General features: G+C 50.1%; 1 protein-coding gene across 1 annotated transcript; it reads right to left on the bottom strand.

Moving 5' to 3' along the window:
- Nucleotides 1–20,650: 20,650 nt before the first annotated feature.
- On the bottom strand, nucleotides 20,651–44,969 carry LOC123429112 (F-box/kelch-repeat protein At1g55270-like). Its single transcript, XM_045113181.1, has 2 exons — nucleotides 44,767–44,969; nucleotides 20,651–22,150 (listed from the first exon to the last, which is right to left on the bottom strand). The coding sequence occupies exons 1-2, from the start codon at nucleotides 44,914–44,916 to the stop codon at nucleotides 20,900–20,902; spliced, it is 1,401 nt and encodes a 466-aa protein (XP_044969116.1). The 5' UTR covers nucleotides 44,917–44,969; the 3' UTR covers nucleotides 20,651–20,899.
- Nucleotides 44,970–72,089: the final 27,120 nt, after the last annotated feature.

Genomic DNA, 72,089 nt, shown 5'->3' with positions numbered 1-72,089 from the left:
CATGGTAGGACCATTCAATACCGCCCGGGGCAGCGTGACACACCTTTTGGTGGCGGTCGACAAATTTACAAAGTGGATCGAGGCTTGGCCAATCAAGAAGCTCGACGGTCCGATGGCCGTGATTTTCATGAAGGACAACACTGTCCGCTACGGCCTCCCCAACAACATCATCACTAACAACGGCACCAATTTCGCCAAGGGTGCGCTTGCCCGCTACTGCAGTGAGCACGGAGTCCGGCTGGACCTCGCATCCGTGGCCCACCCATGATTAAATAGCCAAGCCGAGCGAGCAAACGGCGTCATCCTGGCCGGCCTCAAACCCAGGCTAGTCGAGCCGCTGGAGTGCTCGGTCGACGCCTAGGTTGAGGAACTGCCAACTATGCTATGGAGTCTGCGAACCACGCCCAACCAGTCGACTGGGTTCACCCCATTCTTCTTAGTATATGGGGCCGAGGCGATCATCCCCACCGATGTCAAGTTCGGTTTGCCTCGGGTCACCCTGTACACTGAGGCCGGCGCAAAGGAAGCAAGATAAGACGGTGTCGACCTCCTCGAGGAGGCATGCAAGCAGGCACTGTCCAAAACAGCAATCTACCAGCAGGCATGCGCCGCTACCACAGTCGGCACGTCAAGCCACTCTCGTTCAGAGAGGGCGACCTGCTGCTCCGGCTGATCCAACGGAGAGTCGGCTAGCACAAGTTATCCACCCCACGGGAGGGCCCGTTCATCATCAGCAAAGCCCTGAGCAACAATGCCTACTATCTGATCGATGCTCAGAAGGCAAGGAAGAACAAGAAGGACGCCTCCGTCTCCGAGACAGAGCGGTCATGGAACGCAGAGCTCCTCCGCCCGTTTTATAGTTAGATGTGTACGTATGTATGTGTCCTACTTTCAATCTAGCACCCTAGAGCAGGACTCGGCGACTGCCTTTCTATCTTAACTATGAAGTTTTTCTTCCGCGCTGGCTACCCCTGAGTCGGCTCGGCCCACCCGAGGACCGCCGACTCACTCAACCCCCACCCTAGCTCGGTAAAGTACCATAGCTCCTCCTCCTTGATGGCCTAACCCCAGCCAGCTACAAACCACAACTTGGTTGTCTTGCCGGCAGGCACACAAGCAAAGGGAGGCGGGGCATATGGGAAATATTGACAAGGGGCGGGTAGGGTCCAGCCATGTTGTCCAGACGGTTCAAAAATCTAACTTGAGGAAAATCTAAAGTACCGATACCCCGCCTCTGCAGCCCACTCCTTGCTCGGCCACAGTCTGCAAGCCGGCTGACCAGCAGGAACAAAGGCAAAGGAGCAGGGCACATGGGAAAGCAAAGATTCAAAGCAAGAAAGATAAGCGAACAAAAGGGCAGACAACAATATGTTAAAACTAAAAGTGCAGTGCATAGATAAAGCGATAAGGGCACAAGGCCTAGAGTACTTGGCAATACACCCCGAGTGGGTGGACTTGTTCATAACAACCTCGGATGATAAAGAAAAACAGGAAAGATAAATGGCCGGCTACGGTAGTGCCGCCTCCCGGTCCCAGTCAACGTGGACGAATGGCTCGTCTAGGGAGACGGCGGCGCTTCCGTGCTGGCCTCCACCTCGGCAGCCGGCGACACCTCCGTGTCCCTGGCAGGCGATTGCTCCCCTTGGGTGGAAGACTTGGTTGCGCCCCCGGCAGCCGTCTTGGCAGATCCTTCATCGCCATCGGGCTCCTCCGAGCTGGATGCCACCTCTTCCTCGCCGTCGATGATGGGAACGTCGTAGTCGTGCTCTCGGATGGGCACGCCAGTCTCACCCATCTCGGGGAAGTAGGTGTCCAGAGCCGCATAGCTGGCGAGCTTGTGGGCTCGGAACCCGATATCCTCCTCGCGCAGCGCCAGGTCTGCCTGCGACGCCGCCCTCAAGGTACTCAGCCTATCCAAGTTGATGTCGGAGTACCAAGAGATGGCGAAGGTCAAGGCGATCCTGCCGCAGGTCCGTGCCGTCGACGCTCTCCACGCATCGAAGCGGTCCGCGGCGTGCTCCAGCCACGTCGCGACACGGCTCTCAGACACTCACTCTGCCCGATCAGGCCAAAGGGCCTACACGACACCGTGACCTGCCCGTAGGAGCCGGTCCCAGAGGACTCGAAGGTAAACTACCGGGTTGTCGCAAGCGTGCGCCACCTCCACTGTCGACCACTCGACAGACTCACCCGGCTCGTGGCTGGCTCGGCGCTGCTCTTCCCGGTGCACCTCCACGGCGCACTCCGCCCGTGCCTGCGTCTCTGGGAAGTGGGCCGGCCCAAGACCACAAGTAAATAGGAAATAAAGGGGAGGGCGGCTAAACTCAATGGGCAAGGGCATCGACACTTACTAGCAAGGATGGTGTCCACCCCGCGAAGAAGGCCGAACGAGCTGGCCGCCTCCAGCTCTGCTCCCCTTTTGAGCTCCCTCGCCAGGCGCGCCTCCTCCCCGAGCTGAGCCACCTCGTCCCGAAGTGTCGCCGCCGCCTCATCACTGGCGACCACCGCCTGCTGTGTCGCCTCCGCCGCGTGCAGCGCGCTGCCGAGCCACTCCACCACCGCCTTTAGCTACGTTGTCGCTGCCTGTTTGGTGCTCAGGCCCTTCTACAGCCGGTCGCGCTCCCTGGCGACCTCATCGCGCTTGCCCCGGACCTCGGTGAGCGACTGGCGCAGATCCTCCACCTCGGCCGTGGGAATGGTCGCCGCTGCACGAGAGAGAGTTAGCAGTCGGCTAGACTACAACAACACAAAGCAATAAGATTTGGTCTGGATGCTGCGAGGCCGCGCAGCCGGCCTGAATCTCGGGGACTACACCCAGCGGGTGCGCTCGCGCGCACCCATTGACAAAGAGAGGGGGAATTACCCTTGGCCACCTCCTTCTCGGTCGTCCGATCTGTGAGATCCGTCTGGACCTTGTGGTAGTAGTTCTTGGTATAGCAGCAGACGTCTCACGTGTCCCGGAAGATTGCCTCGCGCTGCGCCTGGACCTTGTGGTAACAGTTCTTGGTATAGCGGCAGACGTGTCCCGCGTCCCGGAAGATCGCCTCATGCTGCGCCTGCTCGGCCTGAAAAGGCAAGGCGGAGAAAAGATAAGATTTGGCTCGGCTGCCACGAAGCCGCGCAGCCGGCCTGAATCTCGGGGACTACACCCAGTGGGTGCGCTGGCGTGCACCCACCGCTTAACAAGCAGAAGAAAAACCTTAGGCGAGAAGCTTACCTCGAGCGCCTTCTCCAGGGTCTTGGGGATGGCCATCGCCGACTGGCCGAAGCTGACCACGTTGTTCTTGTAGCGTGCCATCACGCCCGACACTCGCGGCATCGACACGACCTGCCCAGAGGCCAAAGGGCACGTCCCGGTCACAGTCGGGGCGCTGTGTAGCTGCTCCCACCCGGCCATCACTTGAGATAGCGAACGGGTCCGGCTGCCTCTACTACCACCCACAGCCGGCGCAGCCGGAGTCGCCTGGGCCGCCGAGGCAATGATGGCTCGGCCGCCATCGCCAGGGGCCTCGGCCTCGGCACCGATCGGCTTCCCTGGGTCGGACGCTGAGCGGACCACCTCTTGGGTAGCCAGCACGCCAACCGACGGGGCCACCACCTTCGGATGCGCATCCAAAGGCGCGGCGAGGTCCTCGCGTCGGGAGCCTCAGGCGACGACGGCGTCGTGGCGTCCCTCATTTCCTCGGTCGAGGGGTCGTCAGTGTCGGCGCGGCCTTAGCCTTCATGCGCTGCTCCCGCTGGAGCCGAGTCGTCGCTGTGTGCTCTGCAGCGAGTGATGCGACCTGCTCGGCTTCGAGGGCCGACGCCTCAGCCTCCGGCAGCTCAATAGTGTCACTGCAAGATAGAATATACGGGAATAAGCTCGAATGCCACGCGGCAACTAAGAAAATAAAAAATAAGGCACGAGCCTCAAAGAAAACCTTACCCGGTGCCGAGGGGGGTCACACGGGGCCCGCGCGTGAGCCTCCTCTGCACTGGCAAAGGTACGTCAGCTGACAGGACCGCCGACCGCGTCTTCTTGGTAACCGGGCCGTTGGCTGGCCGCTTCTCGCGGCAATGTTCCTCCGCCGACTGGAAGCGGGCCGGTTGGGTTACTGTTGGGAAAGTTAGCATGGGAAACAAAAAAATTCCTACGCACATGCAATATCTATCCATGGTGATGATCATCTACGAGACGGGAGAGTGAATCTACATACCCTTGTAGATCGCTAAGCGGAAGCGTATATAACGTGGTTGATGTAGTGAAACATCTTCATGATCCATATCGTAGCCCGTCTTGTGATCTCATCACGATCCGTCCCGCGATCCCATCACGATCCATCCCAATCTAGTGCCGAACGGACGGCACCTCCGCGTTCAGCACACGTACAGCTCGATGATGATCACCGCCTTCTTAATCCAGAAAGAGGGGCAGAGAGGTAGATGAGTTCTCCAGCATGACGGCGTGGTGGTGGTGGTGGTGGTGAACTAATCGAGCAGGGCTTTACCAAGCTGTGTGAAACTAATCTAGAGCAGAAAACGATCTATAGAGAGAGGGCAGCCATGGCTTATAAGGGTTAAGGCTGCCTCTAATTCCTCTAGTATATATAGGAGGGAGGGAGGGGAGGAGGCAGCCACAGGCTCCTCCTTTGGTTCGCCCAAATAGGAGGTGGAGGAATCCACCTCCAATCCTACTCCAAGTAGGACTCCTCCCATTTCGAATATTCCTCCTCCCCCTTTGGGATTTTCCCCTCTTTGCTCCTTGGCAAAAGTAGGCCATCTTGGGCTGGCCGTACCAGACCACTAAGGGCTGGTGCACCACCTTTAGCCCTATTAGGTTCTCTCCCAAGTGGGTGGCCCCTCCCGGTAAAACCGTGGAACCCATTTGTCACTCCCGGTACTTTACCAATAATGCCCGGAAACTTTTCGGAAGCTAAATGCAACTTTCCTATATATCAATCTTTACCTCCGGACCATTCTAGAGCTCCTCGTGACGTCCGGGATCTCATCCGAGACTCCGAACAACTTTTGGTTACCAAACACACATTACTCAATAATACCGAAATGTCACCGAACCTTAAGGGTGCAAACCCTACGGGTTCGAGAACTATGTAGACATGACCTGAGACACTCTCCGGTCAATAACCAATAGCGGAACTTGGATGCCCATATTGACTCCTACATATTCTATGAATATCTTTATCGGTTGAACCTCTATGTCAAGGATTCAGTTAATCTCCTATGATGTTCCCTTTGTCCTTTGGTTTGTTACTTTCCCGAGACTCAATCGTCGGTATCTCTATACCTAGCTCAATCTCGTTACCGACAAGTCTCTTTACTCGTACAGTAATACAAGACCCCGTGACTAACTCCTTAGTCACATTGCTTGCAAGGCTTATTGTGATGTTGTATTATCGAGTGGGCCCCGAGATACCTCTACGTCATACGGAGTGACAAATCTCAGTCTCGATTCACGCCAACCCAACAGACACCTTTGGAGATACCTGTAGAGCACCTTTATAGTCTCCCAGTTACGTTGCGACGTTTGATACACACAAGGTATTCCTCCGGTGTCCGGGAGTTGCATGATCTCATGGTCATAGGAATAGATACATTGACATGCAGAAAACAGTACCAATAAACTGACACGATCATATGCTATGTTCATAGTTTGGGTCTTATCCATCATATCATTCTCCTAATGATGTGATCCCATTATCAAGTGACAACACTTGTCTATGATCAGAAAACCTTGACCATCTTTGATCAACGATCTAGTCAACTAGAGGCTCACTAGGGACAATGTGTTGTCTATGTATCGACACATGTATTTGAGTTTCCAATGAATACAATTCTAGCATGGATAATAAACGATTACCATGAACAAGGAAATATAGTAATAACCAATTTATTATTGCCTCTAGGGCATATTTCCTACACTAACATCATGAATAACTCAGGGATCATCATCTCTATCCCTGACATGTTATAGTTCATCACGAAGCTAAGTAGCTTAGTGTTAATGACTTTGGAGAACTATGTCAATCACTATCTTATCTGGAAGATTAACTCCCACTTTATTCAAGCGATGTAGTACTCAGACGATTTAGCTTTTCTCCCTTACTTCACAGGCCAAGAATCTTGTCAGAGGTCTCATTCCTCTTAACGTGGGCACGAGCCTGAAATCCCTCTTGGAACATCTCATATGTTCCGTGACGTTCAAAACGTCTTCGGTGCCTCAATTCTAAGTTGTTAAGCATTACGCACTGAATTATCACGTAGTCATCAAAAACGTGTATGTCAAATGTTCGCAACATCCACACACGACGCTCGGGGTTCAGCACACCGAGCGGTGCATTAAGGACATAAGCCTTCTGCGCAGCAATGAGGACAATCCTCAGTTTACGGACCCAGTCCGCATAATTGCTATTATCATCTTTCAACTAAATTTTCTCTAGGAACATATCAAAAACAGTAGAGCTACAGCGCAAGCTACAACATAATTTGCAAAGACCTTTTGACTATGTTCATGATAATGACTTCATTAATTATATTACTTAAGAACTCCCACTCAAATTGACATCCCTCTAGTCATTCGAGTGTCCCATGATCCAAATTCACTAACTCGAGTCCGATTATCACGTGAGTTCAGTTTAGCTTCAATGGTGAACATCTCCATGTTGACCATATCCATTATATGACTCATGCTCGACCTTTCGGTCTCTCATGTTTCGAGGCCATGTCTGTAGATGCTAGGCTCGTCAAGTTTGACCCAAGTGTTCCGTGTGTGCAACTGTTTTGCACCCGTTGTATGTGAATGTAGAGTCTATCACACCCGATCATCATGTGGTGTCTCGAAATGACGAACTGTCGCAACGGTGCATAGTCGGGGAGAACATAATTTTATCTTGAAATTTTTGTGAGGGATCACCTTATAAGGCTATCGTCGTCCTAAGCAAAACAAGGTGCATAAAAGGATTAACATCACATGCAAATCATAAGTGACATGATATGGCCATGAACTTGTGCTTCTTGATCTCCATCACCAAACAACCGGCATGATCTCCATCATCACCGGCGCCACATCATGATCTGCATCATTGTGCTGCCATCGAGGTTGTCGCTCTAACTATGTTGTTACTACTAAAGCTACTACTAGCGATAAAGCAAAGCATCTCCAAGCGCAAAATAATTAAACACAACCCTATGGCTCCTGCCGGTTGCTGTAACATCGACGTGCAAGTCGATATTTAACTATTACAACATGATCATTTCATACATCCAATATATCATATCATGTCTTTGGCCATGTCACATCACATGCATATCGTGGAAAAACAAGTTAGATGTACTCTAATTAGTTGTTGCATATTTTACGTGGCTGCTATGGGTATCTAGTACGATTGCATCTTACTTACACAAAGCCACAACGGTGATATGCAAATTGCTATTTAACCTTCTCCAAGGACAGCCTCGGTCAAATCTGATTCAACTAAAGTTGAAGAAACACACACCCGCCAGTCATCTTTATGCAACAAGTTGCATGTTAGTCGATGAAACCGGTCTATCGTAAGCGCACGAGTAATGTTGGTCCGGGACGCTTCAATCCAACAATACCGCCGAATCAAGAAAAGACTAAGGAGGGAAGCAAATTGAACATCAACGCCCAAAAATTCATTTGTGTTCTACTCGAGATGTCATCTACGCATAGACCTATCTCATGATGCCATTGTTGGGGAATGTAGCATGGGAAACAAAAAAAATCTATGCACACGCAATACCTATCCATGGGGACGATCATCTACGAGAGGGGGGGAGTGAATCTACATACCCTTGTAGATCGCCAAGCGGAGGCGTATACAACGCGGTTGATGAAGTGGAACATCTTCGCGGTCCAAATCGCAGCCCATCCCGCGATCTCATCACGATCCGTCCCGCGATCACATCACGATCCATCCCGATCTAGTGTCGAACGGACGGCACCTCCCCTTTCAGCACACGTACAGCTCGATAACGATAACCGCCTTCTTGATCCAGCAAGAGAGGCGGAGAGGTAGATGAGTTATCCAGCACGATGGCGTGGTGGTGGTGGTGGTGAACTAATCCAGCAGAGTTTCGCCAAGCTCTGCGGAACTAATCTAGAGGAGAAAACAATCTAGAGAGAGAGGGCAGCCGTGGCTTATTGGGGTTAGTGCTGCCTATAATTCGTCTAGTATATTGGAGGGAGGGAGGGGAGGAGGCAGCTGAAGGCTCCTCCTTTGGTTCAGACGAATAGGAAATGGAGGAGTCCACCTCCAATCCTACTCCAAGTAGGACTCCTCCCACTTGGAATATTCCTCCTCTTCCTTTGGAGGTGGACTATTTCGGTCAAGGACCATCTTTGATCAGCGAGCTATTCAACTATAGGCTCACTAGGGACAATGTGTTGTCTATGTATCCACACATGTATTTGAGTTTCCAATCAATACAATTCTAGCATGGATAATAAACAATTATCATGAACAAGGAAATATAATAATAACCAATTTATTATTGCCTCTAGGGCATATTTCCAACACTAACAGCCAACCGGCCGCTCTGCGTGTTCGGGAACGTCGGATGGGAAACAAAAATTTTCCTACGCGCACGAAGACCTATCATGGTGATGTCCATCTACGAGAGGGGATGAGTGATCTACGTACCCTTGTAGACCGTACAGCAGAAGCGTTAGAGAACGCGGTTGATGTAGTGGAACGTCCTCACGTCCCTCGATCCGCCCCGCGAACAATCCCGCGATCAGTCCCACGATCTAGTACCGAACGGACGGCACCTCCGCGTTCAGCACACGTACAGCTCGACGATGATCTCGGCCTTCTTGATCCAGCAAGAGAGACGGAGAGGTAGAAGAGTTCTCCGGCAGCGTGACGGCGCTCCGGAGGTTGGTGATGACCTTGTCTCAGCAGGGCTCCGCCCGAGCTCCGCAGAAACGCGATCTAGAGGAAAAACCGTGGAGGTATGTGGTCGGGCTGCCGTGGAAAAGTCGTCTCAAATCAGCCCTAAAACCTCCGTATATATAGGTGGGAGGGAGGGGGCCTTGCCTTGGGGCTCAAGGGGGTCGGCCGAACCAAGGGGGAGGACTCTCCCCCCCCCAAACCGAGTTGGACTAGGTTTGGTGGGAGGGAGTCCCCCTTCCTTCCCACCTCCTCCCTTTTTTTCTTTCTCTCTTGATTTTCTTATCCTTGGCGCATAGGGCACTTGTGGGCTGTCCCACCAGCCCTTATTGGGCTCCCCGGGGTGGGTTGCCCCCCCCCCCCCCCCCCGGTGAACTCCTGGAACCCATTCGTCATTCCCGGTACATTCCCGGTAACTCCGAAAACCTTCCGGTAATCAAATGAGGTCATCCTATATATAAATCTTCGTTTCGGGACCATTCCGGAAACCCTCGTGACGTCCGTGATCTCATCCGAGACTCCGAACAACATTCGGTAACCAACCATATAACTCTAATACGCATAAAACAACGTCGAACCTTAAGTGTGCAGACCCTGCGGGTTCGAGAACTATGTAGACATGACCCGAGAGACTCCTCGGTCAATATCCAATAGCGGGACCTGGATGCCCATATTGGATCCTACATATTCTAGGAAGATTTTATCGTTTGAACCTCAGTGTCAAGGATTCATATAATCCCGTATGTCATTCCCTTTGTCCTTCGGTATGTTACTTGCCCGAGATTCGATCGTCAGTATCCGCATACCTATTTCAATCTCGTTTACTGGAAAGTCTCTTTACTCGTTCCGTAATACAAGATCCCGCAACTTACACTAAGTCACATTGCTTGCAAGGCTTGTGTGTGATGTTGTATTACCGAGTGGGCCCCGAGATACCTCTCTGTTCACACGGAGTGACAAATCCCAGTCTTGATCCATACTAACTCAACGAACACCTTCGGAGATACCTGTAGAGCATCTTTATAGTCACCCAGTTACGTTGCGACGTTTGATACACACAAAGCATTCCTCCGGTGTCCGTGAGTTATATGATCTCATGGTCATAGGAACAAATACTTGACACGCAGAAAACAGTAGCAACAAAATGACACGATCAACATGCTACGTCTATTAGTTTGGGTCTAGTCCATCACATGATTCTCCTAATGATGTGATCCCGTTATCAAGTGACAACACTTGCCTATGGCCAGGAAACCTTGACCATCTTTGATCAACGAGCTAGTCAACTAGAGGCTTACTAGGGACAGTGTTTTGTCTATGTATCCACACAAGTATTGTGTTTCCAATCAATACAATTATAGCATGGATAATAAATAATTATCATGAACTAAGAAATATAATAATAACTAATTTATTATTGCCTCTAGGGCATATTTCCAACAGTCTCCCACTTGCACTAGAGTCAATAATCTAGTTCACATCACCATGTGATTCCAACGAATCCAACACCCATATAGTTATGGGGTCTGATCACGTCTTGCTCGTGAGAGAGGTTTTAGTCAACGGTTCTGAAACTTTCAGATCCGTGCGTTCTTTACAAATCTTTATGTCATCTTATAGATGCTGCTACTACGTGCTATTCGGAAATGCTCCAAATATCTACTCTGCTATACGAATCCGTTTCACTACTCATAGTTATTCGGATTAGTGTCAAAGCTTGCATTGACGTAACCCTTTACGATAAACTCTTTAACCACCTCCATAATCGAGAAAAATTCCTTAGTCCATTAGTTACTAAGGATAAATTTCGACCGCTGCTAGTGATTCAATCATGGATCACTCTCTGTACCTCTCAACATACTTTGAGTCAAGGCACACATTAGGTGCGGTACACAGCATGGCATACTTCAGATTCTACGGCTAAGGCATAGAAGACGACCTTCGTCTATTCTCTTTATTCTGGCGTGGTCGGGTTTTGAGTCTTACTCAAATTCACACCTCACAACGCAACCAAGAACTCCTTCTTTGCTGATCTATTTTGAACTCTTTCAAAAACTTGTCAAGGCATGCATCTTGTTGAAACTTCTATTAAGCGCTTTCGATCTATCTCCATAGATCTTTGATGCTCAACGTTCAAGTAGCGTAATCCAGGTACTCCTTTGAAAACTTCTTTCAAACAACCTTGTATGCTTTACAGAAATTCTACATTACTTCTGATCCACAATATGTCAACCACATATACCTATCAGAAATTCTATAGTGCTCCCACTCACTTCTTTGGAAATACAAGTTTCTCATAAACCTTGTACAAACCCAAAATCTTTGATCATCTCATCAAAGTGTATATTCCAACTCCGAGATGCTTGCACCAGTCCATTGAAGGATCACTGGAGCTTGCATACTTGCTAGTATCTTTAGGATCGACAAAACCTTCTGGTTGTATGACATACAATGTTTGCTCAAGGAAACCGTCGAGAAAACAATGTTTTGACATCCTACGTGCAATATTTCATAAATAATGCATCAACAACTAACATAATTCTAACATACCTTTAGCATCGCTACGAGTGAGAAAGTCTCATCATAGTCAACTGTTTGATCTTGTCGAAAACATCTTTGCGACAAGTCGAGCTTTTCTTAATAGTGACTTATCACCATCATCGTCTGTCTTCTTTTAAAGATCCATTTTTACTCAATAGTCCTATGACCATCAAGTAGTTCTACCAAAGTCTACACTTTGTTTTCACACATGGATCCTCTCTCGGATTTCATGGCTTCCAGCCATTTGTCGGAATCTGGGCCCACCATCGCTTTCTCCATAACTCGTAGGTTCACTGTTGCTCAACAACATGACCTCCAAGACAGGGTTACCGTACTACTCTGCAGCAGTACGCGACCTTCTCGACCTACGAGGTTTGTAGTAACTTGATTTGAAGCTCAATGATCATCATCATCAGTTTCTACTTCAATTGGTGTAGGCGCCACATGAACAACTTCTTGCGCCCTGCTACACACTGGTTGAAGTGATGGTTCAATAACCTCATCAAGTTCTACTACCCTCCCACTCAATTCTTTCGAGAGAAAACTTTTCCTCGAGAAAGGATCCGTTTCTAGAAACAAACACTTTGCTTTCGGATCTGAGATAGGAGATGTACCCAACTGTTTTGGATATCCTATGAAGATGCATTTATCCGCTTTGGGTTCGAGCTTATCAGACTGAAACTTTTTCACATAAGTGTCGAAACCCCAAACTTTCAAGAAACGACAGTTTAGATTTCTCTAAACCTCAGTCTATACTGTGTCATCTCAACGGAAATACGTGGTGCCCTATTTAAAGTGAGTGCGGTTGTCTCTAATGCATAACCCATAAAAGATAGTGGTAATTCGATAAGAGACATCATAGTATGCACCATACCAAATAGTGCGTGGCTATGACGTTCAGACACATCATCACACTATGATGTTCCAGGTGGCATGAACTGCGAAACAATTTCCACATTGTCTTAACTGTGTACCAAAACTCGTAACTCAGATATTCATTTCCATGATCATATCGTAGACAGTTTATCCTCTTGTTACGACGAACTTCACTCTGAAACGGAATTGAACTTTTCAACATTTCAGACTTGTGATTCATTAAGTAAATACTCCTGTATCTACTCAAATCATCAGTGAAGTAAGAACATAATGATATTCACTGCGTGTCTCAGCACCCATTGGACTGCATACATCAAAATGTATCACTTCCAACAAGTTACTATCTTATTTCATCTCAATGAAAACAAGGCCTTGCTCATGTGGTATGATTTGCATGTCACTAGTGATTCGAAATCAGGTGAGTATAAAGATCCATCAGCATGGAGCCTCTTCATGCAATTTATACTAACATGACTCAAGCGGCAGTGCCACAAGTAAGTGGTACTATCATCATCAACTCGTATCTTTTGGCACCAATATCATGAACATGTGTAACACTACGATCGAGATTCAATAAACCATTGAAGGTGATTATTCAAGAAAATAGAGTAACCATTATTCTCTTTAAATGAATAATCGTATTGCAATAAACACGATCCAATCATGTTCATGCTTAACGCAAGCACCAAATAACAATTATTTAGGTTTAACACCAATCCCGATGGTAGAGGGAGCGTGCGACGTTTGCTCATATCAACCTTGGAAACACTTCCAACACGTATCGTCACCTCGCCTTTAGCTAGTCTCCGTTTATGTCGTAGCTTACATTTCGTGTTACTAATCACTTAGCAACCGAACCGGTATCCAATACCCTCATGCCACTAGGAGTACTAGTAAAGTACACATCAACATCATGTATATCAAATACACTTCTTTTGACTTTTGCCAGCCTTCTTATCTACCAAGTATCTAGAGTTGCTCCGCCTCAGTGACTGTTCCCCTCATTACAGAAGCACTTAGTCTCGGGTTTGGGTTTAATCTTGGGTCTCTTCATTAGTGCAGCAACTGTTTTGCCGTTTCACGAAGTATCCCTTCTAGCCCTTGCCTTTCTTGAAACTTAGTGGTTTTACAAACCATCAACTATTGATGCTCCTTCTTGATTTCTCTTTCGCAGTGTCAAACATCGCGAATCGCTCAAGGATCATTGTATGTATCCTTGATATGTTATAGTTCATCACGAAGCTCTCACAGCTTGGTGGCAGTGACTTTGGAGAACTATCACTATCTCATCTGGAAGATTAACTCCCACTTGATTCAAGCGATTGTCGTACTCAGACAATCTGAGCACATGCTCAACGATTGAGCCTTTCTCCTTTACTTTGTGGGCAAAGAATCTTGTCGGAGGTCTCGTACCTCTTAACAAGGGCACAAGCATGAAATCACAATTTCATCTCTTTAGAACATCACTTATGTTCCGTGACGTTTTACAACGTTTTCGGCGCCTTTGCTTCTAAGCCATTAAGTATTTTTGTACTGAACTATCGTGCAGTCATCAGAAACGTGTGTGTCGGATGTTCACAGCATCCACAGACGACGCTCGAGGTGCAGCACACCGAGTGGTGCATTAAGGACATAAGCCTTCTGTGCAGCAACGAGGACAATCCTTGGTTTTACAGACCCAGTCTGCAAAGTTTGCTACTATCATGTTTCAACTAAATTTTCTCTAGGAACATATAAAAACAGTAGAGGTATAGCGCAAGCTACATTGTAATTCGCAAAGACCATTATACTATGTTCATGACAATTAGTTCAATTAATCGTATTACTTAAAAACTCCCACTCAAAAAGTACATCTCTCTAGTCATTTGAGTGGTACATTATCCAAATCCACTATCTCAAGTCCGATCATCACGTGAGTCGAGAATAGTTTCAGTGGTAAGCATCTCTATGCTAATCATATCAACTATACGATTCATGCTCGACCTTTCGGTCTCATGTATTCCGAGGTCATGTCTGCACATGCTAGGCTCGTCAAGCTTAACCCGAGTGTTCCGCGTGCGCAACTGTTTTGCACCCGTTGTATGTGAACGTTGAGTCTATCACACCCGATCATCACGTGGTGTCTCGAAACGACGAACTGTAGCAACGGTGCACAGTCGGGGAGAACACAATTTCGTCTTGAAATTTTAGTGAGAGATCACCTCATAATGCTACCGTCGTTCTAAGCAAAATAAGGTGCATAAAAGGATTAACATCACATGCAATTCATAAGTGACATGATATGGCCATCATCACGTGCTTCTTGATCTCCATCACCAAAGCGCCGGCACGATCTTCTTGTCACCGGCGCCACACCATGATCATCCATCAATGTGTTGCCATCGGGGTTGTCGTGCTACTCATGCTATTACTACTAAAGCTACATCCTAGCAAAATAGTAAACGCATCTGCAACCACAAACGTTAGTATAAAGACAACCCTATGGCTCCTGCCGGTTGCCGTACCATCGACGTGCAAGTCGATATTTCTATTACAACATGATCATCTCATACATCCAATATATCACATCACATCGTTGGCCATATCACATCACAAGCATACCCTGCAAAAACAAGTTAGACGTCCTCTAATTTTGTTGTTGCATGTTTTACGTGGTGACCAAGGGTATCTAGTAGGATCGCATCTTACTTACGCAAACACCACAACGGAGATATATGAGTTGCTATTTAACCTCATCCAAGGACCTCCTCGGTCAAATCCGATTCAACTAAAGTTGGAGAAACCGACACTTGCCAGTCATCTTTGAGGAAAGGGGTTTACTCGTAACGATGAAACCAGTCTCTCGTAAGCGTACGAGTAATGTCGGTCCAAGCCGCTTCAATCCAACAATACCGCGGAATCAAGAAAAGACTAAGGAGGGCAGCAAAACGCACATCACCGCCCACAAAAACGCGGTGATGTCCATCTACGAGAGGGGATGAGTGATCTACGTACCCTTGTAGACCGAACAACAGAAGCGTTAGAGAACGCGGTTGATGTAGTGGAACGTCCTCACGTCCCTCGATCCGCCCCGCGAACAATCCCGCGATCAGTCCCACGATCTAGTACCGAACGGACGGCACCTCCGCGTTCAGCACACGTACAGCTCGACGATGATCTCAGCCTTCTTGATCCAGCAAGAGAGACGAAGAGGTAGAAGAGTTCTCCGGCAGCGTGACGGCGCTCCGGAGGTTGGTGATGACCTTGTCTCAGCAGGGCTCCGCCCGAGCTCCGCAGAAACGCGATCTAGAGGAAAAACCGTGGAGGTATGTGGTCGGGCTGCCGTGGAAAAGTCGTCTCAAATCAGCCCTAAAACCTCCGTATATATAGGTGGGAGGGAGGGGGCCTTGCCTTGGGGCTCAAGGAGCCCCAAGGGGGTCGGCCGAGCCAAGGGGGAGGACTCTCCCCCCCCCCCCAAACCGAGTTGGACTAGGTTTGGTGGGAGGGAGTCCCCCTTCCTTCCCACCTCCTCCCTTTTTTTTCTTTCTCTCTTGATTTTCTTATCCTTGGCGCATAGGGCACTTGTGGGCTGTCCCACCAGCCCACTAAGGGCTGGTGTGTCTCCCCCAAGGCCTATGGGCTTCCCCGGGGTGGGTTGCCCCCCCCCCCCCCCGGTGAACTCCCGGAACCCATTCGTCATTCCCGGTACATTCCCGGTAACTCCGAAAACCTTCCGGTAATCAAATGAGGTCATCCTATATATCAATCTTCGTTTCCGGACCATTCCGGAAACCCTCGTGACGTCCGTGATCTCATCCGGGACTCCGTAACCAACCATATAACTCTAATACGCATAAAACAACGTCGAACCTTAAGTGTGCAGACCCTGTGGGTTCGAGAACTATGTAGACATGACCCGAGAGACTCCTCGGTCAATATCCAATAGCGGGACATGGATGCCCATATTGGATCCTACATATTCTAGGAAGATTTTATCGTTTGAACCTCAGTGTCAAGGATTCATATAATCCCGTATGTCATTCCCTTTGTCCTTCGGTATGTTACTTGCCCGAGATTCGATCGTCAGTATCCGCATACCTATTTCAATCTCGTTTACTGGCAAGTCTCTTTACTCGTTCCGTAATACAAGATCCCGCAACTTACACTAAGTCACATTGCTTGCAAGGCTTGTGTGTGATGTTGTATTACCGAGTGGGCCCCGAGATACCTCTCTGTTCACACGGAGTGACAAATCCCAGTCTTGATCCATACTAACTCAACGAACACCTTCGGAGATACCTGTAGAGCATCTTTATAGTCACCCAGTTACGTTGCGACGTTTGATACACACAAAGCATTCCTCCGGTGTCCGTGAGTTATATGATCTCATGGTCATAGGAACAAATACTTGACACGCAGAAAACAGTAGCAACAAAATGACACGATCAACATGCTACGTCTATTAGTTTGGGTCTAGTCCATCACATGATTCTCCTAATGATGTGATCCCGTTATCAAGTGACAACACTTGCCTATGGCCAGGAAACCTTGACCATCTTTGATCAACGAGCTAGTCAACTAGAGGCTTACTAGGGACAGTGTTTTGTCTATGTATCCACACAAGTATTGTGTTTCCAATCAATACAATTATAGCATGGATAATAAACAATTATCATGAACTAAGAAATATAATAATAACTAATTTATTATTGCCTCTAGGGCATATTTCCAACACTGCGCTCCCTCCGCGATAGCGGTTCCGAGTCGGCCCCATCGTGGGCGTCGGCGCATCCAGCACCTGCAGCTCGTTGTCGCCATCCGTCCAGTTCCTGATGGACCCCTCGGGAGGGTGGCGCGACGACTCCGCCTAGCCGGCTTGGGCGTTGGCCGACTCGTCCACTTCGTCACCCTCGTCCCCTTCGTCCTCCTCCTCCTCGGGCGCGCCCGAGCCTTCGGGGGAGACAGGGCCGCCCTCGTCTGACTCCTCCATGTCCGGGAGGAAGCGCGTCGGGTTCGGGCCATCTGGGGTGTTCTGCCGGGTGAAGAGCTCAGGAGCGCCACGGTCGTGCATCAATTACTACGAATAAAAAGAGACACAAGGGAAAAAAGCGTGAGTCGGACGAAGACTTACATTCGGTGCGTGGTTGCCGCGGTGGAACGGCTCCAGGCCGAGGCTCCACACCTCCTCATCCAGCTGGAAGTTGGTGTGTCATTCACCCGGGCGGCCACCTTGTGTAGCGGCAGCTCCACTGTCGACAGCCGACACGGGTCCTTGTGGCAACTCATGCCGCACATCCAGTGCGGCCGCCTCTGCAGCGGCTTCACTTAGCGGGAGATGAAGCCCGCCACCGGGTCTGGAGCCAATAGCCGCATCGAGGACTCGAGCTCCTTCAGCCGTGTGATCATAGGCAGCATCTCCTCGGTGAACGGGTCGAGGTCCGAGTTCCTCATGTTCGGCGGCGCGTCGGAGAAGGCTGGGAGACCGACCCAGTCCCCCTCCTCATCGATGATGCGGACATAGAAGAAGGTTCGCTGCCATTTCTTAAAGGAGTCCTTGAACTTCATCTTCGACAGCGGCCGGCCGGGCCGCGTGTACACCACCGCCCCGCAGCAGGAGTAGGCCATCGTGTTGTGCATCTATGCGCGAAAGTAGAAGAAGTGGCGAAAGAAGGACGCGAAGGGGCGGATGCCCAGGTACGCCTCGCACCGCGTAACGAAGCACGCGGTGTACAAGACGGAGTTCACCCCCAGATGATGCATCTGGAGGCCGAAGCAGTTGAGGAAGTGTCGGAGGAACGAGCTCACCGGTAGCCCGAAGCCCACAAGGAAGTGGGTGCCGAAGATGACGCGCTCGCCGTCGCGGGGCTTCGGTGTGAGCTCCCCTTCTGGCGTGCGGGCCACGAGGACCGCCTCGGAAGGGAGCTTTCGCGTCCGACGGAGGTGCTCGATGTGAGCCTCCATGACGATGGACGCGTCCCATGAACCGGCAGGAACCTTCGGCATCTTGACGGTCGCCGGCACGGAGCTGGGCGAGAAGAGGCGTGAGAGACGAACCCCTAGCGGATCCACCACGAGGGGAGGCGCTACAGGCGCGAAGAGGAAGAAGGAGGCGGGGAGGCGCTGCGAGCGCAAGGAGGAAGAAGGAGGCGGAGAGTGGTGCGCGAGAGAAGTAGGGGGGCGAGGCAATGGCGGCCTCCGCCTCCCCCTCTCCCCCTTTAGGCTTCGTTCGGTTGTCTCATGGTAGAATCCACCTGTGGTTTCTAACCTCCCAGGGAATTGGTGATCCCGGTTTGTCACCCAATCCCCACCATTCCCACATCTATATAAAATCCCTGTGTGTATAACCCGTTCGGTTTCTTCCCTGTTGACTAATACACAAGGACCACACAGCCGCTTCCGCGGTGGAGGAGGCAGCGGCGGGGAGCGCGACCATGCGAGGAGAGGCCTCTGCGCCGGACCGGGGGACGGGCGGAAGCGGGGCGGCGGCGGGTGTAGGGCGCGGCGGAGGGGAAGGAGGCGGGAGGTGGCACAGGAGGAGCAGTCGGAGAGGATCGAGGACGCCATCGCCCCGGGGCCGCGCGGGGAGCGGGGTTGGCGGCAGCGGGGAGAGGAGAGGCGCCCTTCTGTTTTTTGGGAGGAGAGGCGGGGGTTGATTCCACGGGAGGAGAGGTGGGGGTTGATTCCGTGCGTAAACCCGATGGTTCTGGAAGGGATCAGACGGGATTTAACCCCGGTCGAGTTTAACCGAAGACAGTTAACTGGTTCACGGGGATTTAATCCCGGTCGGGGCAAAACCCCCGGGTTTGACCGGGTTTCGGCTTCGATCAAAGCCTTAAAAGCCCCGGGAGGTGGAGGGGCGTGCGGGATCCGTTACGCCCACGATCCCCACCTCCCCACGATCTCCACGCATTAAAAGCGCGTGGGGAACGCCAACCGACGGTGTGTGGCCAAAGATAATCCGCACGTGGGCCGAGGCGGGCCAGGCTGGCCCTGTAGCACCGTCCCATTGCGCAGGAAGTGGCGGGCCCGCTGCCATCCGCTGCAGAGGCGTGGCGCCTTCCAGTCGGTGCCGGAACCGAGGCGACACGGGGACCCAAGGCGGCGCGAGGAACTCGAGGCGGCGCGGCGGCCGGCTGCGACCAGGGCCGGCCGCGGCCCGGCCGGCTGCCACTCCCTCCGGCACGAGGCCCTGCCACCTGCTGGCCCTGGTCGGCCGGCCGACCACGACCAGTCCTTCGGGTGTGGGAGAAAAACCGATGGCCCCCCTCGCCCGCACGCCTCCGAACCCCAACGGTTTCGGGGGCTACTAATGGAGATACTACCCCTCGGTATACCAAGAGCGGAGATTAGCCGTCTCGAAGACATTTGGTGCCGCCTGCCCCCCCCCCCCCCCCCCTCCCCGAAGGCCGGCTAGCGATAGCCGGCCCATTCGGCCAACTCAAGCCTGGCGAGCTGGCGGTAGCCGGCCCATTCGACCAACCCAAGACCGGTCGGCTATCCTTGGGCCGCACATACTTGGTCGGCTAGCGATAGCCGGCCACCTACTGAACGCGTGCCGAGCCGGCTGGCCCGCCGCCAGCCGAACGGCCACCTCGCGTCCCATCCGACCGTACCGTCATACGCAGACAAGACAAGACGGATGATCAGAGGCTATCACAATAGCAATACGCGCTGACATGTTCAGCCCTGCTGCAGCGTGATGATGGGAGGGTCAGCGAGGCTATAGGGACCCTGACCCTGACCGGGCAAGACAGTCCTGTAGCCACGTTCCCCTTTGTCGCATGTGCCCTGACGATTCGGCGCGTCGGCCGCTGATGCACACGATCGGCGAGCCCCGCGACAAGACTCAACCGCAGGTGGGCCCCGCAGCCGGCCTGAGAGGCTGGCAACCAACCCCCACCTCACATCCTACCGTTACCACTGTATCACCTGGCTGCACTATAAAGCCTCATTCCTGCCCACTGAGAGAGGCAGGTTCACACGGTTTAGACGCTCACAGCTACACATAGAACACCACCTGAGGCAGCGAGACAGGCAGCCAGCGCTTCGTCTCCCTCACGAACCGCTCAAGGAGCAACCTTAGTATTGTGATTCTCATATAATCACACAGACAGGACTAGGTGTTTTACCTCCTAGGAGGCTCCCTGAACCTGGGTAAACCGGCGTCATATGTGTTGCACCATCACTCGTTCCTAGACGCCGTCGGCGCCCATCGGCCCCAAACCACGAGTTAAGCCATCCCATGGCATTTGTTCTGGAAATAGCACCACACAAATTGTGGGTTCGTTTGGGTCGACAGATTGGAGTTGCTGTAAGTGAAAAAAAATATCCAACGATGCAAATCATTTCAATGTCGACCAAACAAACTCACATTGTACTATATGGGAGTTCATACATAAAGTTTTGTAGGTCAGTGTACTGATTACTAATATATATATAGGAAAAATACATCCTACGAATTTACTGCCAGAGTCTTGAATTGCAGCTTCTGGTAATCAAATTTACAAAGAATTGTTCACACAGTGAGCATTTGATCTTGTAATGGAGGCTCTATTTCGCTGATTTCATTATGTCCTAATTCGCAACAGCTAACCTCAAATTTGCAGCACCTGACAATGGATTATGTGACTCTTCAGGTTACGTCCTGCAATGGTCGACCACAAGTTTGCCACAAACGACTTGTGCTGACCCTTCCGAGCAACAGTTTCCCACATGCATGCACTGTCGGTCTCGATGCCCATTGTTGGATCCAAGATATCAACAAGAGTGATGCTCATGTTGTTGTGAATAATGCAAAGCTTACCATTTAAAGACACCAAGCCTGTGGCTTCAAAGGCACGTGAGTTGCCTAGATGGTGCTTGCTGTCTATGAATCTTGCCCATGTTCCTGTGTTTGCATCATATACGCTAAGCTTGCAGCCATCCCGGCAATCAGATGAATAGAGACGCCCATTGAAGGAAATGCTTGGGTTACGCCAACCTGTAACCATTTCATCATCAATGATTGACCACAAATTGGATGACGGTCGGTACACTTCACATGTCACTTGGCGATGGGAGTCAAGTCCTTTTAGGAACCACTTGTTATCATATACAACTCCAATGAAAGGCACCATCCCGTTGTTCATCTCAGGGATGCAGATCCATCTGTTCCGATTAGGGTCATAAACTTCAGCAGACTGAAGAGTCCTTTGTATTCCTTCACACTCTCCACCAGCAACATATAGACAATTGTTTATAACACAGGAACCAAAAAAGTGTCGCTTTCGTAACATATCTGGAGCTCGATGCCATTTGTTGGTCCGGGCATTGTAAAATACAACACGTCTCATAGAGCCCCTCAAAGGATCCTTACCCCCAAATAAGTACAGATAGCAACCACTCAGAACAGCACAGCCAAAACCCAACGCTTCTGAATACTCTGGTGGAACAGGTGGAAGGGACTTCCAGAGCTGGTTCAGTGGATCGAAGGCATGCCAGGATATTTTCCCCTCACGATCCCTTTTAAAGACATAAACCCATTCTTCTGCCATGCTGAGTTTCTTGCGCAAGGAGTAATAGTAATTCCCAGACAAAAGGCGGTTCCATCTTTTACAAACTGTCCGGAGATTGGGGTGTTCTACTCGAGGAACCCGTATAAGACAGGCAATTGCAAGATCATCAGGAAGGCCAGGCAAAAGTGGTGCTTGAGCTCGACACCTCTCCTTCCGCGAGCCCCTTGACTTGCGCTTGGTTTGTTTGACATCAGGTTGCATGCACATCTTTGCTCCAGAAGCAAATTTTCTAGCATCCACGACAGTTTTAAGGCCTGTATCTAATCTGCAGTAACAGGAGACGGACTCTACCTGCCAAGTCCAGTGATGAAACAAGATTAGAAGTTGTGATGTAACACAGAAAATTCTCAAATAATATGCAACGATTGCAAATGTTTGGTTTAAAGCCTACCAATCCTGGTCCTAGCTAAGCTCAAAATATCAAATATATGTACTATCTAATACCCCTAGTAGACAATAGTTGGCAGGATATTTAAACTGGCAGCAACCACTTCCCAATTCACTGTGACCATTACACTAGTTTGTTATGTGAAATATATGATATAAAACCCACAGTTGATCCAAGTCATACAGATACAAGGTGTTGGGTCCAGTTAGTTGTCTTAAACTTACCATCAAACTGACTCTTGTTGGAGATCAACAACACAGCATAATAGCACTACTAGGTTAATTATTCTCAAGTGAAGGCAAGATGGATAGATGGATGTCTTCTCCGGCAAGCAAGATGCTGGCAAGTTCCTAGGCCAGCTCGCAAGGCACGCAGCTGCAGTATTACCACGGCGCGAGATGGGCTCCTCTCCTCTCCTCTTAATTATCCCAGATATTTCCTTTCAAAGAGTGTTGCAGCGGACGTTGGCTATGGAGGTTGTAGGGTGGAATATTTGCTGGATGCGAAGGTCATCGGTGTGTAGGTGCCAGGGTACAGTAGAATGATAGTGGGGAAAGATTGGAGAATTAGAGGGGTAGGAACTAGATATTTCATTGCTTGCTTGCTTACAAGGGGGATATATCCTTAGAGCAACTCCAACCGCGCGACCCGTTTCATCCGCGCGTGTCCATTTGGGTCGCCGCGGATAAAAAAGGTCGCCCAACGCGCGGTGCAAACCCAAATCGTGTCCGCCACATGTCCTCGTCGACCCATTTCAAGCCCAAATTTGGGCCGGATTTGCGTCTTCGCGGACATGAACCGGACGCACCCCACGTCCTCATCGCGTCCGCCACAGGTCCGCCTGTCGCCCGCACAAGCACCACATGTGGTCATATTAAACGTTACCACCAACCTCGGGCCTCCTTTTTAATCCAAACGTGCGGCGGGGCCGGCCTCATCCACTTCTCCTTCCCGTCCCCATCTGGCCACACTTGTTCCCCCGCCAGCGACCAGGAACCCTAACCCTAGCCAGCATCACCGTCCGCCATGGGATTCTTCAGCAAGGGCAAGGGCAAGCTCACCCCGGGCGTTAGCTCGTCCCGGACGCCGGCGCCACCTCGTCGTGGTGCGCCACCTCGGCTCAACCTCCCCCATGGTTGGCATCTAGACCCCCACCGCATCCCCGTGCCAGCGGTGCCCCGGTCTGCGCCTGTGCACGCGGAGGAGGTGCGTTGGTGGCACGAGCTGCTCACCCCCGAGCAGCGGCGGCATCTAGCGTACACGGCTAACTCCCGAAACTGGGAGGTTTGGTTCGCCATGAAGCACGAGCAGGAGCGCCTCCAAGGTGTCCAGCTCGATCCGACCGTCCCATCACCGCCCCCTGAGGTGAAGCCAAAGGAGCAGGAGGAGGAGGTTGCCTACCAGGCCGCCCTCGAGAAGGCATTGACCTATGCCATCCAGGAGAGCAGGTGTGACGAGGACGCGCACTGGGAGGGCCTCGAGGAAGCCCTCGCGCTGTCCGCGGCGGGCGACTGCGTCCTGCCTCCTCCTCTGCCGGCGCCTCCGACGCTTCCCGAGCCCAAGGTCGAGGCGGAGGAGAGCCAACCGGAGCGCTACGAGTGGAAAGGCCAGCTCTGAGAGTGGGTGTCCGCACCTCCCATCTGGCTTGGCGCCACGCCAGAGCAGGAGACGGCGTATCTCCTGCACTGGAAGAGTTGTTTAGATTCATATTTATTAGGTCGTTTGACTTGGTCAGATTCTTACAATAGTACTTAATGTTAGAGCCATCCTCCATGCAAGACATATGGCATTGTTAATTCAATCAAGCATAAAATCTTCTCCAACCTCTTCTTTGTGTTCTCTTCTCCAATATTCCCATCCCTGCTGCAAACCCACCTCCTTTGCAGTTTCCCTTCACCACACCATGGCTTCAGGTCACCATACTGGAGGAGCTTGACAATGGAGTGGCCTCTTCTACCATAGGTTCATTCTTTAGAATGGTTGGATGACAGAAGGTAATTTCCCGGAGGACTATTCATGCATAATAATATCATACTGGTAACAAATAAGAAGACATCAAAAAGACTATTCAAATAAGAAAAACACACAGAAGCAGATGAATTCAGCTTTGGGCAGTAGGCAACATTTTTAAAGCATAAGGCAACATGAAATCAATGGCAAGAAGCTTTTATGTGCTCAAGCTGAGATTTAAGAGCACAACCATATTGGGGTAGCAGGCACTTCTTTTACAAATAAATATCCAAAATATCATGACTCACATAACCCAGCTCAAGAACACCAATAGTCATATACAGTACATCATGTTAGTTTCATCTGTTTATGATGAGTATGCCATAGTAGCCACAAGAAATGTCCTGAAGATGATCAAGTTCATTGAAGGATGTCTGTAGCATGTTGAAATGGACATGCTGTTGGATATGGAGACTCATATAATGAACCTACATGTATGCTTGTCTAAAGCAAGAACCTAAGGGTCCTAAAAGATGTGAGAGAATTGAGAGACAGTGACAACTCTTTGAACACTTGTCGTCATGCTTAAAAAATTCAGTCGGCATCGCCAAATCATTCCTCTCTTCGCAGTGATTGCTTCGGTACCATTATTTTGATTCTTCCACTGGGTCAAGTAGTTCGGCCTTGGTACCATGCGCATTTATGCCGTATCTCATGATATCTTAGGACGATCCAGGGGTTGTTACGCATAAGGAGTATGAAAGTATAGCCAAGCAAGAAAATTAAAGATATACACCTACCTGGCTAATTTGACCCAAGCCAAACACGGACTGTCTTTGTTACAGTAGAGTAAAAATAATGGTCTTCTCTGAATTTACAAATATACTAGTCAACCATTTGTGCTTGAACTTCCAACATTTGTTGCATAAGCATGGCATAATCCCAATTACTGAAAGCGAACACAACCATACGGTACATATAATGCCCAAGAAAATCCCATTTGGCATGTTCCAAGGTAGTATGAGGTAATAAGAATCAGCAGCAGTGTTCATAAATCAACACTAAGCCTACTACTACCAGTCTACCACTAGTGGCCAACAACTAATTTAGGCCCCGTTTGGATAGAAGGAAAATCGCAAGAATTTCGGAATCGCAAGAATTTTGGAGGATTGAATTCCAACAGGAAAACAATCCATTTTTTTTTCTATCTGCTTGCAGGAACTTGGTGATTGCAGCTGAAGCTAAAGATTTAATTCAAAAACCAGGTGTCGGGAAAACGACACCTATGGGAAACTCCAAGGATCCCTTGATCGTTCGGCGGAGGGAGAGGGGTGGCGCCAAGAGCGGAACTAGCAATCAGCACCGGCAAGGTCGTTTATCCAGGTTCGGGCCGCTTGGCGCGTAAAACCCTACTCCTGCTTTGTTTGTTGTATTGGGTGTTACTGTAGGGTTACTTGCTACAGTAATTAGCTAGTGATCAAAGAGTCTAAACCCCAAAGGTCCAACCACTAGAAATGAGCTTTGGGCCTCCTTTTATAGGCAAAGGGGTCACCAACAGTGCTCTGAGGTGGGTTCACGAGTCGCATAGTGAACAGGGTTCACCGCTTATCTATCTATTGCAGTGTCAGGGGCAGTAAATGCCTTGTCAGGCCCCCTGACCTGCATCAAGGTGGCTTCGACACGTACCCAAGTGTATTGACACCTGGGCTTTGTGCTGGCGCATGAGGGATGCGCTAGAGCGGTGGCACTCTGACAGGAGGGACACCTGGCGGGCGAAGGGAGCCTGCCGGCCTGGCGTCCTTGTCGGTGGCCTAACCTGTCTTCCCGGCAAGGAGGGCTTGCCGGGGCCTTGGACATCTTCCCGGCAAGGAGGGCTTGCCGGGGCCTTGGACATCTTCCCGGCAAGGAGGGCTTGCCGGGATCTGGGAGTCTTCCCGGCGAGGAGGGCTTGCCATGGGCTGCGAGTCCTCCCGGCAAGGAGGGCTTGCCGGGGCCTTGTAGCCTGGGCTGGCTCTTCACACCATCGGTGGGGTGTGGCCTTGGCGAGCCTGGGTTATATTCCCGTCGGTCCTTCTTCCTGTACTGCCGCCAAGGGTGTTGCTGGTGCCCGTGCACAAGTCTGGGGCACAGGAGACCCCAGTCTTCAGTGCACCGACAGGAGCCCCCGGGCCTAGGCCACACACGCGTGCGAGGTGTCGTTGGGCCAGGCCCAAAGTGGTGCACGGGCTTCTGTGATAGGGTGCTTGGCAGCTTGGAGCCGTTGCAAGTGGCCTTTCCCCACGTCGCGCATTGAACGCGCGAAGTGGGGAGGCGTGCGCACAGTGGCCGAGGTCGCTACGCGCGTGCAGAGCCATTTGTTGGGTACGCAAGGGTCGGCCCGCATATCCCCCCTCCCCCCCCCCCCCCCCCACACACACACACATAAGAGGGGGGGAACGCAAGCGCATAAGCCCATTGCCCCCAACTTCCTTCAATCTCGAAGCCGCCGCCGTCGCCTCCCTTCAGCTAGAGCTTTCGCCCCCTTCCCCCTCCCACCTTTAAGGTTGCGCTTCGGGCAGCCGCAACTTCCGCCGTCGTTATGGCGTCGAAGGGAACCAAAGGCAAGAAGGGGAAGGTTGTTACCGCGGAGAAGGAGCTGGTGAAGATGCGGAGGGAGTTCGCCTACTTCTCCCCGGGGCCTGATGCGCTCACCCTGAAGCGGTGCTACCAGATCATGTCGGCAGCCCGGACAACGGCGCATCCGGCCACCCGCGTGACCCCGGGAGAGGCTGGCAGTGGCTCAGACAAGTATCCCTTCTTTGCCGACTATTTCTATTGCGGGCTCTACCCGCCCTTCTCTGAATTCTTCATCGACATCATGCACACCTACGGCTTCCATCTTCTGGATTTCACGCCGAACGCGGTGACATGCATGTCGATATTCGCGCATCTCTGCGAGAACTTCGTCGGGATCACTCCCAACACGGCCCTCTTCCGCCATTACTTCACTCCTCGTATCCAGGGCGGGGACGCCCTTTCGGGCTCCATTACCTGGATTCCAAGGCCTAGATGTAAAGAGTCATACCCAGATGGGGCCCTTCGCGAGAAGTGGGAAGAATGGCGGGGAAATGGTACTGGATCCGCGAGGAGGGGTATCTGCCCTTCTGCGAGCCCAGGACCGCCAAGATTGATTCCCGCAACAAGCATTGGAGTGATTTCGACCCGGATGATGAGAAGTTGATCGTCGCCGTCAGCAGGATCCTGCGCCTCAGGGCCGCAGGGTTGACGATGGAGATGGTGGGTGCTGACTTTATCCGCAGGCGCATCGCCCCCCTCCAGAACAGGGGAGGAAGGCTAGCCTCGGCCTTCATGAATGCCGCGGATGTTATGCGGTTGCGGACTGGCCTAAACAACAATCGGACGATGATGCAACATGCATTCGTTTGCCAGAAGTTGTTCAAGTCTGACTCGAGGCATCGGCTGTCGTATGGCGTCGTACCCTTGTGCAACAATTCAGCCTTAAGCGCACTCACGGCAGTGATGTCGGAGTGCAATGCTCATGGCGTGGTCGCAACTTGGGTTGACCCCAAGGAGGAGGATGTCTTGTCTTTCTTCGATAATTTGTCGGAGAAGCCCATCAGGGAAGAAACCGGCCTCGTCCGCGACACCACCGACGAGGAAGTAGCGTACATCGCCAGTCGGGCCGAGGAACGAGCCCTTGCCGAAGCGGCCTGAAGCGCCGGTTTTTACGACGAGGGAGCGCCCGAGGAAGGGGCGCTGCTGGAGGGAGGGCCCGCCGGGGAGCCCAGCGGTTCAGCCGTCGGGGGCCCTTCGGAGGAACGGGCGCCCGACGAAGGGGAGGAGGAGGAAGAAGAGCAGGTGCCTCTAGCCCGCCGGAAGCCCAAGCGAGTGCTTCGACATACTGGCTCCAATCTCCCCGTCCGGCCAGCTCCGTCCTCCGCGCCTGTCAAGTGTCCCAGGGCCGCATCCCCTCCGGCGGGTGTCGAAGGGGATGTGGATGTTGATTTCTCGGCCTTCAGCTCGGGGGAGGAGGGAGAGTACGCGCCTGACCCTTCACTCCCTTCAAACCCCTTGCTTTATGTTCTTACTCATCGAGTGCTGGTTCTTCAGAGGGACACGGAGACGTTGGCCCAGAGGATGGCGAAGAGGGCCAAGGTGTCGGCAGGCGGCGGTCCCTCGGCAAGTGCCTCGGATGCGCCGCCGGCAGCTTCCGCCACTCCGGCGCCCAGCCCCCGGCGGGAGTCGCCGAGGCCCGCGACACCTGAAGACGAGCCCCCGGTAAATGATGTTGTCGGAGAGGGGACAGCTACCCCTCACCAGTTCGACGAGGGTGAGTGTCCCGGCAAAGGACGTCTACGAGTTTTCATTTTGTTTTCTTGAATGCTCATCTTGTTCTGATCATCTTCTTCCTGGTCTTGAACCTCAGATTTCTCCCCTGTGGAGGAGATGAACGTCGACTCCGTCATCGAGGAGACCGCACGGGACGCGGTTGCTGAGGCCGATAAGGTTGCCGCGAGCGAGTCCGCCGAGGAGGCGCGGGAACGGGCCACTCAGGAACCGACGGAGGAGTCCATCGAAGGACCTAGAGCACGTGCCAGCGATTCTTCTGCTGCCGGGGCTGAGGAGGCAGTACTGCAGGTGGAGCCCCCTCTTGCCGGCGAGGATGTTGGTGGCGACCAACCTCCCATGTCTGGGCCCCCGCCAGCTAGTGAGTACATTCATGCCGGCGAGGGTCGATTCATCAACCCGCCAGGGGTGGGTCGCACGAGGATAGCCACGGAGGGGGAGAGCTTCGACGCCGAAATCTCCGCCAGTGCTGGGCTCGAGATTGTGGGTGGACCGGAGACCAGCGGCGGTAAGCTCAGCGAAGACCAGCTCTTCCAGTCCATGAGGGACAACGTCAGCCAGCTCCAGGCCCTCTATCGGGCCCGGAAGGAGAAATTAGACTCCCGGGCGGCGATTGTCGAGGCAGCAGAGGAGGCCTTCGAAAAGCGCTTCGAGGAGACGCAGATCCACTTTGCCGAGGCTCACCAGGAGGTGAAGGTCGAGCGCGAAAAGCTAAGGGCCGAGCGGGACGAGCTCCTTCTGAAGTCGTCTGACATCCGAAAGGAGGAGGAAGAGGCCCGAAGCCGCATTTTCGACGAAGACGCCCGCCTCAACGCGCTTCGGATCAGCCTCGAGTCCCACGAAGAGGAACTCGCCGGTCGTGAGAAGGTGCTCAGCGACAAGCTCCGCGCCAAGGACGAGGAAGTCGAGAGGCTCGTGGCGCAACGTACCGAAGAGTTGATGGATTAGCACAAGGACGCCCTCGCCGCCCAAGCTTCAGAGCACGTCGGCAAGTTGCAGGAGGTCGCTGACAAGGCTGCTGGCACCGAGGCTGCTAGGGAGGAGCTTGCCGGCAAGTTGAAGAAGCTGGAAGAGGATCTTGAAGGCCTCAGCAAGGAGATCTCAACCCTCACAGTCAGGGGCGGAGCTGCATGGAGCTACCCCGTTGCACGGGCAACAGGGTCAAGTAGCCTTTTACAGGTAGTTTAGCACTTGGATCAAGCATGTGTATAAGTGCATCAGGCTAACAATGATGCAACAGGGTAGATGTAGATGCAGCTCCACCCCTGCTCACAATTGAGAGAGAGAAAACTCTCTCCAACTTGACGGAGATCCAAACTGTCGTAAGAGTGCTCGACTCCGCTCCGCCAACGCCTCCCTTGCCGCCTTGCAGGATAAACTGGCTCCCCTGGCACAGGCCCTTGGAGAAAGCAAGGCCCGCGAAGGGGTCTTGACCCAGAAGCTCCTCGACGCGATAAATCAGCTCGAGATCGCCTCCACCGCCCACGAGAATTACACGCGTGGCGTGGAGTTGTGGACCGAACGCCTTGTCAACGCCGCGGAGGGGATCGCTGAGCAGCTGTCTTCTATGGACCTTCAAGGCTTCGGTTATCCTTCGGTCCCGGAGGTGTCTCCAAGCGCCAAGCTGACTCTGTTCTTCGAGAGCGTGGTCGACGCCTTGAAGCAGATCCAATCTGGCGAGGCGGCGCGCCTGGCGAACGAGTCCCGGAGGTTGTGCCGGGGCGCCCTCCTCAAGGTCCTCACCAAATTGGCATCGACCTCACCCTGGGGCATTTGCCGAAAGAGGCGAACCTCAAGGAACTCGAGAACCTGGTCATGCCCATTGTTAACAAGGTGGACCAGATCAAGAGGGTGCAAGGTCCGCGCCGTGATTACTTCTTCGTATTCTCCTGTTGCTGCAATTTTCATCCAAGAGCCGCTGTATCTTGTTCATAACTGTTAGTATTGTAATATATTCGATTTTCTTATAAGCACTACCTCCCTCCTTTGCTCTTTTTGTATGGCTTGTCCTTGTGTTTCGCTGGGGATTTGCTGGCTCAACTGGCCTTGTCGTAAGTGCCCCGAGGGGTGGCCCTTGCCGGAGTCGTCACTGCCGGCAAGGCGTCCTGCCTCCCTCTGGGCTTTTCCATAGGTTGTCGAGCACGCTCTTTAAGCAGAAGGGGCACGTGGAACGGGCCGCTTAAGTTATTGAGTGCGCTTCGAGACAACGCTTAGGAGGCTGGCGACAGAGTTCCCTAGCGCACAGGTTTTCCATACAAACGTGTCGATGACACGTAAAGGGGAGTGTTGTATCTACTCGATGACTTACTTAAAGTTTTTGCAACTTATCTCTAGGCTGTGGTACTCCTTTCTCTCTTGAGTAGATCGTCCTTGTTCTTGTTGCTGCCGTGGGCGTCCCCACTATCTCCCCCCCCCCCCCCGGCGAATTTGTGCGCGGGGTTGTATCTGTCTTTTAAGAAAAAGAAAGAAGAGAAAATAGGTGTTGGGACCTCGGCAGTCCATTAGTTTTAGGCGTTTCACAAAATCTTAGATTATGCATGCACATGATCTAACATGGAAATCTAAATAATGATGCGGAACGCTATGCTTTATTCAACTGCGCACAGGGTCTTCGCCTGGCTTTGTACAAAGGATTACATGCAACTTCGGCAAGACTTGTACAAAAGGTGGTCGCCGGTAGACCCGGCAACCTCTCCCTACGGGTAGAACCTTCGAAGATGTTCAATGTTCCAGGAATTGCTCAACGGTGTGCCATCTTCGGTCTCCAGGCGGACAGCGCCGGGCCTGGTGACTCGTACTACCCGATATGGGCCTTCCCACTTCGGCGTCAACTTGTTTGAATTCTTGGCCGACTGAACGTGCGGAAGAACAAGGTCGCCTTCCTCAAGACTTCTGGCTCGGACCTTGCGGCTATGATAGCGACGCAAGGCTTGCTGATAGCGAGTGGCTCGCACAGCCGCCTGAATCCGGTTCTCCTCGAGGAGCACTGCATCATCCCGACGCAATTGCTCTTGCTCAAGCTCGTCATAAGCGAGCACTCGAGGTGACCCATAAGTGAGTTCCGCGGGAAGAACTGCCTCCGCCCCGTAGACCAGAGAGAAGGGTGTCTGGCCGGTGGCTCGATTTGGTGTCGTTCTGATCGACCAAAGAACCGCCGGCGGTTCATCAATCCAGTGCTTTCCATGCCTTCTAAGCTTGTCAAAAGTTCTCGTCTTGAGCCTCCGCAATACTTCGGCGTTTTCTCTTTCAGCTTGACCATTGCTCCTTGGATGGGCAACAGAAGTGAAGCATATTTTGCTGCCGAGGTCTTGGGCGTATTGCATGAAGGCGCGGCTCGTGAACTGAGTGCCATTGTCCGTGATGACCCTGCTCGGGACACCGAAACGGCAGACAATTCCTTTGAAGAACTTGACGGCTAACTGTGATGTCACCTTTCTCACTAGTTCCACCTCTGGCCACTTTGTGAACTTGTCAATTGCGACGTACAAGTACTCAAAGCCCCCAACAGCGCGGGGGAAGGGCCGAGGATATCGAGCCCCCTGACCGAGAATGGCCAGGAGAGAGGGATCGTTTGGAGAGCTTGGGCTGGCTGATGAAGCTTCCTTGAATGGAGCTGGCACGCTTCACACTTGGTCACTAGTGCAGTCACATCCTGGAGGGTTGTGGGCCTGAAGAAGCCTTGCCGGAATGCCTTGCCGACAAGGGCTCTTGACCCTATGTGGGAGCCACATATCCCCCATATATCTCGGCCAACAGCTCTAGTCCTTCCTCTTGGGGGATGCATTTCAATTTCACGCCGTTCAGTCGTCTTCTGTAGAGGGCATCATCCACGAACTGGTACATGCTGGACTGACGGGCTACTCTTTCTGCTTCTTCCTGCTCTTCGGGCAGGTCCCCAGTTTGGAGGTACCGGACTATGTGATGCGCCCATGCCGGAGCCTGAGGTTCGACGGCAAGGACTAAAGGCATATCCTCTGTCGGGATGGTATCCTTCCCGGCAGGCTCGATATCTCTTTCGGCAACTTCTTTTCCGGCAAGATCCTCGCCGGGGCTCCTTGGCAGGTCCGCCGGAAAGTACTTGCCGGAGCTCAGCTTCCTTCTCTTGTCCGGCTTGGTTGACGGTGTTACGGAGGGTTGAGTCAGTCGTAGCACAAAAGTTCCTAGTTCCACAAGTAACTTAAGGGCAGCACGCTTCGACAGGTCGTCGGCGCCGGTGTTTTCGGCACGGGGGACGTGCTTCGTCTATAGACCATCGAAGCGCTCTTCCAACTTCCTCACTTCCTCTACGTAAGCTTCCATCAATGGGCTCTGATAGTCCTTGTTGACCTGCCGGACTACTAGCTGTGAGTCTCCCCTGACGATGAGCTTCCTGATCCCCAGATCTGCCACGATCCTGAGGCCGGCAAGCAGCCCTTCATACTCGGCGGTGTTGTTGGTTGACTTCTCCCGGGGAAAGTACATCTGGATTACGTACTTGAGGTGTTCTACAGTAGGCGCAACTAGCAGCACGCCAGCTCCAGCACCTTGCAGTGAGAACGCTCCATCAAAATACATGATCCATTCTAGGTTGGACTCCTTGCCCGGGAGGGTTGATTCTGGTATTTCTTCGTCTGGCGCCGGGGTCCATTCGGCAATGAACTCCGCCAAGGCCCTGCTCTGGATGGTTGATGTGCTTTCAAACTTGAGGTCGAAGCTGGACAACTCCAACGCCCACTCCACGATCCTGCCAGTTGCATCGAGCTTTCGCAAAACCCTTTGCAGCGGAAAGCGAGTGACGACGGTGATCTCGTGTGCTTGGAAGTAGTGGCACAGCTTTCTCGAGGCCATGAGGAGGCCGAAAAGCAATTTTTGCACCCCAGAGTATCTCGTTCTGGCCCCCTGCAAGAGGGAACTGACGAAATAGACCGGGCGCTACACCATCTTCTTCTTCTGCACTAGCCCGCCTGTTGGCGGGGGTTTCTCTTGATCGCTCCCGGACTCTCCCGAGGGTCCCTGGTTGCCGGTGTGTGCTTCCTCATTCGATGGCGTTGCCTTTGCCGGCGTGTCTTCATCGTCTTCCCTCTACGCCACCAGGGCAGCGCTAACCACTTGGTTGGTTGCCGCTAGGTACAGGAGCAGTGGCTCTTGTGGTTTAGGCGCTACCAGGATTGGCGGAGAGGAAAGGTATTTCTTCAGGTATTGTAGCGCTGCTTCCGCCTCGGTGGTCCATTCCATTGGTCCTACCTTCTTCAAGATTCTGAAGAAGGGCAGGGCACATTCGGCAGACTTGGAAATGAACCTGCTCAGGGCGGCTACACAGCTGGCTAGGCGTCGCACATCCTTGACGCGCTTCGGTGCCTCGATCTGTTCGATGGCCTTGATCTTGTCGGGGTTTGCTTTGATCCCGCGTTGGGACACGAAGAACCTGAGAAGCTTGCCGGATGGGACACCGAAGACGCACTTTTCGGGATTGAGCTTGAGGTTGATCTTGAACAGGTTGGCAAATGTCTCTTCCAGATCCTGCACGAGTGTCGATTTGTCCTTGGTCTTGACCAGTATGTCATCCATGTAGGCTTCCAAATTCCTGTGGAGTTGGGGCTCAAAACCAATTTGGATCACTCTTGCAAAGGTGGAACCGGCATTCTTCAACCCGAAGGGCATTCGTACAAAGCAGTACGTGCCACAGGGGGTGATGAAGGCAGTTTTCTCTTCATCTTCCTCGGCCATATAAATTTGGTGATACCCTGAGTAGGCGTCGAGGAAGGACAGCAGGTCGCAGCCAGCAGTGGAGTCTACAATCTGGTCAATGTGCGGCAAGGGAAAATGGTCTTTTGGGCAAGCTTTATTGACATCAGTAAAGTCGATACAGAGCCGCCACTTCCCATTCGCCTTGCGCACTACAACCGGATTGGCCAACCATGTAGGATGGATGACCCCTCTAACCAGTCCCTCTGCTTCTAACTTCTTGATTTCCTCGGCAATGAACTCTTGCCGCTCCAAGGCTCGCTTCCTCACCTTCTGCTTGACAGGCCGCACGTGGGGGCAGACAACGAGGTGGTGCTCAATCACCTTCCTGGGAACACCGGGGATATCTGATGGTTGCCATGCAAAAACATCGAGATTCGCCCGCAGGAAGGCGATGAGTGCGCTTTCCTATTTGTTGTCAAGGGTGGAACTTATGGTGAAAGTTCCACCTGTGCCGTCCTCTCGGGCGGGCACCTTCTTGGTCTCTGGCAGAGCAGCCCTGGATTTCTTGTTCCGGGCAGTGGAGCTCTCCGGCGCGTCTTCGGCGAAAGCGAAGCACTCTGGTGAGGCGTGCTTGTCGGGATCAGCGCGGGAAGCCCTCTTGCCGGGATTCTTCTCCCCGGGGGCCTTGGCGGCGGCAGAAGGTGCCTTGGCGGCAGGCGCCGCCACTGCCTCCTGGTAGAGGCGGTTGGTGCACACGAGTGCATCCTTCTTGTCGGTTTTGATGACAATGACGCCGACCGGCCCAGGCATCTTCAGGGTGTTGTAGGCGTAGCGGGAGGCTGCCATGAATTTGGCCAGCGCAGGGCGCCCGAGGATCCCATTGTACGCGAACGGGTTGTCAGCAACGTCGAAGATGACGTTCTCCGTTCGGTAGTTCTGGTCGCTGCCGAAGGTTACCGGCAGCGTGATCTTTCCCTTTGGCTGGATCTTCCCGGGGTTGATTCCTTGGAACGCTCCTGTTTCCTCGAGATCTTCGTCGGGAATCTGCAACCTCCGAATCACGTCCAGGGAGATGAGGTTTAGTCCGGACCCGCCATCCACCAACATCTTCGTCACCTTTAGGTTGCGGATTGTTGGGGAGACCAACAACGGCAAACATCCTAGCGCCGTGACGCGGTTTGGATGGTCCTCAGAATCGAAGATGATCGACGTGTGCGACCACTTCAAGGGCCTATGAGTGTCGATGGAGGGCTCCGTCGCGCTCACCTCACGCGCCCACTTCTTCAGTTGGCGGTGGGAAGAGTGTAGCGATGCACCTCCATCGAGGCACATCATATCTGTTGCCTTTTGAAATTCTTGGTCGATGGAGTCGTCGTCTGGGCAGTCTTCATCCTCATCCTCCTCCTTTCTTTCCCGCGCCGGCGCGGGCTTCACTCTCTTGTTCTTGAGCTTGCAGGGGGGACCCCCTTGGCCGCCCTTCTTCCTGCCTGATCCCTCGCCACCGTCTCGGGCCTTCTCCTTGTCGCGTCTTTGGTACTCCGCCCTCTGCTTTTCGGCAAGTTGTTCAACTTGCCGACAATGTTGGAGGTCGTGACCCTTGGTGCGGTGGATCTTGCAGTATTGGGTGTCGAAGCCCTCCGCCTTGTCGGCGGCCGCCAAGGCCTGGCAAGAGCCGCACCCAACAGCGTCTTTGCTGGGAGCCTCGGCCTTCGCCTTCCTGGAGGTGTCGGCGTTGCCGGATGTCTCGACGGCAAACACGGCTTTGCCCTTTCGCTTCTTGTTGCGTCGTTTTCCCTTTTTCGTGGGGACATCGGCGTCTTCGTCTTCGAAGTCGGCCTCTGCACCGGCGTCTTCGCCGGGAAGCCTTCTCCCCTCTTCCGCTCGTGCACACTTGTCCACCAGGGCATAAAGCTCGGCGACATCGCGGACCTTGTTCATCGCTAGCTCCTCGCGCATCTTCCGGTTACGCACGTTCTGATGGAACGCGCTGATGACGGCGGCTGGGTGAACATCCGAGATATTGAGTTGTATGCGGCTGAATCTCTGGATGTACTTGCGCAGAGTCTCACCCTCCTTCTGGGGAATGATGTGCAAGTCACTCTCTTGGCCAGGGGCTCGATGGCCGCCCGTGAAGGCGCCAATGAAGTCCTAACACAGCTCCTTCCAGGAGGAAATGGAGTTCTTGGGTAGGTGCATCAACCACGACCTGACTTTGGGCTTGAGCACACGGGAAGTAGTTGGCCAATATCTTGTCGTCTCGGCCCCCGATAGCATGCACCGCAATGGTGTAGATGCTTAGGAACTCGGACGGGTGGGTCTTGCCGTCGTACTTCTCCGCGATCTCCGACTTGAAGGTACGAGAGCTGGGCCACTGGACCTGTCGCAACTTGCGAGTAAATGTTGAACAGCCCACCTCGTAAGGTAGGTCGCCAGGATACCCCGATGCTGGAGTGTCCGCAGCGGCTCCGACACGCCTGTCTGATTGACGGCGCGTCTCTCGTCGTCGCTCAATGAGAGTACGCGCGTCCTCCTTGCGCCGCTCGCGAAGAACATCACGTTGGTCACGGCGGGTCCGTGGGTCGGAAGACCCGGTTGAATCGTCAGAGACGATAACCTGTTGCCACCGTCGTGGGGGAGAGTGCACCGTGGCGGTGGCAGCTCCAGTCTTCTCGGTACGGTCATGGGCGCGCTTGCTCGAGGGTCATTTCGACGTCCCCGCCTGCTGGGGCCCGTCCCCATTGGCGAGGGCGACGAGGCTCTGGATGATGGCCCTCTACTCCTCGAGCATGTCCGCTGTTGGAGAGAAGTCCAAGAGCAGCTGGACTTGCTTCAGGGCTTTTGCCGGCATGGGTGGCGGCGATATGTGCGAAGACCGCGAGGGGCTCTTACTTCTAACTACGTTAAAAGGAGTGTCCCCTTGGTCCCACGGTGGCGCACCGCCCTGTCCGGTCCCAGAGCGTGTGTGTCGGCCATGCGAGTCCTCGAAACGAGGCCCATGATTCCTTCGTGGGGGTAGCGAATCGCCGTCGTTCTGGCGCGGTCCGCCGCGCGCGCCTCGGGAAGATCGGGCCAGATCCGTCCGCGTCATCGTCTTGGAAGATGTCCTCACATCCTTCGAAGTAGCCGCGCCGCCTGTGGGCTGCGCAGCTACATCCTTCGACGCACCGACGCGCGGATGGTCGTCGTGGTCGCGGACGATACCACTCGCTCGGGTTTGCTCCCCAGAATGTTGCGGAAGTTCGGGACCTCCGCCTCCTTGTCCCGCGCCCACACCCTCTCCCGCCCGCATCGGGGTAGGAGCACTGGGTGCCGGTGCGTCGGTCGCCGGAGCACCCCTCTTCTTGGGAGCCATGGCGATGAAGAAAAGTTGGTGCGCTGGTGGCTAGGTCAGATTAACGCGACTCTCCCCCTACCTAGCGCGCCAAAGATGTTGGGAAAACGACACCTATGGGAAACTCCAAGGATCCCTTGATCGTTCGGCGGAGGGAGAGAGGTGGCGCCAAGAGTGGAACTAGCGGTCAGCACCGGCAAGGTCGTTTACCCAGGTTCGGGCCGCTTGGCGCGTAAAACCCTACTCCTGCTTTGTTTGTTGTATTGGACGTTCCTATAGGGTTACTTGCTACAGTAATTAGCTGGTGATCAAAGAGTCTAAACCCCAAAAGGTCCAACTACTAGAACTGAGCTTTGGGCCTCCTTTTATAGGCAAAGGGATCACCAACAGTGTTCTGAGGTGGGTTCAGGAGTCGCATAGTGAACAGGGTTCACCGCTTATCTATCTACTGCGGTGTCAGGGGCAGTAAATGCCTTGTCAGGCCCCCTGACCTGCATCAAGGTGGCTTCGACACGTACCCAAGTGTATTGACACCTGGGCTTTGTGCTGGCGCATGAGGGATGCGTTGGAGCGGTGGCAGTCGGTGGCACTGTGACAGTAGGGACACCTGGCGGGCGAAGGGAGCCTGCAGGCCTGGCGTCCTTGTCGGTGGCCTAACCCGTCTTCCTGGCAAGGAGGGCTTGCCGGGGCCTTGGACATCTTCCCGGCAAGGAGGGCTTGCCGGGGTCTGCGAGTCTTCCCGGCGAGGAGGGCTTGCCAGGGGCTGCGAGTCTTCCCGGCAAGGAGGGCTTGCCGGGGCCATGTAGCCGGGGCTGGCTCTTCACACCTTCGGTGGGGTGTGGCCTTGGCGAGCCTGGGTTATCTTCCTGTCGGTCCTTCTTCGTGTATTGCCGCCAAGGGTGCTGGTGGTGCCCGTGCACAAGTCTAGGGCACAGGAGACCCCAGTCTTCAGTGCACCGACACCAGGTCACCAGAAGATCAGACCGACGCTAGCAGATTTTTTTCAACCTTACTTCTGATCTCTCCCGATACACAGTTGAGCACATTCCTCACATGAAAAATCTTATAGCTCACTTAACCCTCTCCTAGATGAAACTTCCTATGCAGCAAAGTCTCTTATTGTAAATCTAGATTGGCCTTGGAGGCCATCTCTTTCCCAAGGAGAAATTACTATCTATACTGCCTTGGTTGCTAAATAATACTCCCTCCGTTCCAAAATAAGTGATTCCAAAATGACTCAGTTTTGTACTAATAGTACGAAACTGAGTCATTTTGAAGTTACTTATTTTGGGACCGAGGGAGTAAAATTTAGCCCTCCTTGAGGGCTTGTTGAATAAACCCTGTCTGTAGTAGTGCAGTAGTTTGGTTTCGTCGGTGCAAACTAGTGTCGATTTCTTCAGTTTTCGTCAGTAGGTTCAGGTGGAGTCTGTCAACGAGATTAACTCGAGTTTGTTAGCGTCACGAGCGAGTCCGACGCCCCCCCTATCGCTCGTGGGATGGAATGAGCACCACGATCGGTGGTGGCGCATAGTTAGGGGGCCATGGGCCCGTTTCCTTTGGAGTATCAGATATAAACTCGGGAATAAAGCAACAGAAAAGCTGCAAGTTTTCAGCAGCACAAACTCTCTGTTCTTCGTCTTCCTCTGTCGAGCGCGAGAGTTAGCAGTAGAGAGTGTTGAGATTTGCCAACAATTGGCATCAGAGCCACGTTGTGACCTTGGGACATGGCAGGGATAGACAAGTCCGGTGGTAGCAAGTCGCCGGTGACTCCGCGGACCTCTGGCGACAACGAGGTTGTCGTGGCAGATAGGTCCTTGACTCGGATGGCACGCGACACCGGCAGTGCGGCATGGCCGCAGCTGACGCGAAGCAACTACACCGACTGGGTTGTCCTCATGCAGGTCATGATGGAGGGGCGACATCTCTGGGACGCCGTCCAGACGGGCACAGCTTAGCGCAGCGAGGATCGCCTGGCGCTCGAAGCAATTCTTCGGGGGGTGCCTCCGGAGATGGGGCCGACTCTCACCGTCAAGGCAACGGCGAAGGAGGCCTGGGATTCCCTGAAGACGATGAGGCTTGGGGTGGCGCGAGTGCGCGAGGCGAAGCTCGCGACTCTCACCAAGCAGTACGGCGACATCAGGTTCGCCGACGGCGAGTCGGTGGACGAATTCGCCATGCGACTCGCAGCAATGGTGGCTCAGATGGCGCAGCTCGGTGAGACAATTCCTGACAAACGAGTCGTTAGGAAGTTTCTTTCAGTAGTTCCCAAGAAATTCTCGCAGATCGCTCTGTTGATTGAGACCCTGGTTGATCTCAACACACTCTCTGTCGAGGAGCTGACTGGGAGGCTGAAGGCGGCGGAGGAACGCCACGAGCTGCATCAGGCCACCGACGGAATGGGGCGGCTACTCCTCACTGAAGAGGAGTGGAATGCCCGCCTCAAAACAGGCGATCATCATGCAGGCGGCTCCGGAGGCGGATCAGCGCGGGGCCGTCGCGAAAGGGGTCGCGGACGCCCGCGGCGGTGGCGGTGGACGCGGTCAGAACGAGGGCGCTGGCAGGGGAAACACCAGCAACTCCGGTGCCGGCAACGACGAAGATCGCGACAAGTGTCGCTACTGCAATATCAGTGGGCACTGGGTCCGCGACTGCAGAAAGAAGAAACGCGACGACAAGGTGAAGGCGCTCCTCGCTCAGGGCAACGGTGGGGACGACGTCGACCCCACGCACCTCCTCATGGCGCAGGTATGTGATCTGTCTGCAGATCCTGGAGATCGCGAGAGGCACGTAGAGCTGATTGAGGAACGAGTCGAGGCCCACCTGGGCCTGGCCACGGACGCGCACTCTGACGTCTGGTACCTAGACACAGGAGCCAGCAACCACATGTCCGGCGAGGAGGCCTCGTTCAGTGAGCTTGACCATCACGTCACCGGCAGCGTCAAGTTCGGTGATGGACCGGTTATGGACATCAAAGGGCGCGGTTGTGTGCTCTTCACCGATCACTCCGGCGGCCACCGTGTGCTGAGCGGAGTCTACTTCATCCCTCGGCTGAAGAGTAACATCATCAGCATCGGGCAGCTCGACCAAATCGGGTGCAGATCGGAGATTGAGCGCGCCGTCTTCACCCTCTATGATCAGCAGCGTCGCATTGTGGCAAAGGTGCAGCGCGCCCGCAATCGGTTGTACCCGTACGCGCTCCAGCTCGCGCACCCCGTCTGCTTGGCCACACGCTGTGCGACGGACGAGGCGTGGAGGTGGCATGCAAGGTATGGTCACCTCAACTTCCAGGCGCTCCGCAAGCTTGCCCAGCAAGGACTGGTGCGCGGGCTGCCCTCCATCGACCACGCACTTCGTTTCCGGCAGAAGCAAACTACAGAGCGGAGCAGATCCTCGAGCTGGTGCACGGCGACATCTACGGGCCAACCACGCCCCCCCACCCACGGCAGGTGGGCGGCGCTACTTTCTTCTCCTCGTCGACGACATGTCCAGGTACATGTGGCTGCCAGTGCTGTGATCCAAGGACGAGGCCGCAGTTGCGATCGCGCGGTTCCAGGCGCGTGTGGAGACAGAAACGGGGCGCAAGCGGCACGCGCTGCGGACAAACCGCGGCAGCGAGTTCACCTCCATCGACTTCAGCAATTATTGTGCCGATTGCGGCGTGCAGCGGCAGCTCACGGCACCGTACTCACCACAACAGAACGGCGTCGTGGAGCGCCGCAACCAAACGGTAGTTGCCATGGCCAGGAGCATGATGAAGGCTACGTCCATGCCAGGAGAGTTTTGGGGGGAGGCGGTGACAACTGTCGTCTTCATCCTAAACAGATCACCGACGCGCTCCGTGGTTGGCATGACCCCGTACGAGGCGTGGCACGGTGATCGACCACCAGTGCACTTCCTGTGCACGTTCGGATGCGTGGTCCACGTCAAGACGGTGAAACCACACCAGAGCAAGCTGGATGATCGCTCCACTCCAATGGTGTTCGTCGGGTACGAGGAAGGCGGCAAGGCGTACCGCGCCTACAATCCTGCAACCAAGCGCATTCACGTCACCAGAGACGTCGTCTTCGACGAATCTACAAGGTGGAACTGGGCCGACACGGCTCATGCTACTCCGACGACCATGGGAGACTCCTTCACGGTGGATGAGCCAACCTACAAGGTTCAGATCACTCGCAGCAACGGCGAAGATTCAGGCCCGCATATGCCTGTGACGCCACGGACGCCAGCCACGATGGGAGCCGGGGTGGGGACGGGCACACCCATGCCCGTCAGCAGCCCGGACACAGTTGTGTCTGTCAGCAGCCCGAAATCGGCGGCTGCTGCACCGCAGACCCCTGCTGCAGCTGCCACTCCGGTGAGGGTGGAGTTCGTTACCCCCCCCCCCCTCCGGGAGCCCAGAGCTGGATGCTGTCGACGACGCTCGAGTGGCTCATCGCTTCCGCCGCATGTCTGACATTCTTGGGCTGCACTATGGCCCATCCAGCCAGATGAAAAGCTACCGATCGCCTCTGTTGAAGAACCAAGCACTTTCAGAGAGGCGGAGCTCGACCCAAGTTGGCGCAAGGCGATGATCGAAGAGGTGAACTCAATCGAAGAAAACAACACTTGGAAGCTCACCGATCTCCCCGCTGGACACAAGGCCACTGGAGTAAAATGGGTGTTCCGCGTTAAAAGGGACTCAGCCGGAGAGATCGTGAAGTACAAAGCTCGCCTCGTCGCGAAGGGTTTTGTGCAGAAGCCTGGAATCGACTTCGACGAGGTGTTTGCTCCAGTGGCTCGCCTGGAGTCAGTGAGCGTGCTGCTCGCACTTGCAGCGCACGAGGGATGGCCGATACATCATATGGATGTCAAATCGACTTTCCTCAATGGCGAGCTGAAGGAGGAAGTCTACGTCGAACAGCCTCCGGGTTTCGTCGCCGTCGATCGCGAGCACAAGGTACTGAAGTTAAGCAAGGCACTGTACGGCCTCCACCAGGCACCCCGCGCTTGGAACGCCAAGCTCGACACTACACTCATCGACATGGGCTTCCGCCGCTGCAACTCCGAGCACGCTGTCTATGCACGCGGGTTGAGCTGAAGGAGGAAGTCTACGTCGAACAGCCTCCGGGTTTCGTCGTCGTCGATCGCGAGCACAAGGTACTGAAGTTAAGCAAGGCACTGTACAGCCTCCACCAGGCACCCCGCGCTTGGAACGCCAAGCTCGACACTACACTCGTCGACATGGGCTTCCGCCGCTACAACTCCGAGCACGCTGTCTATGCACACGGGTTAGGCCATGAACTCCTTCTTCTGGGGGTGTATGTGGATGACCTGGTGATCACCGGCGCAGACGCCGCGGAGATTAACAGCTTCAAGACAGCAATGCAAGCCAAGTTTCGGATGAGCGATCTTGGATTGCTCTCCTACTACCTGGGCCTTGAGGTACGCCAGGACGCTGATGGTGTGACCATTGCGCAGAGCGCGTACGCCCAGAAGATCATTGAGAAGGCGGGGCTTACAGGATGCAACCCACGTGAGACTCCCATGGAAGCTTGTCTGAAGCTGAGCAAAACAAGCACGGCGGCTCCCACTGACGCAACGGAGTACAGGAGCCTCATGGGGACGCTGCGCTACCTCACTCATTCCCGGCCCGACATCACCTTCGCCGTGGGGTACGTGAGCCGGTTCATGGAAGCTCCTACGATCGAGCATCTGACTGCAGTTCAGCACATCATCAAGTATGTGGCCGGCACCCGTGATCTGGGGTGTCACTTTCCCCGTCGGCGAGCCAATGGAGCCAGGCTCGTCGGGTAAAGTGACAGTTACATGGCGGGCGACATTGACGACCGCAAGAGCACATCGGGAGGGATCTTCTTCCTCGGTGATAGCCCTGTCAGCTAGCTGTCACAGAAACAGAAGGTGGTCGCTCTGTCATCGTGTGAGGCTGAGTTCATTGCAGCCACAAGAGCAGCTTGCTAGGCAGTGTGGGTGGCAGATCACGGGAGAAAAGCTTCAGGTGCCGCTGCTTCTGGTGGATAACAAATCTGCCATAGCTCTCTGCAAGAACCCGGTGTTTCATGACAGGAGTAAGCACATTGATGTGCGCTACCACTTCATAAGAGAGTGTGTAGAAGAAGAGAAGATGACTGTCGACTTCATCAGAACTGAAGATCAACTGGCTGACATTCTGACAAAGCCCTTGGGGCACATCAGCTTTCATCAGCTACGTGACAAGATCGGGATGAAGAAAATAAAGTAGGCAGACTAGGTTTTAGGGGGTGATTGTTGAATAAACCTTGTCTGCAATAGTGCAGTAGTTCAGTTTCGTCAGTGCAAACTAGTGTCGATTTATTCAGTTTTCGTCAGTAGGTTCAGGTGGAGTCTGTCAACAAGATTAGCTCGAGTTTGTTAGCGTCAGGAGCGAGTCCGACGCCCCCCCTGATCGCTTGTGGGATGGCACGAGCACCACGATCGGTGGTGGCTCATAGTTAGGGGGCCATGAGCCCGTTTCCTTTGGAGTATCAGATATAAACTCGGGAATAAAGCAACAGAAAAGCTGCAAGTTTTCAGCAGCACAAACTCTCTGTTCTTCGTCTTCCTCTGTCGAGCGCGAGAATTAGCAGTAGAGAGTGTTGAGATTTGCCAACAGGGCTCATGTTTGCCAAAAAAAAGGAGAAAAAAATCAGAAGATGCCGTTTGGAACAAAGAATGGTCACCAAGGTTCCTCGAAATTCGTATGGAATGAGGCAATCCATGGGAATTTTGGAGGAAAACAAACATGGGGTCTTACCTCATGTTTCTCCTCCTTATGTCTAGAATTCTCTGTTTTTTTCCATTTGTGATATCCCAATGGCAGTGTTGGACTATTCCTGTGTTTTAGATTCCTGTACATCTTAATTTCTGTGTTTTTCCTATTCCTATGTTCGAGTTCCTGTATATAAAAAGGGGCCTTATTGTTTCCACGGAATCACATAGCTCTATTATGATGTAAAACCACACATGACCTCGCAGTCCAAAGCCCAAAGCACAGATCCACGCCCCCGCAGCCACAACCGAATCAGCAGAAAAATACCCCAGTTTGCAGTATGAAACACAAACATCCATCCCTGAGCTAAAACACCTCGTCACTGCACCCAAAGTGCAACTTCAGCACAAGAAAAAACCCACCATTCCCCGGGTAAATTTGACATCAAAACGCGCGCTTCGAGCGAGGAACAAAACGTATAAGAGAAGGCGGCGCCTCACCAGCGGCGCGCGGACGCGGACCCCAGCGCCGACCGGCGGCGGGGCAGCTCTGGAGGCTGAATCCATGTCGGGCGGACGAATCCACGCGGCTTTCGGCTCGGTGTCGGGGGTGGACGAGAGGCTCGCGGTCGCCGGGAGTGGGGAACACATAGACCAGGAGCCCGTCAGCTGCTTCTGGTTAGACCCAAAAAGAAAAGAAAATGACACATCTAAGTCCTTACACGGATTCGTACTTACAAAGAAAATTTTCGTGTAAAATCAATGACATACAGTACGTACTTACTTCCTCCGATGCATTAGTCATCTTACGAAAATTAAATAATCCCAAAACACTAAGGTACATTACTAGAGTAGTACTAGTTGCATGTATATTAATTAGACCACATCTATTAATTGAAGGATCAATGCATGCAATTTATGCGGCACACTTTTTGAATTTTAAAAGGTATTCTAATTAATAGCACGTTTTCAGTTGAGAAAGGAATGGTGTGATTGGCTTCCTCTGTAATTTAATTTTCTTCTCCTACCTAATCTATGCGTGCCTAGGTTGCAGTGCACCTTCTAAAATGTCTAATACACCGAGACAGAGGGAGTAGCATACGACACATCTAGACGAAAATTGCTTCTGAGGACCGAACTCCATGCAGGCCTTCTTTTACATAATTCATTCATATTTTTAACATTTCAAAATATTTACAATATTATATATAGGCGTAATGTACATAACTCTAAATTTTTAAAAGGAAAACATTGAAATGAGGATGACGTAAAAAGATAAATCTGAACTTTTCAACACATGAGACTATTCATCTTTGAAGCTCAAAAATTTGTATTTTTTGTACAGATACATTTTAAGAAATTTCATCATGATTTGTAGACTTCTGTGTATACTTGCATATTTTTTGGACTTTTTAAATCGGAAATTTTGAATTTTGAACTTTTTAAAATAAAAGGCTTTATGGAGACTGGTCATCGAGAAGTCATATTCACATTTGGATGTGCTCTAAGGGCATCTCCAACGTTGAGGTGCAAATTTCTTCATGCATCAGTTTGCTCTCTATAGACTAGTCTCTTGACACGAACACGAAAGGAGATCCATCGCTACCTCCATACATTTCAAGTCAGCTTTAGACAAACAGATGAATTCATCAAAATCCGACGAAATACATCAAAATTTGGATAGAAAATAATACAAATCATCCATAGATAGCAGCAAATAAGTCTAGCACAACAATAGTTGAAATTCAACAAGATTAATCGGATGTTCAACAAGTTTTTCATGAACGGCTCATGTCGTCCTACACATATTATCCCTTTAGTTTCATCAACTAGTGTATGTACGCTAAATTATTGTCCCTCAATCATGTGGTACATCACGACAGCACATACGGCCTACACAATGTGTAGAGCAACAGTGAGTGAATGAATGATTTAGTCAACAGGTTGAGTAAGAAGACACAAAACTTGCGCTCTCCTCTACTATCGCGCGCAATGGCCACCTTGCCTACAGCCGAGTAACCCCGTCAACACACTTGGTGAGTGTGGTCCGATGGCGTATCATCGATATGATAATTACTTCATATTGCATCGTTGAATGATGTGCATGTCATAGGACGCAATGTGCTTTCGTGTGTGAATCGAATCATGCATGCGCTGCCATAAGATCCTCCTTCTCATCCAGTCTATGAACTCTGGGAATATGGCCAACCAAACATTGCACAACAACTAATACTCTCTTATCGAGTAACCCGCCATTCTTCGAAGTCTAAAAAACCGATATGTCATTGAAAAATAACGTCAATAACATTTGACCGAACAACTGGCGGGTGCAAAAGGCGAGCGGGCACGTCAATGCTGGTTACGGATGTACGGTAATGCCTATGTGGTGACCGGATAGGTACAACGACAACGTCGAAGGAGGAGGAAGTAAGGGGGAGTAGGGTGGATTGGAAGTCGGTAGGAGGATTTTAGTGAGCTAGGGGTTCTGAGTCCTGCGTGGTTGCTCTCCGGACTTACACAAAAACCCCTCCACCTTGCTTACAATTTAAACCAATAAGGTTCCTAGCTAACTCGATCGTCTAGAGCTCCCTCGTGCGCAATTGTTACGAACCGTCCGATCCAGTGCCCTGGCTCATTCGGGTCATTGGATCTTCATCTTGCAGTTAAATCAATTTCACCCTACGGTTGTTTTTCCTAGCCAACGACCGATGGGCTCGTCTCGTGCTTGCATTGGCTGGGTGAGCCGAGCAAGCGTGCAAATAATTTGCCAATCCGCTCCGCTCCGCGTGCGCCGCACCCAATCCCGTCCTTGCTCGTTTCGTTCCACAACGAGCAACCAATGCACCCCTTTCTCCACGCTCTCCACAACCGCTTGGCCCCTCCCTCCCCATCCTCCTGCATCTCTTCCTTCCTCCCTCGTCGGCCACTGTCGTCTCCACTCCACCTCCCTCGTCTTGGATCAGACGCGGATCATGGAGCAGCGAGGCATGAGCTATAGGAGTTGCACGCATTGTGGGATGGAGGAGCGGTCGATGTCGTTGGAAATATGCCCTAGAGGCAATAATAAATTGGTTATTATTATATTTCCTTGTTCGTGATAATTATCTATTATTCATGCTATAATTGTATTAACCGTAAACCATAATACATGTGTAAATATATAGATCACAATGTGTCCCTAGTGAGCCTCTAGTTGGCTAGCTCGTTGATCAATAGACGATCATGGTTTCCTGATCATGGACATTGGATGTCATTGATAATGGGATCACATCATTGGGGAATGATGTGATGGACTAGACCCAATCCTAAGCATAGCACTAGATCGTGTTGTTCGTCTGCTAAAGCTTTTGTGATGTCAAGTATCATTTCCTTAGACCATGAGATTGTGCAACTCCCAGATACCGTAGGAGTGCTTTGGGTGTATCAAACGTCACAACATAACTAGGTGATTATAAAGGTGCACTACAGGTATTTCCGAAAGTGCGTGTTGGGTTGTACGAATCGAGACTCGGATTTGTCACTGTGTGACGGAGAGGCATCTCTGGGCCCACTCGGTAATCCATCATCATACTGAGCTCAATGTGACTAAGGAGTTAGCCACGGGATGATGTGTTACGGAACGAGTAAAGAGACTTGCCGGTAACGAGATTGAACAAGGTATAGGGATACCGACGATCGAATCTCGGGCAAGTATCATACCGGTAGACAAAGGGAATTCCATACGGGATTGATCGAATCCCCGTCATCGTGGTTCATCCGATGAGATCATCGTGGAACATGTGGGAGCCAACATGGATATCCAGACCCCGTTGTTGGTTATTGACCGGAGAGGTGTCTCAGTCATGTATGCATGGTTCCCGAACACGTAGGGTCTACACACTTAAGGTTCGATGACGCTAGGGTTATATGGGAATAGTGTACGTGGTTACCGAAGGTTGTTCGGAGTCCCGGATGAGATCCCGGACTCACGTGGAGTGTCGGAATGGTCCGGAGGTAAAGATTCATATATAGGAAGGGAGGATTTGATCGTCGGAAGTGTTTCGGGTGTCACTGATAATGTACCGGGACCATCGGAAGGGTCCCGGGGGTCCACCGGGAAGGGCCACCAGCCCCAAAGTGCTACATGGGCCAAAAGTGGATGGGAACCAGCCCGTAGGTGGGCTCGTGTGCCACCACTAAGGGCCCAAGGCGCTGCAAGGGCTAAGGGGCCAAACCCTATGTGTGTAGGGGCTGCCTTGGGCCCAAAGCCCATCCTAGGGCGCCACCCCTCCACCCATCTAGGGTTGCCGCACCCCTTAGGGTGGAAAACCTAAGGGTGGGCACCCTTCTCCCCCTCCTCCTATATATATTGGAGGGTTTTGGGGCTGCAACATACAACTTCTTCCACCTCCATGTCGCGGCCCTACTCCTCCTCTTCCTCGTCCTCCGTAGAGCTTGGCGAAGCCCTGCCGGAGTACCACGCAGCTCCACCGTCACCACGCCATCGTGCTGCCGGAGCTCTCCCTCAAGCTCTCCTCCCTCCTTGTTGTATCAAGGCGTAGGAGACGTCACCGGGCTACACGTGTGTTGGATGCGGAGGCACCGTGTTTCGGTGCATAGATCGGAATCCACCGCGATCTAAATCGCTGCGAGTACGACTCCATCAACCGCGTTCTATCAACGCGTCCGCTTAGCGATCTTCAAAGGTATGAAGATGCTCTACCCCTTTGCTCGTTGCTGGTTTCTCCATAGATAGATCCTTGTGTGATGTAGGATTTTTTTGTTTTTGAAATTACTACGTTCCCCAACAGTGGTATCAGAGCCAAGGTTCTATGTGTAGATTCTATGCATGAGTAGAACACAAAAGTTGTGGGCGCTGATTTTGTCAATTGCTTGTCGTTACTAGTCTTATCTTGATTCGGCATCATCGTGGGATGAAGCGGGCCGGACCGACTTTACACATACTCTTACGTGAGACTGGTTCCACCGACCGACATGCACTTGTTGTATAAGGTGGCTAGCGGGTGTCTGTCTCTCCCACTTTAGTCGGATCGGATTCGATGAAGAGGGTCCTTATGAAGGGTAAATAACATTGGCATATCAACGTTGTGGCTGCCACGTAGGTAAGAAATGTTCTTGCTAGAAACCCTAACCAGCTACGTAAAACTTGCAACAACGATTAGAGGACGTCTAACTTGTTTTTGCAGGGTATGATATGTGATGTGATATGGCCAAAAGGATGTGATGTTACATATGTGATGTATGAGATTGATCATGTTCTGGTAATAGGATTCACGACTTGCATGTCGATGAGTATGACAACCGACAGGAGCGATAGGAGTTGTCTTAATTTATTGTATGAGATGCAACGCCATGTGATTACTTTACTTTATTGCTAAACGTTAGCTATAGTAGTAGAAGTAATAGTTGGCGCGACGACTTCGTGGAGACACAATGATGGAGATCATGGTGTCATGTCGGTGACAATGATGATCATGGTGCCCCAAAGATGGAGATCAAAGGAGCAAGATGACATTGGACATATCATGTCACTATATGATTGCATGTGATGTTTATCATGTTTTTCATCTTATTGCTTAGAACGACGAGAGTTGTCGGATTTCGGGCTCCGCAAAACCCTAAAGATTCGAAACTAGGGGCGTGTGCGAAGATCTCTCTTGGGCTCACCTCACCTAGCTCGCTACTCGACGGAGATAGCAAAGAACTCACTCGATGGTGAGGAAGACACAGAACACGGCAGTTTACCCAGGTTCGGGCCGCTGAGAAGCATAATACCCTACTCCTGCGTTGGTGGATTGCCTCTCGTGGAGGTTGGTGGATGAACTAGTACAGTGTTTGAGGGCCTCCCGAGACTGGATGGCCTTTGCGTGGTGTCGGTGGGTGAATGAATAGATCTCTCTCTCTCTACGAAGTAACCTATCCTCTATATATAGCGGCGGCCCCGGTCCTCTTCCCTTGTCCTCTCGGCGGGAAGGGGTCCCATAATGGCCAATTTCGAAGGGGAGAGGGGAACATGCTTCCCCTGCCCAAAAGTGGTCTTCGCCTGCAAAGTGGTTGCCAGCGCTGCAGGGACGGGTTCAGGGATGATGTCCGTCCTACCGGCGGGCGGCCATGGTCTTGTTGCACCAGAATGGAGACCTTTGGAAGATGCCTTGGAGACCTCACGCGTCCTTGTCCCCTTTGCACTAAAGGGGAAACTGCATCGTCCTGTTGTCCACTACTCGCCTGTCCTTCCCCCACGTCACCCTTCTCATGAGGCTGGGTCTCGCCTCGGAATATCCGCCGCCCCGGAGGGGTCCTGAGGAGGTTCCCTGCGGGTCTTGATATTGTTCCTCCTCGCGAGGCTTGGTCCCTCGCTAGGGCCTTGCCTTGAGTGATGTCGGGCCTGTTGGTTTTCAGTCGATGAAGTGGGCCATCCCTGGGTTGCACGCAGGCAGGTCTGGGTACCCCCATTCCAGAACGCCAACAATAGACCCGTGGCCCAAGGCGCGCCTGGGTTGGCTTCTCGGCGAAGCCTTGAGGGCGGCCTGAAGCGTCGCGGGCCCTATTTGCATGCGGGCCAGGCAGCACACGTGTCCGGCAGCCATGCGGTGACGGTCTCGCTCCTCGAGGCGTCCGGGGTGCGCCAGGCCACGATGGCACGATCTCCAAGAACCGCACATGCCATCATTGTTCTCATTGAATGGCATCGGTGCGGCCTGACCACAGCCAACGGCCCTCGTGGACGTGACCGCTCGGTGGACAGGTGAAGCGACGTGGGCGGAAATGCTCCCGTCGGCCCACCTCGCGACCTCCGTGGGGCGCGTGACGCTCACGCTCACACGACGGTTGGTGGCCGTGGCTCGCCTCTAAACGTGCCCCGCCCCCGTCAAGGGGGAGGCACTGCAATCCTGAGCTTTGATACGTCTCCATCGTATCTACTTTTCCAAACTCTTTTGCCCTTGTTTTGGACTCTAATTTGCATGATTTGAATGGAACTAACCTGGACTGACGCTGTTTTCAGCAGAATTGTCTTGGTGTTATTTTTGTGCAGAAATCAAAGTTCTCCAAACGTCCTGAAAATTTACGGAGAGCGGTTTTGGAAAATAAGAAAAATATCTGCGCCAAGTTCCACCTCAGGGGGTGGGCCAGTGGGCCACAAGCCCTGGCTCCACCACCACCCCCCGGTGGCGGTGGGCAGGCTTGTGGGGCCCACACGGCTCTACCGCCCCCAATCCCAGCTCTATAAGATCCATTTCGTCCCAGAAAAAAAATAAAAGAGAAGTTTTCATCGCATTTTCGATACAGAGGCGCCGCTACCACCTGTTCTTCATCTGGAGGGCAGATCGGGAGTCCGTCTTGGGCTCCGGAGAGAGGAAATCCTCGCCATCGTCATCATCAACCTTCTTCCCTCTCCAATTCCATGAAGCTCTTCGTCGTTCGTGAGTAATCTATTCGTAGGCTCGCTGGGCGGTGATGAGTAGGATGAGATCTATCATGTAATCAAGTTAGTTTTGATGTGGATTGATCCCTAGTATCCACTATGTTCTGAGATTGATGTTGCTACTACTTTGCCATGCTTAATGCTTGTCACTAGGGCCCGAGTGCCATGATTTCAGATCTGAAATTATTATGTTGTCACCAATATATGTGTGTTTTAGATCCGATCTTGCAAGTTGTAGTTACCTACTATGTGTTATGATCCGGCAACCCCGGAGTGACAATAACCGGAACTACTCCCGGTGATGACCATAGTTTGAGGAGATCATGTGTTCACCAAGTGCTAATGCGTTGGTCCGGTTCTTTATTAAAAGGAGAACCTTAATATCCCGTAGTTTCCTTTTGGACCCTGCTGCCACGGTAGGGATGGACAATAGATGTCATGCAAGTTCTTTTCCCTAAGCACATATGACGACACACAGAATGCATGCCTACATCACATTGACGAACGGGAGCTAGCCACATATCTCTCCGTGTTATAGCTGTTGCATGATGAATATCATCCAAACAAATCACCGACCCCTTGCCTACGAGTTTGTCCTACTGTTGTTACTTGTCTTGCTCTACTGCTGTTGCTACTACTGTTGCTAGTGTTGTTACTTGTTTTGCTCTGCTACTGTTGCTATTACTGTCGCTTGCTACTGTTGCTACTTGCTACTACTGTCACTACTGTTGTTCTTGTCGCTGTTATTGCTCGTTACACTGCTGCTACCTGCTACAATCTTGATTCATTGGTCGTTGACGGGAACTGACAATTTCCGTCAACGAGGCAACTTGGCGCCATTGATACAATTGTTAGAAATAGTCTTCCATGTCAACAGATCGTTTCTGACACCATTGTTATCATACTACTTTGTTGTTACTACTTTGCTTGCATATACTAATCTTTCAGGTGTGGTTGAATCTCGACAAATTCAGCTGCTAATACTCGAGAGTATTCTCTCACCTCATGCCTGGCTAACCAACAAATTTAGGTCGAATACTCTACCCTCGAAAACTGTTGCGAACCCATGCGCTGGTGGGCCATCAACAACATTCTTCTAGTTTCATTGCCGGGGAGTGCTAGCAGCATTCTTCTGGTGCCGTTGTAGGGGAAGGTTTGTTGTCATCAGCATTTGTCTAGCCATTGCCAGAGATTGCAATCTGCATTTTTCTGGCGCCGTTGCCGGGGAGGTATTGCTATATTCTCTCAGTCACTTGGGATTTATATCTGCTGATCACTATGAATAATCTGAAGGATCCGAAGACCAAAGTCTTGCCCTCAACTACGAGGGGAGGTAAGGAATTGCCATCTAGCTCTGCACTTGATTCACCTTTAGTTATGAGTAAGTTTGCGACATCACCTCCTGCTAGAAATCTTGATATGTCGCCTGTGCTTGATGATGCTTGTGATACTACTGCTAGAGATGCTATGCCTGATACTACTAGAGATGCTATGCTTGATACTATGCCTGATGATACTATGCTTGATACTATGCCTGATACTGCTAGAGATGCTATGCTTGATACTGCTTTGCCTGATGATGCTAGAGATGCTATTTTGCCTCATGATGCTATGCTTGATACTGCTAGAGATACTCCTTTGCATGATGTTCCACTAGGAGTGTTCCTTGATGCTCATATTGCTAGAGTTAATGCCAATGCTCGTGATGCTTCTGAAACTACCGATACTATTGAGATAGAACCTCCTTTTGCTCCTGCTAGATCTAGCTCTCCTAGATATGAATTGCCTGATATACCTGAGGGTTACGTTATGGAGGGAGAGATAACTGAGGATTTTCTTGCGTGTAAGGATGCCTATGACGCTGAGACATTACTTCTCAAGTGGAAGGAAAAGTCTCGGGAAGCTAGGATGAAAAATGACCTGAAGTTTGCCACTTCGCCTATCTTTGTCACCGATAAGGATTATGAATTCTCTATCGGCCCTGAGATAATCTCTCTAGTCGAATCTGATCCTTTTCACGGTTATGAGTCTGAGACGGTCATAGCCCATCTTGCCAAACTATCCGAAATAGCCAACCTTTTTACTAATGAGGAGAAGATCCGCCACTACTATATCCTTAAGCTGTTTCCTTTCTCTCTAAAGGATGACACTAAAGTCTGGTTCACCTCTCTTGCTCCTGGATGTGTGTGTAGTCCCCAGGAGATGGTCTATTACTTTTGTGAGAAATATTTCCCTGCCCATAAGAAGCAAGCTGCCTTGCAGGAAATATACAACTTTGCTTAACTCCAAGAAGAGAGTCTTCCACAAGCTTGGGGGAGGCTCGTCCAGCTACAGAATGTTTTGCCTGATCACCCTCTTAAGAAGAACGAGATACTTGATATCCTCTATAATAGACTTACCGATGGCTCTAGAGACCACCTAGATAGTTGTGCCGGTTGTGTTTTTAGGGAACGAACTGTAGAACAAGCTGAGACCCTACTGAATAACCTCTTGATCAACGATAATGCTTGGACTATTCCCGAACCACCTCCTAAGCCAACTCCTAAGAAAAGAGGTATTGTATTCCTCAGTCCCGAAGATATGCAAGAAGCCAAGAAATCTATGCAAGAGAAAGGCATTAGATCTGAAGATGTCAAAAATCTACCACCTATCGAAGAGATCCATGGTCTCGATAACCCGATACAGGTAGTGGAAGTGAATTCTCTGCGTAGGTTTGATGAGAGTGATATTCCTTTTGATAAACCTGCTAGCCTATGCTTTGATGAATTTGACAACTTTGTTGCCAAACAACAAAGTTTCAATGATTATGTTAGCAGACATTTGGAACAAAGTACTCGTATGCTTAGCCATTTAAGTGCTTGTGTAGATAGAAATGTCAATGATATGAAGCTTCTGAGTAAACATGCCTCTATGATTACCACTCAGGTAGAACAAGTACTTAAAGCTCAGGATGACCTGCTCAATGAATTAAATGACAACTCTGTCACAGTCATTACTAGAGGAGGCAAAATGACTCAGGAACCTTTGTATCCTGAAGGTCATCCTAAGAGAATTGATCAAGATTCTCAAGGAATCAATGCTGATACACCCAGTCATCCTAAGGAGAAGAAGAAGGATGATAGAAACCTGCACGCCAGTTCACCAAATACTGTCACACGTGAAGAACCTAATGATATTTCTATGTCTGATGCAGAAACACAATCAGGTGATGAACATGAACCTGATGACAATATGTACAGTGATGTTCATAATAATGCTCAACCTAGCCATGACGAGGATGTGGAGATTGAACCTATGGTTAATCCTGATAATCCAGAACCTAAGAGATACGACAAGAATGACTTCACTGCTAGGAAGCATGGTAAATAAAGAGAGCCATGGGTTCAAAGACCTATGCCCTTTCCTCCTAAGCCATCCAAGAAAAAAGATGATGAGGATTTTGAGCGCTTCGTTGAGATGATAAGACCCTTGTTTCTGCAGATGCGGTTAACTGATATGCTCAAGATGTCTCCGTATGCCAAGTACATGAAAGATATCGTGACTAATAAACAGAAGATACCAGATCTTGAGATCTCCACCATGCTTGCCAACTACACTTTTAAAGGTGGAACTCCTAAGAAACTTGGTGATCCCGGAGTGCCCACTATACCTTGCTCAATTAAAGGAAACTACGTAAGAACTACCTTATGTGACCTTGGGGCCAGTGTTAGTGTTATGCCGCTCTCTCTTTATCGTAGACTTGAGTTGGATAAGTTGACACCCACTGAAATTTCTCTGCAAATGGCCGACAAATCAACTGCTTTCCCTATCGGCGTTTGCGAGGATGTGCCTGTTGTGGTTGCTAATACCACTATCTTAACAGACTTTGTTATCTTGGATATTCCCGAGGACGATGCCATGGCTATCATCCTCGGAAGACCCTTTTTAAACACGGCAGGGGCTGTTATAGATTGCAATAAGGCAATTTCACTTTCCATGTCAACGGTAATGAGCACACAGTGTACTTTCCGAAGAAACGATATCGAGTACATTGCAGCAATGCTATCGAAAAGACTTCATCGATTCTCATCGGGAGCTTTGAATGCCCTATTCCTCGTGTCAAGATGAAGTATGATTTTCTTGTTGGGGAGATACATATCCCCATTGAGGTGACTTAGTGGCTATTTGAAAATTCTCCGTTCTCTCTTGCGATTCGAGAAGGTTTTGTCATAAGAATTTGATCAACCCCATTGACGGATTTCTTTCGATGACCATGAAACGGATGAATCAAAGAGTCACATACCTCTGTTTTAAGTTTTCCTTTTCTTTTGCTTAGAAGAAAAATGATAGAATTAGTTTAGTTTTTCCTATTTTCTGTTTTAGCGTCCCGGAGAAAAATACCTCGAAAATAAAAGTTCTCCGATGGTCCTAAAAATTTAGTATGATTTTTTCTGGAATTTCTGAAAATTTGTGGGCCTGAGAGCTGGCCTGGGGGCTTGACCAATGGGCCACAAGCCCTGCCACCGCCACCTACCCCCCTGGTGGCGGGGTGCAAGCTTGTGGGGCCCACAGGCACCCCCTCCACTCATTCCAGCTCTCAGCCTCTTCTTCCACCTCCAGAAAAAAATTGTTTCGCAGCTCAAACCCGTGTTCTTGCTCATTTGGCTGTGATTTTCGATCTCCTTGCTCAAAGCACCATTCTTCGAACCGTTTTGGGGAAATTACTCCTTGGTAAGTGACTCCTCCATTGGTCCAATTAGTTTTTTACTCTAGTGCTTTATCCTTCGTGTATTCTTGCTACCTTGGTGACCCTGTTCTTGAGCTAGAAATGTTGATTTTAGTTGGTCCCAAGTAGTTTTGGCGTGTGATATGGTCTCTAGGCACTAGCAGGAGTAGTTGCTACAAGTTGGGTTAATCATTATTCACTTTTCTTTCGAAGTCTCTAAAAAATTCAGAATTTTTCAGAACTAGAAAAAGGAAAAGATGAGGAGGTTCTTGAGAGGCTCCTCAAGCCGTAACCCCAAGGAGGATGAGAAGAACCACCCCAAGTACATAGTCCCTCGAGTCACAGAAGTTCGAGCGTGCGAGTGGCCAAGTGATGAATTTTTGCGCACCGCCGGACTTTATGAAGACTTTTATTACTTGGTGGAGAACGCAGGTCTTACTGCGTTCGTTGAAGATAAGTGCCCACAATACCTCCTCCTCACCAATATTTTCGTTCAAAGCTTCAACTTTTATCCGAGGAAGAATCCTCCCATGGTTGAGTTCATGATATACGATGTCCCTGAGTGCATGACGTTGCAGGATTTTTGCAATGTATGCAAATTACCTTATGTTGGGGATATCCATGACCCTCGTCCACGGGACTTGGAAGATTTCATTGGTTCTATTGCTGTTGGAGAGGAGAGAGGAGTGTCTCGCGCTAGAATTGCTAGCATACATTTTCCTGTGCTTCGGTACTTCTCATTATTTGTGGGAAAATGTTTGATTGGCCGTGGGGAGGCTAGATCACTTAGTTCTCCAAACCTTGTGGTTTTGCGCGAAGGCCTTTATAACGATAAGACTTATAGCCTGGGCGCTATAGTAGCTCAACGGTTGAACCTGAACCGTTCTAAAGGTGTTGTTTATGGAGGTATCTATGCTACCCGTCTTGCCAGACACTTTGAGATACCCATTAGACTGGGAGAGGAAGGAGAGATGCTTCTCCCTGAGAGATATCTGGACTATGACAGCATGGTTCGCCATGATTTTCTGGATAGAGATGCTAGTAGACGGATGATTTATAACCTGGTGTTTAGTCAGGGTACTCGAGAGACTATTACTTTGCCTGCTCCTTCTTTGTTTGATCTTCATGCAGGCAGGTACACTATTATGCCCGCGGACATCTACGCATATTGGGGCTTGGCCCAACCACAGGCGCCCGTGCCCAAGCCGCCAGTCGAGTACCAGACGCCAGTTTATCAGTGGGAGCCAGAGGAGCTCACACAGCAGTGGCATCCACCGTCTGCTCCGGAGTATCCTGGAGCTGGTTATTTCCCACCTTGGGAGTAGACCAAGCTAGGCCAAAAGCCTAAGCTTGGGGGAGTACGTGTTCTCACCGACTTTACATTCATGCTTATGCTTTCACTTTGTTAGCCGGTGTTCACACTTTGCCACTGTATTATCCATGCTAGTTTATTTTCATTTTCTTGTTTTCTTGTTTTGTGTCCTTTTGAGAAAACCCAAAAAGATTTTTCTTTCTTCTTTTGCTTGTTGGCAGCTTTCCCGTCTAAATAGTTTTCTTTTTCTTTGTGTCAAGGTAGAAGATATTGGTTACAATGCTTAGTGGTTCTTGCATGTTACCTGTTCAACTTTCAAAAGAGCCATATTACTTTGTCTTTTCCTTTGTGTTTGTCTGCAGATTCAGCTTAGTCCAATGCACGAGCATTCTTATTATTGTTCACATCGTTCGATCGTGCAAATGAAAGGCAACAATGATGATATATGATGAAGTGACTGAGACTGAAAAGCTGGTATGAACTCTATCTATTTTGTTTTTGTAAATATGACTAGCTTGTTGACCCAGATTTAGCTTTGTTGTGAGAGAACCATGTTTGCAATGACAACTTAGAGATCATAGTTTCTGATGCCATGCTTATTAAGCTGAGAGCTTATAATGGTTTGTCTTGAATGCCAACATAGATTTTGAGATGACTATGATGTAGTATGATAGGATGGTATTCTCCTTTGAATGTTTCAAGTGGCTTGACTTGGCGCATGTTCATGCATGTAGTTGAAACAAAATCAACATAGCCTCTATGATGTTCGTGTTCATGGTGATTTATATCCTGTTCATGCTTGCATTCAATGTTAGTCGGACTCATTGCATCTTGATGACTGTTGTCGCTCTCTAGTTGGTCGCTTCCTAGTCTTTTGCTAGCCTTCACTTGTACTAAGCGGAATACTGCTTGTGTATCCACTTCCATAAACCCAAAAGTTTTTCCATGAGAGTCCACCATACCTACCCATTTGCGGTATCTACCTGCCGTTCCAAGTAAATTTGCATGTGCCATTCTCTAAACCTTCAAGAAATAATCTGTTTTGTATGCCCGAACCGCTCATGTGGTGATAGAGGGCTATTGGTATCTTCCATGCTAGGAGTGTTATCCCCGACATGTGTTTATTCACTGTCATTCACGCGAAAGGGGCCGGTAATTGGAATGCCCAGTTCCGCGCTTAAATCGAAAACATAACTGTAAAACAAGACTCCCCTGGATTGATGTTAGTATGGACGGTACCCGAGGATTCGGCTAGCCGTGGAGTGTGATTGATTGGTGGTGGGGGACTTAAAACTTTACTTTTCTGTTTGGGAACCGCCTATAGCATGAGTAGCATGGAAGATATTGAGAATACTTGGTCATTGCGTTGACAATGAAAGCATGCCACCCAAAATTATTATCTCTGTTTTCAAAGCTTGAGCTCTGGCACCTCTGCAAATCAATGCTTCCCTCTGCGAAGGGCATGTCTATTTATTTTCCTCTTGAGTCATCCTCCTCTTATATAAGCATCAATTAGAGAGCACCTCTGTCATTTTTATGCTTTGCTTTTGATTGATATTGAGTATGACTATGACTGGACCTTTGTTGCTATGAATTACAATGTTTAGTCAGCCCTTGATCTTTGAAAGTGCTCTGCATTTATGTTTTGCGGTCTCAGAAAGAGCTAGCAAGATACCACCTATTCATATTGCTTCATGCTTGTTTTGATTGAAGTGTTGGTATTTGAAACTCGTTATTATTTGCTCGTTAGCTGATTATGCCATTGATATTAGTTTAACGTGAGACCTTTGTCATTTGTTTATGTGGTTAACTTGTGATCTTGCTGAAATTCTGGTTATGAGTTAGACATAGTTGCAACAACAAGATCAAAAAGAGTTTGTCAAAGTTTTTCTTTCTCTCTCAGTTTGTCAACTGAGTTACTTGAGGACAAGCAAGGTTTTAAGCTTGGGGGAGTTGATACGTCTCCATCGTATCTACTTTTCCAAACTCTTTTGCCCTTGTTTTGGACTCTAATTTGCAAGATTTGAATGGAAATAACCTGGACTGCGTTGTTTTCAGCAGAATTGCCTTGGTGTTATTTTTGTGCAGAAATCAAAGTTCTCCAAACGTCCTGAAAATTTACGGGGAGCAGTTTTGGAAAATAAGAAAAATATCTATGCCAAGTTCCACCTCAGGTGGTGGGCCAGTGGGACACAAGCCCTGGCTCCGCCACCACCCGTGGTGGCGGTGGGCAGGCTTGTGGGGCCCACACGGCTCTGCCGCCCCCAATTCCGGCTCTATAAGATCCCTTTCGTCCCAGAAAAAATAACAAAGAGAAGTTTTCGTCGCGTTTTCGATATGGAGGCGCCGCCACCACGTGTTCTTCATCTGGAGGGCAGATCTGGAGTCCGTCTTGGGCTTCGGAGAGGGGAAATCGTCGCCATCGTCATCATCAACCTTCTTCCCTCTCCAATTCCATGAAGCTCTTCGTCGTTCGTGAGTAATCTATTCGTAGGCTCGTTGGGCATTGATGAGTAGGATGAGATCTATCATGTAATCGAGTTAGTTTTGATGGGGATTGATCCCTAGTATCCACTATGTTCTGAGATTGATGTTGCTACTACTTTGCCATGCTTAATGCTTGTCACTAGGGCCCGAGTGCCATGATTTCAGATATGAAATTATTATGTTGTCACCAATATATGTGTGTTTTAGATCCGATCTTGCAAGTTGTAGTTACCTACTATGTGTTATGATCCGGCAACCCCGGAGTGACAATAACCGGAACCACTCCCGATGATGACCATAGTTTGAGGAGTTCATGTGTTCACCAAGTGCTAATGCGTTGGTCCGGTTCTTTATTAAAAGGCGAACCTTAATATCCCGTAGTTTCCTTTTGGACCCCGCAGCCACGGGAGGGATGGACAATAGATGTCATGCAAGTTCTTTTCCCTAAGCACGTATGACGACACACGGAATGCATGCCTACATCACATTGACGAACGGGAACTAGCCACATATCTCTCCGTGTTATAGTTGTTGCATGATGAATATCATCCAAACAAATCACCGACCCATTGCCTACGAGTTTGTCCTACTGTTGTTACTTGTCTTGCTCTGCTACTGCTGCTGCTACTACTGTTGCTACTGTTGTTACTTGTTTTGCTGTGTTGCTGCTGCTACTGTTGCTATTACTATCGCTTGCTACTGTTACTACTTGCTACTGTTGTCACTACTGTTGTTCCTTGCCGCTGCTATTGCTAGTTACACTGCTGCTACCTGCTACAATTTTGATTCGCTGGTCGTTGATGGGAACTGACAGTTTCCGTCAACGAGGCAACTTGGCACCATTGATACAATCGTTAGAAATAGTATGCCGTGTCAACAGATCGTTTCTGACACCGTTGTTATCATACTACTTTGCTGTTACTACTTTGCTTGCAGATACTAATCTTTAAGGTGTGGTTGAATCTGACAAATTCAGCTGCTAATACTCGAGAGTATTCTCTCACCTCCTGCCTGGCTAAAAACAAAATTGGGTTGAATACTCTACCCTCGAAAACTGCTGCAAACCCACGCGATGGTGGGCGATCAACAACATTCTTCTAGTTTCGTTGCCGGGGAGTGCTAGCAGCATTCTTCTGGTGCCGTTGCAGGGGAAGGTTTGTTGTCATGAGCATTCGTCTAGCCATCGCCAGAGATTGCAATCAAGCTTCCTCTCTGCTTCCTTTTGCTCCATCGAGAAAATCTCCTCTCCTCTTCGTTTCTATGTCTTCCATGGCGTCTCCGGGAGGCGGTCCTAGCATGTTGGAAGTGTGCGGCTCCGTTCGCGCCCCCGTCCGCCCCCGGGAGCAGCGACAGAGGGCCCTCAGGGTCTCCGCGCGTCCGTCATCACTGGGCTTTGGTCGACGAGTAAGTCCCTCGCCTGCGCCTCTTTTCCTGGTTATCCCTTCCACTCCTTGGTGGTTGATCTCTCCTCTTCTCCAGTGCGCCCACCGCCAAGAAACCCAAGCTTGGCGAGCTTCAGGAGGAGGTGGAGGGGCTGCGGGCTCAACTTGAGAGCGACGAGGCCGTCCGCCAGGGCGTGTCGGAGGCCAAGGCGGAGCTGGTGTCGTTGTAGCAACAGGTCCAGGAGGTGACTAACACCGTTCAGGCCGCCCAGGACGAGCAGCGTACGCCCGGATGATGATGTCCCAGCGCGCCAAACAGTTTGAGGGCATCGCCGGCAGGGCGGCAGGCGCGACGCGCTGGTTCGTGGGAGACGCCCCGGCACTGCCGAATGTGAGAAGAGACGGGGGCTTCCTTGCCTTCTTCCAAAAGGTGGTGGAGACACTAGAGGCTGGCGTCTCTCGCGTGGAGGAGGACAGCGCGACCGACGTGCGCGAGCTTCTGGGCCTTGCCTTGACACTCGTCTTCTCCAACCTACGCCGCCTTGTCCCGTGTAAGTGCATCTAGTGCTCCTTAGTGATTTTGGTGGTTTGAAGACTTATAGGTTAAGTATCTAATGTGTTTATAAGTGTACACAGGATCTATAAGTCATTGAGGAGTTTGAGATATTTGAAGAATATCGACCCCTAAAAATGTATATCTTCAGTTGAAGAAATTGGTCTGAAGCTGAAGAAATGAATCGCGAGGAATATGCGATGAAATTGATATTCCTCATGAAGATACTGATATTGAGAAGACCGGTGGTTCCTGAAGAAAATCATTCTGAAGAAATTGAAGCGTGAAGATTTACACTTTCTGTTTTACTTTCTTCGCATTTGAGTAATAGGAACACCGTACTGTTAAAGGGGGTCGAAGTTACACTTCGGAATGAATTTCCTCATGATGCTCAACCCAAGCCTAATCCTACCAAAAGCCTCAAGTGAGGAATATGAGTGACATGAGGACTCTCACAGTTGAGGGTCCCGACCGTTTCGATAACCACGCCAAGTCACTGGTCTTATCCATTCCAACGGTCATATTATTTAAGGGCATTAGTGTCAAATCATGTCGGGATGCTCCCAGGCTATAAATAGCCACCCCCACAACCACTAGATGGTTGGCTGCTCCGTTAGAAACTGACACTTGTCATAAGAGCAACCCAAATTCCTCAGAGCCTTCGAGAGTAATTCATCAGTGAGGAAATACACCACCCACCGAAACCACAAACCAAACCTAGTGATTGAGCATCACTCAAGAAGTTGTTCCTGTGTGGGACTGAAGCCTTTTACCTTTGAGGACTGTGCATCCTCCAGACGGTTAGGCGTCATGGTCTAGAACGTTCCAGCAGTTCATTGTGGATCGTCGGGTGACCAAGTTTGTGAGGGTTTGGAAGTCTGCCGTGAAGACTTACCACGAGTGTTGGGCGAGGACTGTGTGTCCTTAGCTCAAGGAGAATACGGTAGGGACTGTGTGTCCCGGGACTGGGTGTCCTTTGGTTTCAATACCAAGCCGCTCCAAACCAGATGTACAACTGTCACAGCAGTTGGAACTGGGTCATCAACGACTGTCTTCTCTGAGAATCGGGTTCTAATTCCTCAACTCTTTACTTTCTCTGTATTATGTGTTGATGACTTTCACTGTGACTGTTTGAAGAATTTGCCGAAGACTTTCTCTGAATTTCCTCAACCCCAAATTCTTCACAATAGTTAATCATCATCTGTACTCTGCGTGCCTGCTTACTGTGTAATCTGTTTTCACATTCTTCACTCTGAAATACTGCTGGTGTGAAAGTTTGCACGTCTGATCCTTTACTGTTTCCGCTGTAAGTTAGTCATTAGTGAGGAATTTCCTCAAAAGGAATTTCCTCAGTGATAAAATTCTAAAAATCTCCTATTCACCCCCCTCTAGTCGATATAACACACTTTCAATTGGTATCAGAGCAAGGTACTCCCTTGTTCTGTGTGATTTTGGTTTAACCACGTGGAGTTTTAGTTATGTCGACTGCAGGCATGTTCAAGGTGACTGCAGCATGTCCTACCTACGAAGGGAAGAACTTTCCCTTCTGGAAGAACAAAATGAAAATGCATTTACAAGCTATTGATAATGATCTCTGGTATATTGTGGAAAATGGCGTCCCCATCATTTCTGCCAGTGTCACTACAGCTGATGTGAAGAAATTCAAGCAACTTGATTCTCAAGCGAAGAACATCATCTGTGGCTATCTGAGCCCTGGCCAGTTTGGAAGAGTAAGTGCTTTGGGCTCTGCAACACTGATCTGGGAGAGACTGTGCAAGGTAAATGAAGGAGTATCAACCCAACGTGACTCTCGTGTTGATATTCTTCGCAATCTCTTCAATCGCTTCAAGAGACATGACAATGAATGCTGCCAAGACACCTTTGATCGCCTCACTGATATATCAAATGAACTGCAAGCACTGGGAGCTCGAGACGTCACTGATCACGAAGTTGTGAAGAAACTGCTGAGATCCTTGGATTCTTCATTTGACACCCTAGTTCTGATGATTCAAGAAAGACCAGACTACAAGATGCTGGATCCAACTGATATCCTTGAAAGGCTAAATACTCATGAATTCCAGCTAGAAGAAAAGAGAGATCTATATGGACAAAGCTATTCCAGACCACGTGCACTGAAGGCTAGAGCAATTTCCTCATCTGAAGAAGAAGACACAGATGACAGCAGTTGTGACCCTGAAGAATTTGGACAGGAGCTTGCAATGCTTGTGAGGAAATTCCAGAGATTTACACGACGAGGCCAGTTCGGTAAATCATCAAGAAGAGATATGAGGAAATCAGAATCTGCATCTAAGGACTACAAGAAACGAACCTGTCACAAGTGCAAGAAATCAGGTCATTACATTGCTGATTGTCCCCGCTGGGGAAAGGAATCAAAGAAGAAGAAATACAAGGATGACAGTTCTGATGACTCGAAGAAGAAGAAGAAATCTTCAAAATCCTCATCTTCAAAGCCCTCATCACACAAGAAGACTAGTTTCAGAAAGGCTCGGGCACTTATTGGCAAGGAAATGGACTCCGAGGCAGAATCAGAGGAATGTGATGAAGAAGAAGGCTCTGGAGAAGACTCAGAATCTGGACAGGCTAGTCTTGCACTAGCAACCACATTCGTCAGCAAGTCAATCTTCAATCTTGAAGAAAATGATTACACCATCCATACTGATGACTATGCTGATGACTTCGCTCCAACCTATTGCTTCATGGCAAAAGGTTCAAAGGTATCAAATAATGCCTCCTCCTCTGATTCAAGTGACTGTGAACATAATGATTATGAGAAACACAGTTACAGTAAACTTGCTATCATTGCCACCAAACAACAAACTGCTCTGGAAAAGCTTCAAAAACTGCTGGACAAAAGTGATGATCTGTTGAATGATGAAATGAACCTTAACCAAATCCTCACTGATGACATGAAAAGTCTTCAGTCTAGATTTGATAATCTTCAGGATTGTTATGATACACTCCTCACTGATCATGAGAAGCTTTCCTACAAATTTCTTCAAAGGAAGCTTGATCTTGAGAAGCTGAGGATGTCTCATGATGATCTTCGTATGGAAAATGATTCATTACTAGCTCAACAGATCAGCGCTAGTCAAGTTGAATTTATTCCTCCATGTCTTAAATGCATTGAACGTGAAACTGCTAATTCCTCACCAGAATCATCAAATGCTACCGTTGCTACAAATTCTTCAACTGCACCTGTTGTGTCTATTTCCTCACTTGAGGAAAACACAAATGTTACTGATGAAAATGCAGGGTTGAAGGAATTGTACGTGACAGGCATGTACAAAAGCCTCAAAGGACATCAAACCCTTTGTGATGTGCTCAGAAAGCAGATCTTGAACAAGAACCCGAGGAAAGAAGGAATTGCCTTTGAGAGGAAATTAAATGCTGATCGATCTTATTGGAAACCTGAGCAGTATCCCAAAACCTCATGGGTTGCTGCTACTGGGCCTCCTTTTGATCCATCTAATCTAACTGGCTTCTCATGTGAATTATCCTATTCCTCGGATGAGTCATTTGATTCAAACTATAAACTGTTCAAAAATCAATCTGGTGAAGTATTTGCTCGATATGTTGGAACTAACTGCACGAATGGCCCTCCTCTCAGGAAAATCTGGGTTCCCAAAAGTTGTCTTGAAAATCTTCAAGTGAATGTCCTCATGACACCACCACTGAAGAATCTGAACCCCAGATCAAATTCCTCAGGAGGACCAAAGTCTTCAAGAGGATCAAAGTCCTCAACTGGTCAAAACTATGCTCGTACCTGTGCTTATGCATCTAACATGCAGGGAAACTACAAGGAATATGAATATGAGCATTACTCCTCAAATCATTATGTTCATAAATCCTCAAACCAGTTCTCTGCATATTCATATCAGTACTTTAATCCCCCTACTGTTAAGAGAAGTGCATCAGCTTCAATGCCACCTTTCTCATATGGTGCTCGCAGGATGATGAACGCTTTGCCACCCCTTCAGATGTGGGTGGTGAAGAAATCGAACTAATCACTTCTGCAGGTCAGGTCTCCACATGAAAAACATCATTTGAAGAATTTGCTGGAGACCTGAGGAAATGCTTGATAGGACGCAAACTAATAATTCATGAAATAGAAATATTTCACACGTCCTTACATTTCTGTTATGATGAAATTACTGATGAAATTAGTATCATATTCTTCAAATCTGAAGCATATGAGATGGTGAGCTGTACTAATTCATCTGCAGGACGACAAACCCAAAAATACTGAGTGGGTTCTCGATAGTGGCTGCACACATCACATGACTGGTGATAAAATCTTACTGATGAATATGCCACTAACTCCATCACCTCTGAAGCAAATCACATATGCTGACAAAGGTAAAAGCTAGGTATTGGGACTTGGCAAAGTAGCTATTTCCAAGGATAGGCATATGGACAAAGTGATGCTTGTTGAATCCCTTGGTTTTAACCTCATGTCAGTCTCGATGCTTTGTGATCTTGATATGATTGTTATCTTTGGTAGATATCGATGTGTAGTCATCATGGAATCTAACAGATCCAAAGTATTCGAAGGTGTAAGAAGAGGGGATTTGTACATTGTTGATTTCTCTATAGGTCCTCAACCAGCCACTTGCTTACTAGCAAAAACCTCAGAAGGATGGTTGTGGCACCGAAGACTAGGTCATGCAGGCATGAGGAATTTGCACACGCTTGCAAAGAAGAAGCATGTCATCGACATCGAATCAGTCAAATTCCTCAAGGATCATCTCTGCGGTGCTTGTGAATCTGGGAAAATGACCAGATCCAAGCATCCCTCTAAAACCATCATGACCACTACACGTCCATTCGAATTTCTTCATATGGATTTATTTGGACCTACTCACTATGCCACACTAACCAATGCAGCATCTTTATATGGCTTCGTCATAGTTGATGATTATTCTAGATATACTTGGGTGCATAATAGTGTATAAAACTGAAGTGCAGGAAATCTTCAAACGATTTTCTTCAAGGGCCTCGACGAACTTTGGCATCAAGATCAAACACATCAGGAGTGATAATGGAACTGAGTTCAAAAACACTGGTCTTGATGATTATCTTGATGAACTTGGTATTACTCACGAATTGTCTGCTCCTTATACTCCTCAGCAGAATGGTGTCGTCGAAAGGAAGAACAGGACTCTGGTTGAAATGGCAAGAACTATGCTTGAAGAATATCAGACTCCTCGTCGCTTCTGGCCTGAAGCAATCAACACTGCATGCCATATCATGAACAGGGTATATCTTCACAAATTCCTCAAGAAAACCTCATATGAACTCCTCACTGACAAGAAACCCAATGTAAGTTATTTCAAAGTCTTCGGTGCAAAATGCTGGATTAGAGATCCTCACCATAGCTCATAATTTGCACCTAAGGCACATGAAGGTTTTATGCTCGGTTATGCAAAGGACTCGCACACCTACAGAGTCTTCAACAACTATCACAACAAAGTTGTTGAGACTGTAGATGTGCGGTTCGATGAAACTAATGGCTCGCAAAGAGAGCAATTGCCTTCTGATCCAGATAAGCTGTCTCTTGAGGAAGCGATAAAGCTTAAGCCTACTGAAGACATTGTCCGCACTAAGGAAATTGGTGAAGAAACGATCCCCATCGCTGATAAAAACCAAGAAGATGCTCCTGAGGAAATTGCAACAGCACCGCTTCCTCAGCCGAGACAAAATCCTCAACCAGCTCATCCAGGATTGCAAACGAAGTAGAACTTGACAAAATCCTCAACGACATCAACGCGACAGGTCCTCTCACTCGCTCAAAAGCTTCACACTTAGTTAAATTTTGTGGGCATTTTTCCTTTGTATCCATCACAGAACCCTCAAAAGTTGCTGAGGCTTTTCTGGAACCGGAGTGGATCAAAGCTATGCAAGACGAACTTCTTCAATTCAAGCTGAATGACGTATGGGAGCTCGTCAAACGACCAGATCCTCGCAAGCACAACATCATCGGCACCAAGTGGATTTTCCGAAACAAGCAAGATGAGGACGGTCAAGTGGTGAGGAACAAGGCATGACTTGTAGCCCAAGGCTACACCCAGGTTGAAGGAATAGATTTCAATGGAACTTTTGCACCTGTTGCTAGACTTGAAGCTATTCGAATACTACTTGCTTATGCTAATCATCATAACATCACCTTATATCAAATGGATGTGAAAAGTGCATTCCTCAATGGTAAGCTTGAGGAAGAAGTATATGTTGCTCAGCCCCCAGGTTTTGAGGATCCAAAGAATCCAAACAAAGTCTTCAGACTCAAAAAGGCTCTGTATGGTCTCAAGCAAGCCCCTCGGGTATGGTATGATACATTGAAGGAATTCCTCATGAAGAAAGGCTTCAAACTTGGTTCACTCGACCCAACTCTTTTCACAAAATCCTATGATAATGAGCTGTTTGTATGTCAAATATATGTTGATGATATCATATTTGGCTGTACTGACAAAAGATACAGTGATGAATTTGCCTACATGATGAGTGAAGAATATCAGATGTCCATGATGGGGGAGCTGAAATTCTTCCTAGGGCTTCAAATTCGTCAACAAAGCAATGGAATCTTCATATCACAGGAGAAATACCTCAAGGATGTTCTGAGGAAATTCGACATGCACGAATGCAAAGGTGCCAAGACTCCAATGCCTACCAACGGCCACCTCGGCACTGATGAAAATGGTAAAGATTTTGATCAGCAGGTATACCATTCTATGATTGGCTCCTTATTGTATTTATGTGCATCTAGGCCAGATATAATGCTTAGTGTTTGCATGTGTGCACGTTTTCAAGCAAAACCGAAGGAATCACACCATAAGGCTGTGAAACATATTCTTCGATACTTAGCTCACACACCAACACTAGGATTATGGTATCCCAAGGGCTCCAATCTTCATCTGGTAGGGTATTCTGATTTAGACTATGCTAGTGACCGTCTGGATCGCAAGTCAACTTCTGGCACATGCCATTTCCTCAGAAGATCACTAGTTTGCTGGTCCTCAAAGAAGCAGAACTGCGTATCACTCTTCACTGCCGAAGCTGAGTACATTGCTGCTGGTTCTTGCTGTGCTCAATTGCTGTGGATGAAGCAAACCCTCAAGGACTACGGCATCAACATGAAGAATGCGCCTCTCTACTGTGACAATGAGAGTGCTATCAAGATTGCATACAACCCAGTACAACACTCGAAGACCAAGCACATCCAGATTCGTCATCATTTTCTTCGGGACCATGTCCTCAAGGGCAATATCCTCATCGACCATGTGAAGACTGATGATCAACTGGCAGATATCTTCACTAAGCCCTTGGATGAGAAAAGGTTTTGCAAGTTGCGGTGTGAGCTAAATATCTTAGAGTCTTCAAATGTTTTGTAAAATCATGCACACATCCTAACACTTATGCAAAGTTGATGACTTAGATGTGCAACACATGATGAAATGGTTTTCTTCAACTGATGAAGAAAGTCACTCTGAATGTGAAGAAATTAACTAAGAAATTGATTCTTAGGGCCCTACGACAATTGTACGCGGCGTCTGTAATCAACATTCTTATATGGTGGGTAACGCCACCGCCCAATGTGAAATTCCTCAAGTTGATTTTCTTCAAATGATCAATTTCCTCACAATGCATTTTTCTTGAAAACAACTGTTCTTCATTATGATGATCTATTACAAAATCTTCAAAAACACTTGATGACTTTCATTTGCCTAGGTAGACTGTGATTTCTAGTCCTCAACAACATTCACTTATTGCTATTTCTTCAAGTTGATGTTTCTGCTAAGTGAATGTGATCGGACCCTACTTTCCCTCTATGCTATACTTATCGAGTCTATTCAATTCTTCATATGCGTTCTACTTGAAACTTAGTTCAAAATCCTAACTGCATCCTTGTCAGCTCATGATTTTGTAACGAAAATCCTCAAATCTTCAAAAATTGTTTTCTTTAAAGGCACAGTAACTGAACCCCCACTTCCCACGATCGGATAACCACGATCTCCACTATTTCCACCGCATCATACGAGAGCTACACGTGTCCTGCGGAGACGTAGAGGCAGGGGCTATTTGGTCCGAAACTTTCGCGCCAAACAATAACTTTTGGGCTATAAACATGTCCTTATCCCCCTCGGTATCCTCTTCTTCGCCTCATCGCTCTCCTGCCACAGCACACTCCACCAAACCCTAGCGCCACCGCTGGTAGTCTTGTCGCCGGTGAGGAAGAGCTTCACTGCCTCGACCTTTTCGTTGCCAGAGTCACGCCGCAGTCGGACCATCTTCGTCCGCCGCCGCCGTAGACGTCCTCTGCCGCCAAGTTAGGGTGCATTGGACACTCGAACGAAGAGCCTCTCCAACACTACTTTCCGTGTTCTTCGTACGCACCTTTCAGGGTAAATATATCCCATTTTTACAGCAGATTAGATCTGAAATTTTACATCTTCTATGTGAAATATGTTTTTCCTCAAGATACGATGCGCACATGATTCCACAAACACTACCTATCACCACAATCATTGATGAACTAGCTAAGCATCTAAGATTTTCACGAGATTCCTCAATTGTGCGAATTTTTGGATCTGTACAACTCTGGAACCCAAGAACAGTATGCTTAGGCAAATTCCTCAACCACTGGTTATATTCCTCAAACTGTCAAACTTTTTCATTTTCTTCAAATCTGAGAACGCATATGACCTCTCCAAATTCCTCGCAACTATACTCTGTTCACAGGTACACACATGTCAGCTGATGAATCTCTCGGTTCTCATCACATTAACTCATTTGCAGCGTTTCTGGAAGAAACTCTTCAAGGCTCATCAGAATCCTCAAGAGTTCAAAATCATCAGCAAAGTCCTCAACTGAAGAAAATGGAGGAAGAGAGAAAACAGAAGGGAGGAAAGAAACTGGAGCAGAACACAGCTGCTGATATCCCTGAGGACATATACTTGGACTATTGTACGCGTGATGAACATGAGACAATGGCCAAGAGAAAGATAAGGCTGCAGAAGATTGAACGCCGATGGGCGAAGGAATGGAAGGAGTACAGGTTTGTGAATCCAAAATATGCGAAGAAATTCGCTTTGAAGCCTCATGGCAGAAGGGCCCCACTTGAGGATCATCAAGTAGCTCATCCATCAAGCCTCAAGACCATTGATGACTATCCAGGTGAAAAGGAAAAGCATCTGGCCAAGCTCAAGAAGCAAGCAGAAGCTGCAGTGAGGAAATTTAATGGATCCTTAGTTGCTGCCTCCGGTGCTGCTAATTCCTCAGCGGCAGAAACCTCACGCTTAGAAATTCCTCACACGTAGTCTGTGCCATCAAAGCAAAGGGCTCCAAAGCCTCAAGAGAAGTCTGCTCAGGCTTCTGTCACAAAACCCTTAGCTCCAAAACCCTAAGCATGTCGTGAAACCTACGACCGCCAGCTCCAGCTCCTCACTCCCAGCTGCAACTAGCTCGGAGACAAAGTCTTCAACACCACTTATGAAGACTTTGGCAACTGCTGAACATGCACCTCTGCCCAGCCCCAACAAAATCATCGCAGTCCCGTGCATCAGAGGGAAGTAATGAATATGATGATGAAACCCTGCAAGCCATCATCAGAAACAAGCAAGAAAGGGTAGCACAAGCATTAGGCAGTGCTATTCCTCTGGCCATGGACCCCAAGGTCCTCCTTGACTACATCAATATATGGTATGAGGACCCAAACACTCCCATTGATGATTTGAAACTTCCTCCTGGCATCAGCCACATGGTGGCCACCTTCATAAATGAAGCCAAGTGGAAAGAACAGCAGGCCAGGCAGGCAAAGGTTGCAAAGGCCAAAAAGTAGAAATTCCTCAGGCAGAATCTTCTCAAACTTACTCCTGATGCACTGGTGTCAACCGAGGCAGAGCTGCAAGTATTGACTGACAAGTATGACAAGCTGTCAGATCGCAAAA

The sequence above is a fragment of the Hordeum vulgare genome, chromosome 1H, assembly GCF_904849725.1.
Source record: "Hordeum vulgare subsp. vulgare chromosome 1H, MorexV3_pseudomolecules_assembly, whole genome shotgun sequence".
Lineage (NCBI taxonomy): Eukaryota > Viridiplantae > Streptophyta > Magnoliopsida > Poales > Poaceae > Hordeum > Hordeum vulgare.
The sequence above is the reverse complement of the archived record's forward strand: the minus strand, read 5'-3'. Positions and strand labels throughout refer to the sequence as shown.

Bases quoted from the DNA above. Each gene is read 5' to 3' on its own strand.
- LOC123429112 (XM_045113181.1), bottom strand. From the start codon at position 44,916: ATGTGTTCCCCACTCCCGGCGACCGCGAGCCTCTCGTCCACCCCCGAC. The intron at 22,151-44,766 runs GTGAGGCGCCGC...TGGACTTGGCAG, and splicing joins TCCGCGTCCGCGCGCCGCTG to GTAGAGTCCGTCTCCTGTTA.